Raw genomic sequence first — 72,089 nt, forward strand, 5'->3', positions numbered from 1 at the left:
CACGCAAACCGAAGCGAACCGTTTACGGTCACCCTCCAAGGAGTGGGCATCAATCTTAATCACACTTCCAATAGAATTCCCTATAGATTGGAGAATATCCTTGCAATAGAACTCTAGGGGAAGTTCATGGAGGTTAATCCAGATAGGGTAATGAGATATGGTGGTCTGGGATGGTTTGAACCCCGCCTGCCAAGCCTGGACCCATACAAGAGAACCCAGGATAAACCATGGGCCCTCCGACAGAATTCTAGTTTTTTCTCCGGGAGATCCACATCTCAGGCTGTAAAACCCTTTACCCATAGAGACAAGGGTGAGGTTGTCCTTCTATTTCCAAACCTTTTTAAGCTCCTTCTTGAGGAAGTCCTGGGAAAATAAACGGCCAACCACCTTACATATAATTGCATCATTCCATGGCTTAACAAGGTCTAAGTACTTCTCCTCATAGATGGGCACAAAAACATCATCCCCCTTACACAAAGGGGGTTGCGATTGTGCGAAAGGAACTTTCGATACTTGCAGAGGGAAAGCTTCAACAATTTTCAACCCCCCAAGGCCCTTGGAAACCTGAGTAACTTCTTTAAATGAACGTTGCGCCGGCCACAGAGGGGGGGGGGGGGGTCCGAAAATGGGCGTACACCAACGGCGACGATGTCGGAGGCATTTGCTGGAACCACGGGGGCTTGCTTCGGGAGACTCTGGCTAGCACTCTCTCTTTGGGCCGTGACTCGTGAGGATGGAGGGGTTGGGTGAGGGCAGAGGGTGAAAGGGGGGGGGGTTGGAGGAGAGAGAACCTCTTCTTTCTCTCTCATCATTTTCCTCTTAAGTAGTTTGCATAATAGAATGTAGGATCATTCAAGCCCTTTCCCCCTCCTCCTTATGAATAATGTTCATTTAGTGTTGCTTCTAGAGAAAAATGAGGAAAAACAAGGGAGGAGCGGAAGCTCCTAGGAGCTGCAGGCCAAACAAGTTTAGCCAGGAAGTTTGGAGCGAGGAGTGCGCGACCAAGGAGGGGGGGTCCTAGCATATACCCACTAGCCACAAGGATCGGGCGTAGCTGGTGATCCTTTTGATGCTGCAGAAAAATTCGGAAGAGAGTGAATTTTAAGTGACCCAAGAGCTTCCAATGATCAAGCGCACATGGGCCTGATCTTGTTAGTAGCTCGAATACCCAATTATCAATAGCAAAACACCTATTATCCAACATTTTTATACCTTATTGTTGCATTTAACATGAGAAACTTGCAAGCGACTCGAAATCTACTCGGTCAAAGCTTGGACAAAACTCGGTCAAAACTCGACTCGAGTGAGCTCGACTCAACTCAAACTCGACTCAAAATGCTCACGAGCCGAGTCGAGCTAGCTCAAACTCGAACTTGACTCGCATCATTGCCACCTCTAATCAAATCTTCCTCTAAAAGATCTGGAAATAAATAACAATCCTAAATACTAATCAAAATCTTGTTAAGAAATTCCAAGAGAAAAAACAGCAAAACCTTTAAACATGTATAACTTTATCATACGATGTCAGATTAAATGATTCTTGAGCCTAACCTCAAGAAAATTTCAATACAAACATCTTTTGTGAAATAAGAATTTTGCAGAAAACCCCGAATATGGCTAAAAATATGTTTCATTGAAACCAGTTCAAAATGACATGAAAATGGACAAATAACTAAGTTTAGAGTTTTAGATTCTTAACATATACTTGCAAAACTTCTTTCTTTAAGAACATAAACTTGATCATGAACTCAAAATCAACACAACAACTCTTTTCATTTATAATACACAAATATTTTCTCGCATAAAATCCAATACATCTTTACAACAAATATTTTCCGCACAAGAAAAACATTTCTTTCCCAATTTTTATTCAATCATTAACTCATGCAAACAAACAATCATTCTATTTCATCTTTCTGTACGTAATTATATCCATCCTTTAATCACAAAATAATACACTTATAAGTTCAAAATAACAATTTAATCACTCTTACTAAAGTTTATTTAAGCTCACTAAAAACATATTTACAAACCTTAAAAATCGTAATTGCTTATTAAAAATTATTCCTTTTAACCATTCAGTCAACCAAACTCAATATCCAGCAATATTAAAATGTAGTATAGTAGTATCATAGTTTTCATAACATGTTTTAGTTCAACCTTTAATAGGTTCAAATACGAGTAACCAATATTTCAAAGATAACGTGTGTTGTTGGTATTGTAGTGGTAAAAATAACTCGATAAAGATTCGTCATAAACATACATGAGTATGAATAATAATGAATCAATCTCATATTCCTAAGGCTATACATTTTTATGATAATCCAGCAGGTGGGCGTTAATTAACCATTACCCATTGGCTGGATGAAAAAAAATCAGAGCAACTCCAAGAATTTAGCCCGCTTTTGATACCATGTTGGATAATATAAACTTCATGCTCTATTGTATTCCATTGTTCAAATTTATAGAGTTACAATGATAGTTCTAATCATATTAGGAAATTAAGAAGATCTGTGTGAAGATATCTAACAAATAAAATATGTTTATTATTTTTCTATCCTAAACCTAGGAAGAGAATGTACATATCTTTTATCAGTTACAACTCCATATGCTAACATCAAGTATGAATCATCTCTTTTGAAAGTTGAAGAACTTGATACTGTAGGCGAAAACCATGAAGAAAAGGAGGACCCAAGCAAGATGTGCCACCACAACAACAGGCAAGAAATCATATTCATAGCCTAAAAGCTCTTTGAGAAAAATATTCACTGGCACACTACTGATTCCAGGTATCTCAATAAGAGAGCTCTTATCACCTACTTGCGAAGTGACCAGTCCATACATTGTCCAAGCAACAGGGGAAGTCCAATAGGACCACCTCCACCAAATTGGAATTTGCTGCAAATGAGCAATGAGGAATGAGACAAAAATAAGCCTTTGATGTAATCATACATCCAAGTGTATAATTTAAATTAAATTAAACAATTGTATAAAAACAAGAATCAATTGTCTATGCATGCAAACTATTTAGGTATACACTTAAGAAATATCAAACAGGAAAGAGTGAATAAGAAAACAAGGAGGCATCTAATAATTTATATATTTGTCGAAAATTGGACTGAAAATATGGTTATCAATACAAGATGATACATAATGTTGGAGCTTTAGAGTATAATCTTGATTTGTCTAACACATAAAACATGCCAATGTTTAAAACAATTTCAACAAGTGCCATTATGTATATATACTATTTAGCATATACTATTTTGTCATCTTGTGAAGATCTCTTGGATCATGTGCATTTACTCTATAATCATGTGACCACCATGAGAATATTCCTCTAGGTCACTGCTGCTAGGGTTACTCTACTAAGTAATATATATGCTTAAGTTATAAGCAATGAAATGGTTGAAGAAAAATGAATGAAAACTAGCCGTTACATGAAACTTTGAGCAAGCTACTGTTCCATTCAATTACTACTGTAAGTTCTATTGACTATCAATCTAAGAATAATATCAAATAATAATAGAATATCAAATAATAAAGCAGGAAAGAACACACCAGAACTTTTACGTGGAAACCAAGAACTGGGAGAAAAACCACGAATCTGCAATAGGAATCGATGAATATTCAAGAAAGATTACAAAAGCACTCAAGAACTCTCTCTACAGCTTTTTCTCTCTCAAATATGTGTTTAGAGATGAAGAATAATCATAATCATAATTAGGGCACCTATTTATACCCTCATTAAACAAAAGAAAACCCGGAAAATCGAAACCCCGCAGGTCGACATCCCCGGGCAGGGTCCTAGCCCGCGGGGGGACAGAAACACTGAAGAAACTCGTCAGTTTCGTCTGTTCTTCGTAAAACCGTCATAACTTTCTCGTTTCTCACTGGAATTGGACATATGACCTATCATTGGAAAGCTCTCGGAACAAGCTATCACCTCCACTTTGAATCACCTCAAAATCATTTATAGATTGAAAGATATGTCCATTCAAAGTTAGCCTTATGTCCCAAATGACGTTTTCCTTCTACGCAACCTCATCTCCACACCCATACATCTCCATGAGCTTCATATACTATCATATACCCAACAATCTCCCACTTGGAGATAGGTGTAAGTGAAGAAAACTTCATAGCTTCATCATCCTCTCATTCATCATCCTACACACAACTTCCACTGCAAAAGCAATCTCGAGTCGTGTCCAAACCATGACATACCTAAGCATCCCATGACAACACATCTCCTCTACACCAAGGAAATAACATTGAAGTTTGCACCAACTCCAATACAAAAGAATATCAAAGTCTACACCGACTTTGATTCTTAATACTAAACTCCAAATCATTGCACCATCACTCCATGAACCTACACTCCTACCCCGGAGGTCGGATCACCTTAGAGACAAGCACAACCAAATGAAGATCCCTTCCTCTAACAACTAAGAAGATAATCACTTCCTCTCCAACCAAAGAAGCACATTGAAGTCTCATCAAACTTCAATAAAACCAATTACCACCTAAGCCAAAGAAGCTTCTCATTGTTCTAAAAGCAAACTCACATTGCTCCCACTCGAACAATACACCCTTTGTTCCACTTAGGATTTCCGGCACATCATGCTTGTGTGCCGTCCTTCACCTTGTGCGCTTACCGGTCAATTTGCCACCGGGATACCGCTTCACCACGGTTCTCATCCCTTGCCCACTATCGATAGTTTTCCGACCAAACGACACCTTACATGAAGTTCTCATCCCAATCCCGGCCCTTCACTGTGCTCCCCATGGTGTAAAGTGTTCCATCCTTGTCCCACGAGCTATGATCATTGCTCCCTTGACAATTTCCAAGAACCACCATCAAACACAACCTTGTAACCCGATGTAGCAAGTTGGGCTACGATATCAAGCTTTTCTTCAACCTTGGGATAAACTTGACATTCTTCAACTCCAACGAGCCACCATGAGTGAGTTTCACACTCACATCACCTTTCCCCTTGACTTCCACTGCCTTGCCATCCGCAAGGTAGACCTTTTCAAGTTTTCCGGTTTGAAATTCCGAAACAACTCCTTGCATGGTGAGGAATGATGAGAAGAACCCGAATCCAAGACCCATGATCCCGAGCACCCAACCAACTCTTCCTGATCATCCATGCTTACCATCAAAGCATCGGAATCGTACTCAGAAATCAAGTTAGTTGATGCTTCTTCTTCATCATCACTTTCTTGAACCTTTTCTTCCCTTTCCCATTCTCTTTCCTAGGACAATCTCTCTTCAAATGTCCTTCATTACTACACCCCAACAAGTAACACTAGCCCTGCCTTTTGACTTACTCCGGTCCCCCTTTGACTCTGATTTTCCCTGAAAGTTCCTCCCTTTTCCCCTCCCTCTACCTTCTCACTGTATGCTCCAGATGATTCTCCACTCTCCTTCCTTCGAATGCTCTCACTCAAAATCAGATCACGGACAACATCATAAACCAATTTCTCTTTACCAGAGGAATTACTAACAGCAGTTACAACGTTTCCCAGCAGTAGGTAAGAGGACAACAAAATTAGGGCTTTCACTATCCTCAAAGACAATATTAACCGAAGATAACTGACTTATTAATGAATTAAATTCATTAATATGTTCAGCAGCAGAACTACCATTATTCATCTCTAAATCAAACAAAGCGCATCAGATATACCTTATTCATTGCGAGGGCTTCTTATACATATCTGACAGGCTTTGATCAATCCGCCGTTGTTTTGATATCCTTGACATTGAACGCCACAGTCCGAGCCAATGTCAAACGCACCACCGCTAGTGCTGTCTGTCCAGTACTTTCCACTTAGCCTCCTCATCTCAGCAGGCTTTTCAGACAAAGGTTATAAGATTTTTCTGATATAAGATGCTTCATTTGCATCTTCCAATATCCAAAATCTGTCCCATCAAACTTCTCAATTCTAATCTTTGAATCCTCCATTGTTAATTATTCTAGATCTAGACAATAATCAAACCTAGCTCTTGATACCACTTGGAAGTTCTATTGACTATCAATCTAAGAATAATATCAAACAATAATAGAATATCAAATAATAAAGCAGGAAAGAACACACCAGAACTTTTACGTGGAAATCCAAGAACTGGGAGAAAAACCACGAATCTGCACTAGGAATCGATGAATATTCAAGAAAGATTACAAAAGCACTCAAGAACTCCCTCTACAGCTTTTTCTCTCTCAAATATGTGTTTAGAGATGAAGAATAATCATAATCATAATTAGGGCACCCACTTATACCCTCATTAAACAAAAGAAAACACTGAAGAAACTCGTCAGTTTCGTCAGTTCTTCGTAAAATCGTCATAAGTTTCTCATTTCTCACCGGAATTGGACATATGACCTATCATTGGAAAGCTCTCGGAACAAGCTATCACCTCCACTTTGAATCACCTCAAAATCATTTATAGATTGAAAGATATGTCCATTCAAAGTTAGTCTTATGTCCCAAATGACGTTTTCCTTCTACGCAACCTCATCTCCACACCCATACACCTCCATAAGCTTCATATACTACCATATACCCAACAGCTACAACATCTTGACAGCTTTGTCAACATACTATAAGAGCTTAAGGTTCGTAACTCTTGATTTTTTTCAAAGTTTTAATATTTACTGTTGTAGCTTTTGTAGAATTCTGGTGTCTAGTGTGTATGTGTGTTGTCTAAAAAATGAGTGAACAAACATGGTAGCTATAGAAGTGTAGGGAACTCTATAGTCTCTACAAAGTAATTAAAAATTGAGTCTTTCTTAGATTTATTGCGTTTATCTGAAAGATTACAAGAAAAAATGACAAATACAAAAATAGAACCAGGGAGTTATTTGTATTTACACCTATCAGAGGGAACTCACACTATAAGTGTAGAGAAGTTGGAAGGATCCTCAAATTACATATCTTGGAAAAGATCATTTGAAATCAGCCTAATATCTAAGAGGAAGCTAGGGTTTGTCACAGGGGGAGAAAAGAAAGACAACACTGATAGTGTGAAGAGTGAAGCATGGGACACTTGTAATAATATGGTGATCTCATGGATTATAGCCTCTGTGTCGGAATCTATAAAAAAGTGTGTTATGTTTATTACCAATGCCACTGAAATCTGGAAGCAACATGAGAGGAGGTTTTCATTTTTCAAATGGAGCAAGAAAATACAAGCTGCACAAAGTTGTATATGAATCAAAGCAACAAGAAAGAGGTGTTGCAGACTTCTACACTGAAATGAAGAGTATGTGGGAAGAATTGGATGTTTTCAGGGATTTCCCAGCTATAACTAAGTTAGACACTGAAATCACAACTTATATTGGAGCAGTTCAGAGAGAAGAGGAAGAACAACATTTGTTCCAGTTCCTAAATGGTATAATGGATGATATGTTTGGGACTTAAAGAAGTCATATACTCATGATGAGCCCATTACCTAGTGTGGAGACTGTATGTGGAATGGTGCAGCAAGAAGAGTCACAGAGGGATGCTTTGAAACAAGAAAATAATGTGTTTGCAATGTATAGCAAGAAAAGTGAGCTTACATGCTCTAACTGTAGGAAAGTGGTGGGGCACCAAGCTGAAAAATGTTGGGCATGTAAAGCTTGTGGAAAGTCAGGGCACACATCAGATAAATGCTGGATAGTTGTTAGATTTCCCAACATAAATGCAAAGAATCAGAGAGATTTTGGATTTGCCAACATGAATGCAAAGAATCAGAGACATTTTAAAGGAAAGAGCAGAGAGATGATGTATAAAGGTAGTCAAGGAAAGGATCAAAAGCAACCTTATCCAAGGTGGATCAAAGGAAAACAAGATTAAAGAGTGCAAATGTCAGCCAATGCTTGCAGTCAGAATGAAGGAAGTAGTAGTGGAGGTGGCATTATTACTACTATTCAATTAGAACAACTACTGAAACTCTTAACTCTGCCATCAAAGAGCAGAGATGATAACTCTGTAGATGAAATGGAAACAAATTATGCTGAGATGATCAACTGTAACCTTGCACAATCTGTGTGCAAAGGATGGATCATAGACTCTGGTGCTACACACCAAATGATAGGTAGCCTTGAACAAGTGAAATGTTGTGAAGGCTCTCCATGAGCCCCAGATCAGTTTGCCAAATGGTCAAACATCTGTAGTCTCTCATTGTGGAGAAGTGAAGTTGGCAGGCAAATTGAAGCTGGATAAAGTGATGTATATACCAATATTCAAACATAGTCTCTTATCTGTGCAAAAATTCACTCAACAACTAGGGTGTAAAGTCTTGTTTCATCCTGAGTTTTGCATTATTCAAGTGGAACAACCTCACAAATGATAGCAATTGGAAGAGCTGTAAAAGGCATATACTACTTGATCAATGAACCTATGAAAGATGTCATTGAACAAGTGTATGAAAATGTGATGAGCATGACTGATACTGATAAGAAGAGGGCCTGATTTTACTCTTCTATCTCCAGCAGTTGGAGGTTTAACATAGTGTTGATAGCTTGAACAATTTTGAGAGGGGAAAGGTCCAACCTAGTTGGTTTGTTTCCTCTTAATTTTGTTGTTTGGTTGTAATGATTTTTTGGTGTTAATATATCTTTCAATTACTTAGCAAAAAAAAAAAAGAAGGAAAAAACCAAGTTTACCAAAGCGGAAGTAAGAAAAACTTTATCAGATGATGGAATATAACGAAAACAAAGTAAAAGGATATTTAACTCATAAAACATTATTACTTCTAATCAACGAAAAGCAGTTAGACCCAAATGTATATAGCCATTTGTCTGTTAGGTTTACTGGATTCATCTTTAAATTTAGAATGACATACCGGTCTTGGGAGGAAAAATCCAGCAAAAAGATTCCAGAAGGTAGCAAACAATGTCATGAAAACCGATGCAATTTCGTGGCGCGGTGTTAGTGAAACAAGCATCATTCCTAACGCTGTGTGATATGTGAAGCACATGAATATGAAGTAGTAGAAGTATAAGAATTTCCCAATGGTCCACTCATATCCGATCATGGAATATAGAAGAAGAACATAAAGCAAATTTACAATTGCAAGATAGATAGTCTCAATAACCAGCTGCAGAAAATTCAAAGAGAATAAATAAGTTAAAATTTTAACATGTTCTTTCTAGTCAAACATAATAAAGTCATATTCCCTCTGTTTCTTTTTAATTTACTCGCTCCATTTTGAGAAAGGAACCAAGATAGATCGAAATCCAAAAGTGAGAGAAAGAAACTGAAAAGTGAGAAAGAGAAAATAAAAAGATGGAGAAAAAAATTATAAGGTGGGTTATCAGGTCTAGCACAACACTCATAAATAAGTTCCAATAAGGATCCCCTCAAAAAAAAAATTCCAATAAGGATCAATCAGGTTTAATAAGTTCAATTCAGATAAGTTCAGGTGAAGAGAACACTCTAAGTGGACTACATGAATGGAAAAAGAGAAAAAAAATAGATGGGATGTGTTACAAAAAATAGAAAAAACAAGAGCGTTAGATTAAAAAGAAACGGATCGAAAAGGAAAGTGTGTAGATTAAAAAAAACGGACGGAGTGCAATGTGTAATTAGATAATTACCTGAGCCAATGCAAATGGTAGAGTTGAATACATTATTGCAGCCCTTTCACGATAAAAGACAGTTCTCTCTGTAGCAACAACTATTTGGACATTCAAAGCATTGCTTGCACCCAGAAACATGATAGGAGCATATATTACCCCTAATAGATTCATCATGTCTTGAAGTGTTGTTCTGGGAACAAAAATATAATTATGAAACAAAAAGAGTATTTAATATAAAAATTTACTACAATTTGAACGATATTATTCTCAAATTAGAGAATAAAAATCAACTATCGACACAATCATATAGTTGTTCAAGATACAATCTATCGTTGTAACATCACATATTACAGTTTAACTAAATTTCAATTTTTTTTTTAACCTCAAGGTTGAAAAGGTCCAACCTTGTTGGTTCGTTTCTATTTTGGTTGGTTGTTTGATTGTAATGGTTTTGCATCAATATATTAATTACTTCGCAGAAACAAAAAATTCAATTTTTTTAGTAGCTAAGATGAAGGATCCTAAGAAAATAACTACAATTGATAAGCGATAATTCGACAAATATACTCCACGCATGAAGTTACACAATTCAATTATACCAAGTTATAGGTGTTGCAATGACCGCATGATATCAATACCTCATGACCATTATGAATTAAGCATAACCATTCTCAAGTAGGGTTATGCTTAATTCATAATGGTCATGAGGTTCCAATGAAATGAAGCATGGAAGGGAGTCACTATGAAGAAGTTCTAAGAGTTACGAAGGAAGCTTTGAGCTCATATTGGTCTTGGGTTGAGAACGGGAATTGAACTCTATTCAAGGAAAACATAGAAGATTCACATCATTCATCCTATATATTGTTTTATAGAATTAATTACAAATAAGACTTTCATAGGGTCATAATTTCACACATCATCATAAGTATTGTTTTTAGATAAGAGAGAACATATAAGAACTACTTACAATTTACCTCCCTTGTTCCAAAATATAAGACCAACTAAAGCACCCATTAATATCGCCATAAAAAAGCGAACGCCTGTATATGTTGGATTTTGCCAATAAGATCTGTATTGTTTCCATAAACAAGCTTTAAATTGAACAAGGAATGGCTGGGAGTATTTGGTTTTAAAGTAGAGATCCTTTGAATCCGGTGCCGGAGTACTAAGCTCTCTTATGATATCTTGGTTCCTTCTGAAAAAATGTATCAAGAAAACAATTTTTAGTAAAGAAGTAATATCTATAGATCTATGTTAACGAATATTAAACTAAAATGTCTATCTTTGATGTATTTAATACTTAGGATAGAACGATTCATACTGGTAAAGTTCAGATTTTTCATAAATTTTTGCATAATCCAATTCCATTTGAGATTCTGCTTGAGGGCTAGTAACTTCAAGCATCCATGTGGCAGGATTATAACCTTCTCTAATTTTCGGAACTCCATGGATAGCCTGTGTCAAGTATAACATGTGAGTATAATCCTTTATCAATAACGGATACTCATATATAGGGGTTTGATAGAGTAAGATTTCACTTGAATTTACTTCCTCCTTTTCTTTAGTTGTAACATTTCGAATAGGGCTTATGACACTTGTCAATGCAACAAAAACGACTAATATACGAAAAATTGTCTCATACATTAGTCAAAACTTTCTTGTTAAAGTTATCATATAAATAGGGCAAAAGTCAAAAGTTGCACTAATATAAACTGAGGTAGTTAACTATATATGTTTTGATGAATTGAAAGACGACGTATAATCCAAGTATCCAATTCTTATATTGAAATTCAATCACGTACTTCAAAGTATTCAATGAGCTTATAAGATCGATCACCAAGAGGGCCTGCGTAGATAATTTGTCCTCCTCTCTTCATCAACATGAGCTGTAATGTAAGTTTAGAAATTAAAGTAAGGAATTATAATAATCTTTGAAAATAGAGAACCAAATCGATTAAGATTTACCTCGTCAAAAGCCTCAAAGATATCCATACTAGGTTGATGAATCGTACAAACAACAGTTCTTCCGGTATTAACAATATTTTTCATAGTGCGCATGACAATAGCTGCAGCTCTAGCATCAAGCCCGGATGTTGGTTCATCCATGAAAATAATGGAAGGATTAGCAACTAACTCTACTGCTATGGTCAATCTCTTCCTTTGCTCAATTGAGAGACCGTTTGTCCCCGGTAGACCAACGATGGCATCGCTTATTGGTTCGAGTTCAATTAATCTCATTACTTCTTCAATAAATATCTGTTCATTTTTACATAATTAAATCGTGAGGGTTTGAAAAAATGAAAACAAATGATTAATCTTATGAATAATAATGGTCTCTTCTATTCTTAAGAAAATTACATCCGATCCGCATTGACCTGTGTCGCATACTCACTAAATAAAAGCCGGAATAGTTTTTATACTCACGTCTACTAGGCTGCCCTCATATCTGAAGCTAAATCTTCCACTTAGGGTCCGTTTTATTGGAACTATTTTGTCTCATCTTATCTTATTTAATCTGAACGTATCTCGTTTTATCTTACATGATATTATCTTATTATATCTTTTTTTTCTGAGATGAATGAAGAAAAATTGAACCATTATTTTCTATTTGCCCTGTTTGGCAAATAGAGTTTAAAGTTTAGCTGTTAGAGTTTAGAATTTGTTGTTAGAGTTCTAACTTTTTGTACAACAGATTTGATTGCTGATTTGCCAACTTTCTTTTGTCGATGTGTTTGTTAATAATTAACTGATTGCTAAAAGTTTATTGACACATTTGTTTGTGTGAAATGATATCTGTAGAAATTTTAATACATATGTATAGTATTATTATGAAAAGCAAAATAGTCATTGAATATATTATTACCTAATCCTCTACAGAAAAAGTTCCTATTAGAGCTTTTTCATTTTGAGATTTTTTATTCCAAAACTCTATCTAAAATTCTATTTTATCAAACATCCATTTAAGAGTTTTTGACTAGTCAAAACTCTAAAAGTGGTCCAAAACTCTCTTTTAGCTCTAAAACTCTAATTGGCAAACATTCAAATTATCTTATCATATTTATCTTATCTATCTTATCTTATTTTTTTTTTTCAGAAATAAGTTAAAATAAGTTGAACAAAACAAAGCCTTAGAACATGTTGATGAGATTAGAACATGTTACCTTTATGTCAAGCTAGGTCTTATATCATGTCAAAGAACCAACTTTAACCAAAAGTTTAAATTGATGGTTAAATTAAGTTGAATAGAACCGACTCTAAATTTTATCATATTTGTTAATCGCGTTCATAAAGGCATGCAACTAACCGTTTGTCTTTTCCGATCGATGTTCATAAGGATCGCGTTAATTAACTTTTTGGTTTGTTTTTATAAAGAATGCTTTATAAGATTTTTTCTTCGCAAAATTGACCTTTTAAAGGCTTTTTTTTGACAAATTTTCCTTGATTAAATAGAATAAAATCCGGAATAGTTTTATTATACTCTATCACGTCCACTAGGGTTAAAGCGTGGATGCAGCATAGGCGGCCTTCATACCTAACTCTAAATATTCCACTTAAAAAGGGGTGGATGAGATTAAAACCCGTGACCTATGTTGTTGTTCCTTAATTAGTTTTGGATGATGACTACATTGCAAACTTCCTGACATATTGGATTGTTTTTGATAAATAGTGTTTTAGTTCTGGAGTAGGAACTTTGTTATCTAAGCGAGTTCTAGAGTTGGAATCATAGATGACGTGGCACTCATAATCAAGACTAAGCAATATAAACACAACAACAAGACTTAAACTTTCAAATGATGATTTATGATTCAAGTTCATATTCACAGCTCCTAAGGAACTATTTGTTGTTCCTTTCCAGATGCATTTGGTTTAATTTCACAGTTCCTCAGGAACTACCTGCTGCATTCGTGTTTTATAGTTCCTTCAAGGAACTGTCTATTGTTCATGAGATGCGACGTATGGATCTTCAGAGTTGAAGATTTAAAGGGATGACATGAAGTCTAAGTTCAAGAGTATGTACTTAGGATTTATGTAAGTAATTTACGTTGCTTTATACTAAGGAACTACATGGAATTTAATTAATGCAACATTGGTTTTAAAAAGTATTTAACAGAGAGTTTTTAGGAAATATTGTTAATAATTTAAAATAGTTTTTATTTTTGATAAAGATCCTTTCTTTGTTACTGGATAAATAAAAAATGGATTTCCTAAATAAATTCCTTATTTCTCTCAACTGTTTGAAACCACGTACTGTTAGTGGATAGTCCATTACTTTGCTTGTTCCTCAAGAAGTGTGAACATGGGAAAATGATTCCACGTGGGTTACTGCTTCATACTTAGTGGAGGAACAAGTGAAACTGGCATGAGAAGACTTCACTATAAAAAGAGAAGTCTGCCTCATTGCAATCTACCAACCGAAAACATATTTGTCTACGTTTATATCTTAAGAGTTTTCAAAAAGTCAGTTGCATTCAATAAAAGTTCCAAAGTTCCTTAAGTATTTGAGTTTACACACAATTTGAGTTGTATTTTGGGGGGAACAAGGGTTGAGTGACTCTTGTAACGACTTAGAGTTAAGTCAGTGAAAGTAAAAATCTGAACAAGTTTTTAGTAAAAGGAGAAAGCCAATGTAACAGTAACTCCTCTTGCAAGTTCTGTTCAAGCAACAATGGTGACTGAAAGCGAGAATACTATGGGTGATGTTGGAGGCAATAAAAGCTCAGCAGACCAATGGAAAATCTTTACTTAGAGTCGAATATCCAGCAAAGGTATGGGTCTAAAATTCCTAGCTCCTGCCATAGTAGATGGGTGTCCTATTGCTAAACTTGAGCAACAAGAGATCGAAAAAATGAATGAAGTGTGGAATAAATCTCTGATTGTATACATAGTAGGTCAAAACCCTACTTTAACTGCTGTAAAATCCTACCTGAAAGCTCAATGGCAACTAGCTGATGATGTGACTATATTTAAACATGATGAGGGCTATTTTGTTGTGAAATTGCAATCTAGGGAGAGTAGAGATACAATACTATACTCAGGGCCGCATATGTTCTATGGGAAACCAATGATAGTTAAACCATGGTCATCTACTTTTAATTTTCAATCTGAAGTTTTAAAAGTGATACCTATTTGGGTAAAGCTAGACAACCTTCCTCTGAATTGTTAGGGTGAAAATTCTTTAAGTAGAATTGGAAGTTTGCTAGGGGTTCCATTGTATGCTAATGAGTGTACAACTGGATTCCTCCCTAGAGTTCTCATAGAAATGGATGTGACTAAACCTATACCAAAGGAAGTTAAAATAGCTGATCCTAATGGTAATGTGTTTAGCCAAAAGGTAAGTTATGACTGGATTCCTCCCTATTGTAAGAAATGCCAGAAAGTTGGTCATAATTGTGAAAAGCAGGGTGTGGTGAAGAAACAAATGGTGCAAAAATGGGTGCCAAAGCAAAGAGAGGGACAAGAGATACTCACTTCACAACCTGGTGATCCCACCTTGACAGTAGATCCTATGACTCCTAGTGAACCTGTCATTGTGGTAGATCTAAGGTCAGAAGCTCTTGTTACCCTAGTAGCTTCTCCTATGCAGAATAAAGACCCTGAAGAAGAAGAAGAAGTTTGGAAGGTTGTTACCAGGGAAACGAAAGATAAAGGTAAGCAAGCTCAGACAGTAAAGGCTGTGAACTATGTTCAGCAAAGTGGGAAAGACTCAGGCAAACCTAGGGGGCGCTAAGGGGCCAAACCCTTATCTGTCTTAATGAATGTCACAACTTGGAATGTCAGAGGGATGAATGATCCCTACAAAATAAAAGAAATTAAGCATTTTCTGAAGTTGGAGAAGGTTTCTGTGTGTGGGTTGCTTGAAACAAGAGTTACAGTCCATAATGTTGCTAAAATACAAAAAAAAAATGGTGATGAGTGGACTTGGTGCTGTAACTATTCTTTCTCACCTAGAGGAAGAATTTGGTTTGGCTGGAAACCTGGTGAAGTTAAAGTGCAGATATTTAAACAAGCTGAGCAATTAATAGCTTGTAAGATCTCTAACCTTGAAGGCAATATGGAGTTCCTACTTATAGTGGTGTATGGTTTACACACTATAAATGATAGGAGAGAGCTATGGGAGGGATTATTGGAAGTGCTGAATAACAACAATGATCCTGTGATGATAATAGGAGACTATAATGCTGTTCTACACTCAAATGATAGAATTAATGGAAATCCAGTTAGTGAAGTTGAAACTAAGGATTTTGAAAACTTCATGAATGATGCTAGTCTGCTGGAAGCTCCAACTACAGGAGTATTCTATTCTTGGAATAACAAAGGGGAAGGGCAGGATCGAATTGCAAGTAGAATTGATAAAGCCCTTGTAAATGCTGAATGGATAGACAAATTCACTGATGTGGTGGTTCACTATAGAGCTAATGGTGTTTCTGACCATAGTCCTCTAGTGTTTAATATGGATGGGCAAACAGTTACAGGAGGAAGACCTTTTAGATTCTTGAACAGCCTTTGTGATCATGCCAATTTTGAGGAAGTTGTTAAGGAAGCTTGGTGTAGTGTGAATGATGAGTTTAAAATGAAGAGTATCTGGCTAAAGTTGAAAAAAGTGAAGCAAGCTCTGAAGCAGCTTCATAAACCTCAAGCCCATGCCTACATCAAAATTGAAGAGCTGAGAAGGAAGCTCTCTGAAGTGCAAAGTCAAGCTGATATTCACTCTAATACTTCAGCTCAGCAAGATGAGAATAATTATGAAGAGTAAATTAGATACTGGTCCAATATTGAAGAAAGTATCCTCAGGCAAAAATCTCGGATTAACTGGTTGAGGCAGGGGGATGCTAACACAAAATTTTTCTTTGCGGCCATCAAAACAAGGAAAGCAAAGAATAAGATAGCTCAGATTCAGAATGATCAAGGGGAAACTCTCACAAAGCCAGCTGATATTCAGGAAGAAATTGTTGGTTTTTTCAAGGATCTATTGGGCACCAGTAGGGATGAGGTTAATGGAATTGATATTCCAATGATGAGAAAGGGTAATAAGTTGAGTAGACAGGCTTGTGATAGCCTTATTGCAAGAGTCTCCAATGATGAAATAGATAAAGCCTTGCATAGTATTGATGATGGGAAAGCACCAGGAATTGATGGGTTTAATTCTGTCTTCTTCAAGAGATGCTGGTCTTTCATAAAAGAGGATATGTATCTTGCTGTTAAGGAATTCTTTCAAAGAGCTTCTAATATGGCCAGTAAACACACAGTGAACTTTGATTCCAAAGAAGGCCAATGTCACTCAGGCTAAAGACTATAGGCCAATTGCCTGTTGCACAGTAGTGTATAAAATCATTTCCAAGATTTTGACACAAAGGCTGGGTAAAGTTATTAATGAAGTGGTGAATCCAGCACAATGAGGCTTCATCCCTGGTAGACACATTGTTGACAACATCCTACTTGCCACTGAGCTGATCAAGGGTTACAGTAGGAAGCATTTGTCTCCCAGATGTGTAATAAAGGTTGATATCAAGAAAGCCTATGACTCAGTGGAATGGTGCTTTCTGGAACAAATGTTAACTGAGTTGGGTTTCCCTCCTCCTTTCATCAATTGGACTATGGCTTGTGTGAGAGGGGTTAGCTATTCTATTTTGTTAAATGGAATACATGCTATACCTTTTCCTGCTAAGAAGGGAGTGAGACAAGGGGATCCACTTTCCCCTTTCTTATTTGCCCTTAGCATGGAATATCTGAGTAGAAGTTTGGAGGAGCTACATCATATTCCAGACTTCAACTTTCATCCTAAATGTGAAAAAATAAAGCTCACTCATATGATGTTTGCAGATGATCTGCTTTTATTTGCTAGAGCTGACCATAGTTCCATCATAAAGGTTATGAATGCTTTTCAGAAGTTCTCTACAGCCTCAGGGCTTGAAGCTAGTGTTGAAAAAAGTAATATCTACATAGCAGGGGTAGCTGATGAGGAAAAGAGTGCCTTAGCTGAGCTTATCCATATGCCTTTGGGGCTGTTGCCATTCAAGTATCTAGGGGTCCCACTGACCTCAAAAAAGCTAAGCTATAATCAATGCAAGCCACTAGTGGAGAAGATAACTGATAGGGCTCAAGGATGGATTGCAAACTTACTCTCTTATGCAGGTAGACTACAGCTTGTTAGGTCTATTCTGAGCAGCATGCAAAACTATTGGGGTCATATCTTTCCTCTCCCCAAAAAATTAATCAAGGCAGTTGAAGGTGTCTGCAGGAGATTTCTTTGGACAGGGGCTGTTGGTCCTTCAAAAAAAGCTCCAGTAGCTTGGGAGACTATGTTTAACACTAAAAATGAAGGGGGTTGGAATCTGGTGGACATGAAACTTTGGAACATAGCAGCTCTTATGAAATTGCTTTGGGCTATCTCTTTTAAAAGAGAGAAATTATGGGTGCGGTGGATTCATGCATACTATATTAAAAGGCAAACTCCTGATACTGTTGCTATAAGCAACAATATTTCATGGATTCTGAAAAAAGTAATGGCAACTAGAGATAAAGTGATGGAACTTGGAGGTTGGCAGTCAATGGTGGTTAATGATGCTTTCAGCATTCATAAAGCTTATCTGAGTTTGAAATCAGATCATGGGAGAGTTCCTTGGAGAAGGGTGATTAAAAATAACAAAGCTTCATCTCGTAGTATTTTCATCCTTTGGCTTGCAGCTCATCAAAGGCTTGCTACAGCAGATCGAATTCTGAAGTAGAATATTCAGTGTAACCCTGTGTGCAGGCTGTGTAACTCTGAAAATGAAACCATAGAGCACCTATTCTTTGGTTGTTCTTATACCAGTACAGTGTGGAGTCAAACTCTAACAGCTATTAACATTCATAGAAGAGGGTTAAGCTTCTCTTATGAGATCCAAGAAGTTTGCAGGAAGGCTCATAGTAACTCTAGAAGAGCTAGAATTTATGTCATGATGTTTACAGAAGCAGTTTATTTGCTGTGGATGCAGAGGAACCAAAAGGTTTTCAACAACATGCTTCAACCCCCTGAGAGAGTTAGCAAAGATATCATCTTTCGAGTTGCTGCAAGATGTAATGATGAAGATAGGAAGTTGTTAGTCTCCTAGTGCTAAGAGTTGTTTTATGGTTGTGCTCCCCTTTGTTCAGCTTGTTGCTGTTTTCGCGGGGGTTGTAATTTTGACTCTTAACCATTTTTTTGGTTTTCAATAAAAACTTTGAATTGCCAAAAAAAAAAGAGTTAAGTCAGTGAGTAGAGGCTTCGGAGTAGAAGCAAGAGAGAGGAGAGTTCCAGTAATCAGAGGGGATTACCTTGGGAACTTGAGTTCGAGAGGAACTTGAGTTGTAGAGTGTTATTGTAATAGAGTCATTGCAATAATAAAGTTTTTGAGGTTTTCACTTCTTGATTAGTGTCAAGAAGTTTCCTCAATTTTATATTTCTCTGCCTCTTATATCACTGTTCCTTTGTAGTTTTATAATTCCGCAAGAAACTTTGCCAAAAGTTACAAAGTACAATTCACCCCCCCCCCTTTGTACGTGTTCCATTGAAGTATCATATATGTCACGCTAGCTCTAGTACCATGTTAAAGAACCAACTCAATCAAAAGTTTAAGATGATGTTTAAAGTATGAGGAGTAGTTTTATACTGATCAAGTTGAATAGAACATACTATAAACGTTATCATATTCGTAAACTGCGTTCATAAAGGCATGCAACTAACCGTTCGTGTTTTTTGATCGATGTTTGAGGGCAAACGAAGCCAGGCAGAGTATAGAAGGGATTCATAGATAGTGAGATGCGGTGAATGGATGTCAATCTGTTCACAGTAACCACTTATCCTTGCAAAAGTAGTCTGATTCTTCGGGTGACCAGATACACTAATGCTACCTTCAATATATCCTCGAGTCTTTTTTCCTGCGAGCACGTCGATTAATGTGGTTTTTCCCGCGCCAGTTACACCTACCAATGCTGTTAGTATTCCAGGCCTAAAAGCGCCGCTCACATCTCGTAGTAATCGCAAGCGATCTCCTTCATAACCCAAACTTTTCATCTCCTGTGTTGCAGAGAAAGTGAGGTATTTAATTAAATTACACCTACACATGCACATATATGAGAATAAGACATAATTCATCATATGTTGTTTTCATTTAGTTCCTATTTCCTTCGTCCCTTATTTTTTGCCTCATCTGTTGACTGTTGTATTGCAGTGTGAGACAAATCCTAACCAATGTTAATTTTGCGTCACAAAGATGACTTTTTTGCTTGCATTTTGTAGATTTCTTGCTTAGGATGATATAAAACGCCTTTGGATTATTGTTTCCGCCACAAAATTTACCACTTTTCCGATATTTTTAGGGTTTTGTTCATATTATTTAGAGTTTTATGCGTTAATTAAAGGAAAAGTGTATGGGTTTATAAAAGTCTAGAATTAATTATTTGCAAGATTATGGTGTAAACTCATGAATTAGGGTTATATATAACGTCTTTACAATCGGGAAACAAAAGTATGACTTTTGTTGGATTTTGTCTTAAAATTTGTATCATATGTCAAGGATACCTTGTAAATTTTAAAGTTGGCAATGATACCTAGTAAATTTGACTAAATTTTAAGGGAATGGGGAACCTTGTGAAAAATCCTACATATTACCAGGAATCTAAGAACATATCACATGATAATGTTTTTTTTTTCTTATGCCAATTTACAGTCAAAGTTTATCCTTACTTAATTAGCAAAAAAAATAAAATTAAAATCAATGTTAAAGATGTTGAACCCCCCAAAAAGTAAATAGGATAAACAATAAGGGACGAATGAAATACTCCATAAACCAATATGCTAGGTGTAATTTAGCATGTATTATTCCCCTTTAAAATTTAACTATATGCTTCATGTACAGAGTGCGCGATACTCCTATATTATGACATGAAATTAATTATAACCTTCAAGCAAAATAGATAGGACGAAGAACATATATAGCTTAATTATGATAAACTGGCCGGATACATTTATTTACATTTGAGCATGTATTGTAGGAACATGCAAGCACACAAAGCCACATACAGATGTTACTATACACGGCAAGATTCTAGCAATTCCAGACAAGATAGGTGAATGGTACCAAGCAACAATATAATCTTCGAAACAAATTGTTACCTAAATCAAAACAACAACCTAGAAGAACACATTGAAATTAAAGATGAGGAAATTACCGATGGGGTGTCCACATAGTAATTTATATGGTTGAATGCTATTGAAAGAGGACGGAAAGCCAAGATCATTCCTCGATTAGCTTTCATCATAACTGAATTGTTAGACATTGGTTCATTTGGTATGACAAAATTTGTGCTATCCAATTCCTCCCCAAAAGATGTCATGTGCAATGGAACTTCGCCGTGGTTTTGTGCTATAGCTTTTGATTGAATAAGAGCTGAAACCGGTAACAAATATATAGGAAAAGCATTAAGAGTTGTCTTCTATGTGATTTCGCAATGTCAAAAAAAAATCAGAAAGACTACATCTCTAAACGTTAAATAAGAATAGTGCCCTAACACCAGGTGAAGTTATACTGCCATAAAAACTCGTTATATCATGCATTTAGTATCTAGCCATTCTCAAAGTAAACATAAAAATACAAAAATTGGGTAATCTTACGATTTAAGTATCTCAATGCCACAACATATATGAGGTTGGAGAGAAAAGAAAATCCCGTTAGAGCTCCGATACTTATCCAAAACCATTGTGGTTCCGTGAAAAGGTCTCTTGATGTAAGGATGACTTTACCAATAGTTGGTTCTTTGAATCTAAGGTCTTCATTTGGCTGTAATTATAAAACGAAATATTATTAGCAATTTAAAACATGATCAACATTAGAGATGTAATTATGAAAATCAAGTATAGAGATGTACAATGTTCCATCTTTTGTCAAGAAATTCATTAATAATCAAAGCATGTTGTCCATACATCATGGGGGAGAGATAGTAGGCCCATATCATCCAAGGGCTAACATCACCTAGAGGAAGAAAATCGTACATCACTTTAGAACTAATTTCTAAAGACTTTAATGTATAAATTTGGAATTATGATAAAAACGTACCTTTTGCAATGATAAAACCACTGAGGACAAAAAAGAACAATAATAGAATCATACAAATTGTAGTAGCAATCACAATGGTTCTTCCCAAGGCACTAATAGAGCGAAAGAATGACAAAGCCATTTGATGAATAGAGAAGTAAGCAAGCCACTGAGAAAAGAACCTGATACAATGACGTAAACAAAGTTCCATGAAGAAATAACCAACCGAAGTAAAAGACGCTTAAGTAAACTACCTAGAAAGTAAACAAGATAATACATCCGTAACTTCAACAACTAATTGAGATTGAAAAATCACACCCACAAAATACAGGAATTACTGAGTCATGTAGGTTTGTTCTCTTCACCGAAATGTTATGGAACTAAAAGTTTTTAACTATTTAAAAATACCTTTTGCTAATTAAACTAATATCTACTGATTCCATGTTGTATACCTTATAAGTAGTTACAGACTTACAGTTTGTACTGTTTAAAACAAGAATTTACTAAATAAAACTGGTTTATATTTAATAGAACTAATTAAAATTGATTTTCACTACTCCCTCCATCCAGAAAGATCTAAACATTTATTGGGACACGTAGTTTAAAATGATAAATTGTAATGCGATCATTAAATATTATTTTATTTAAAAAATAGATGTGATAGGAGTTGGTGGAGTATTTTTTATTAGATGAGCGAGAAAGTAAATTAATAAAAGTAGAGTTTGAGCCAAAGGAATATAAACACAATAATGTAATAACAGTGAGACCATGCTAAAAATGAAAGTCTTTAAACTAATTTGGGACAACCATAAAAGGAAATTGTTCAGACTATTCTGGAACGAAGGGAGTACAAGATGGGATTATTTTTACAAGTTAAAGAGGACAAGGTTGTTTGTAGTCATATTTCCATTATATTGAGGATCATGTATTCAAGCACTAGGCCATACCTGCTAGCACCCGGAGCATATCCAATGGTGTAATATGTAAGAATAGTCCATAATGCTGATTCAAAGCATGACACAGGAATACGAAGCACCCAAATTGGTAGAGCATAAGCCCATGTAGGGTAAAATAAGGAATCCCTTTGCCTATAGAAAGTGGGGAGCCCCATAACTGTTATTGTAGTTTCTGCCATTCCATTCAACACAAAGTTTGACATGCTCATAAATATAGCTGATAAGTACTTCATACCATCTTCCACAGTCTCATGGTGCATTGTTGTCCTGAAGAACGCGGTCATGGTAACTATTGACAATATTACTACATGTACACTTTTAAAGATGTAAAAGAAAGAATTCCGCTTCATTAGCAACCATTCCCTTGAGAAACATGCCTTGAGTAGTTCCTTATTAGAGATACTATAATTATCTTTTGCCAAAGCTAAAGGGTGAGTTTTAGCTTTAAGATAAGGAACTCTGAGCTCAGATGCAAGCTTTTCTCCAACTTCAAATGTTTCGAAAGCTTGAACGAGTTCAGGGACCGAAACATATGTGTAAATTTGGTCCTTGGACCAGTATTGTCTTTGGTCCTTTCTAGAGGTTACTTCTTGAAGAAAATTTGCAACTTCTTTCCTTTTTGGACATTTGAAGCCAACAAATTCAAAGAAGTCAAGGACATAGTCACGTGGACCTTGGTACACAATTTCACCTTCTGAGAGGAGGATAATATCGTCGAAGAGTTCATATACTTGAGGAGTAGGTTGCAACAAAGAGATAACTGTTGTCATGTCCATTGTGTGAACCAATTCACTTATGTACTTGCATATATGGAACGTCGTTGCACTATCCAACCCAGTGGATATTTCATCCATCATAAGAACTTTTGCAGGTCCGACCAAAACTTCACCTGTATTTAATGTAAATGAAAAAGAAAAAAAGTGGCAAGTATTAATCACCAGAGCTTTATTTGTATTAGAGTAATATTGTAGGTAAAAGAATAGAAGAGACTTTTTGTTAGTCTTAGGTCTGTATTGTAAACAATATATATTAAATGTCAAGGTAAACCTAATAAGGTTAACATAATTATTCTCCACACTTGTACATGATGGTGGTAGGCGGCGGGCGGCGGGCGGCGGGCGGAAGGCCAGTGGAAGAAAAAATAGTTGATTTAACCTAGGCTTTCATACCATGTACAAGTGTGGAAAATAATTGTGTTATTAACCAGATTAGGCTAACCCTGACATTTAATATATATAGTGTTTACAATACAGACCTAAGACTAGCAAACGTCCCTTCTATCCTTTTACATACAATATTACTCTAATAATTTGCAATTGGAGAGTAATTGGTTGGCTGAAAAATTACCAATAGTAAGACGCTTTATTTCACCGCCAGAAATGCCTCGTCTCATATCATCACCCACAATGGTATTAGCACATATGTCTAAGCCAAGTATCTATCAAAGCTAAATAAATAAAATGTCAACTAATTCTGTAGTATTGTACTCCAAGTTTGGTGAGTTTGTAAATGATTTACAATGTAAGTAGAGAAAATCACTAACCTTGAGTACATATTCAATCACAAGGCTTGTTTCATGAGTACTATTTAGAGCTACTCCCTTCATATAAGCATCGATTTCGGGATCTGGCTTAATTCCTGCTTGTTTTTCACGTTCTAAGAGTTGTTCTAGTAGCTCATACTTAGTCCCTACCCCTAAGCATCGACTTGCAAAATCTAGTGTCTCTCGTACTGTCATCTCTCCATGGTGAAGATTATTTTGACTAACATATGCACACGTCTTCTTAATAACAAATTCATTCAGCTCATGGCCACAATATGTGATATTTCCAGTTACCTATTTACAAATCAAAAACATTATGATGAAAGATTAGCAAATTAACAAAAAAGATGCAAAACATTCGATAATCATTGTAAAATGATTAGGAAAGTCAAATTTTTTAGATTGACAACAATCATTATGTTGAACCCAATATTTTTTTTGTACACATTTGAGTTGTTTCTCATTGGAGACAAAGGAGAGAAAGTGTACCGTACCACATTATAAGCTAGAGAAGCTATTGTCATTTGGTTTTAGTATGAATTTTCCTTAGGCTTGTAAGTGAATGAACTCTTCTCCCCACTAAATTACCTAGTTTCATTTTCATTTCTATCAAATTTATCACATCCTTTCATGCTAATGAAACCAACATTTCTCCGCCCACCCAAGTTACATGAGATGTCTTGTTAGAATGTCCATCATAACGAACTTATTCATGAAAATAGTTCTTCTTGACTTTTAATTTGCTTACTAGGTGACGCAGTCGGAAACTATGGAGATTAGCAAGCACTAATCTCGAATTAAGAACAAGCAGATTCACAAGCGATGAATCTGTAAAAACTCCGGAATCCACCAGAAAGAGTATAAACTCTAAGATATTATTAAAAGTCCAAAAACTGCCTCCAAACATTGACATAATAATGTTTAAATACGTTAAGCAAAACCCTAAAACGAAATTAAGGAAATAATTAAATTCAGAAATAATTAAAAAGCTGATTTCGGGTCCGTTTAAGGCCCGAAATCAGCTTTTTAATTATTTCCGAATTTAATTATTTCCTTAATTTCGTTTTAGGGTTTTGCTTAACGTATTTAAACATTATTAGGTCAATGTTTGGAGGCAGTTTTTGGACTTTTAATAATATCCTAGAGTTTATACTCTTTTTGGTGGATTCCGGACGGAGTTTTTACAGATTCATCGCTTGTGAATCTGCTTGTTCTTAATTCGAGATTAGTGCTTGCTAATCTCCATAGTTTTCGACTGCGTCACTAGGAGTACTACTTAGTAGCTCATCAAGGTGTAGGCTCCAATCAAAAAAAATTAGTGTAGATTTCAATAATGATGAAATTACTATAAAAAAATTGTCCTAATTTTTGTTTTTCTTGAGATAAAAAAAGATAGGCAAAACAATGTCATCGCTTTTCTTTTTTGAGATGAAAGAGATAGGCTAAACAAATGTTCCGCATCAATTTTGTATAATATGTGGATATATGGTCTTTTCTCATGAGTTGAACATATAAACTGCTTCTGGCAATAATTATAGTACTTCCTTTATTTTCTTTTGTTATTTCTATTTAAAATCTTTTTTTTAGAAAAAATTGATTAAAGTAGGGAACATTTTCAAAAACAGTGGGAATAGTATAAATTGCAATTGTTTTACTGATCATTTAAAATAATAATCATATAAGTGCGAGAATGTACCTTTACATCACTTTCATCAAGCTTTCCTGCAAGAGCTAATAACAGTGTTGTTTTTCCTGAACTAGGAGGCCCCAAAAGCAATGTCATCCTACCAATTAGCACATCACAACATAATATCAAGTAAACCAGAAAATATTGTCTAGATCTTCCTCAAATTCATGTCAAAATCAAATGATACGTTAATTTTAAGGGAAATATTCTCAGGTATCCCTGAGCTTTGACGTAATTCTCAAATTACCCCTTAGATTTGGGAAATTCCCCAGATACCCTCGAACTTTGACTTTTTGTGCTCAAAATGTCCTTACTATTGACGGAACCTATCTCTTTTTCCTCTCCATCTTCATCTTCTTCATCTCTTCTCCCACAATCCTCCATTAATGACACCTTAAACCTTCAATTTTCTCCCTCTCCTTCCACCTACATGCTTATATCTCTCCTTCCCATCTTCATCTTCTTCATCTCTCTTCGTGCTCATGTCTCCCATCAATCCTTCTTCAACCCCCCTCTTAAACCCCTCTTCTCTATCTTCTTCATCTCTCTCTCCTAAACTTCACATACCGTTTAACTTCATTCCTCGTTGTTTTCATAATATCATTCAAGCACAAACCCAGAAAACCCAACTCCCCAACATCGAGAAGAAGAAAATATAACCTACGCCAATTTTCTATGACTAGTAAAGATTCTAGTGAGAGATTCTCTCTCCTCTCTCTAGAACCAATGGAACAGTAACTCCATTGTTACTCTGATAAAATTTTCATAGAATTCTACGCGCCATGGCTAGGAAATCTAATAAGAAAAGTCAGAGCAGTAATGAAAGCAAGGGGAAGGTTAAAGCAAGAGGTCCATCATCGGATTCTCAAGCTTTACGAACAAAATCGATGGATGAAATAATGGTAATTGAGGCTCTCAATTTTGGATTAGGGATTGGTGAAACCTTAACTCCAAAATCTTCAATTCAGCATTTGCAAATTCAATCGGAGATTAGACATACTATTAATGAATGGCTTCAATCCATTCATGACAGGTCTTGGAACTCGGCTCAACCAGAACATGGAGGAGGAGAAAGACGATCGGGTACTACCTATCTTGCAACCATGTACTGATGTAGATGATGTTAATCAGAATGAATTGATTGCAAATATTGAACAACCTGTGATACTTGGAATTAGCAATGTAAATGATGATGAGTCCATGAATAGACCTGAACAAGTTCATATTGAGATGGAGGATATTATAGAAGAGCTCAATTACTGGAGCTCATATTTGAGCTGTTACATTGTGGGAGCTAATCCACCAATACAGGTTATGGAAGGATTTATACGTATGTAGGATCTGGAGGCAGTATGGAGTGGATAAGGTTGCGTTAGTTAAGAGGGGAGTGTTCTTGGTAAGGCTTAAGGCCATGGATTCTAGAGATAAAATTCTGGAGGGACACTACTTCTTTGATAACAAGCCAGTTATAGTGAAAGCATGGACTGAGGATATGGATATGGAGAAGGAAGATCTGAAAACACTAGCAGTATGGGTGTAATTGAAGCTGCACTTAAAATATTAGGGTGAGAAATCATTACATAAGATTGTGGCTCAATTAGGAGAACCAATCAAGAGGGATGATGCAACTAGGAACAAAGACAAGATCAAGTATGCTAAAGTCCTAGGGGAAGTCAAAATTGACCAACAATTTTCTGATGTTGTTCAATTCTAAAATGAGCATGGTGAGTTGATAGAGGTACTTGTAAACATTTGAATGGAGACCAATCAAATGTCAACACTGGAAGGGCATGGGCCATAGTCTCCAGCACTGTAGAATCATGAAACGAAAACAAGTTTGGGTTCCTAAGATTACTTCTAGGCCAATAGAGATGAAGAAGGTGAGAGAAGTACAACAAGAATTGATGGTTGTAGCAGAGCAGAAGGGGAAGTCAGTGTTAGCAGTAAACAAAAAGAAGTAACACCGGAGGTTGATCAAGAAGGTTTCCAGAGAGCTTTTAGACCTATAAGGGCCAGGACATCATTGAATGCACAGACAAGCACTAGGAACTTGTTCCAAGTGTTAAATGATGATGAATTACAGATAGAGAAAGCAAATGAAGCTTTGATGGAAGATGAGCAAGGAGAAGGGGATCGGAACCTCCTCCTGTAATTGATGGATAAGATCTTATGCTGAAATGTAAGAGGCATCAACAATAGCCAGAAGAAAAAAGATGTATGTAATTATATACAGAAGTTATCTGCTGGTATTGTTTGTCTCTTAGAAACCAAGGTTAAGCCAGTAAACCTTGGAGGCCTTTATCAAAGAGTATTTCAAAGTTGGTGTTTCACGACTAACTCTTGTTATCATTCTGGAGGTAGAATAATTCTAGCTTGGAAGCCTGGCAGTTTTCATATTAATGTGTTATATGGAACAAGCCAGCTGATACATTCCTTTATTAAACCAGTACATGGAAGTAATGGATTTCATTGTTCTTTCATATATGGTCTTAATGAAAGGGAAAGAGGAAAGAATTATGGGAGCACTTGAAGCAGATCTCTGCAAGTTCTCCATGGTTGATATGTGGAGATTTTAACTATGTGATGAACACATATGAGAGAATAGGGTCATTAAGTTAGGGTAAGTGAAATGAGGGATATGAAGAGTTGTATGGTGCAGTGTGGTTTACAAGATATAAAGAGTTTTGGGAACTTTTATACTTGGAATAATAAGAAACAAGGGGATGCTAGGGTATTCTCAAAATTGGATAGAATGCTAGCAAACTCTACATGGCAAGATTTGTTTCCTTCAGCTGAAGCTACTTTTCATAATGAGGGTGAATTTGACCACTCACCAGTAGTCTTATTAGTGTATCCTGATGTCATAGATGGTAAGAGGCCATTCAAATATTTTCCAATGTGGAAGCAATCTCCACAATTTGAGAATAGAGTCAGGGCAACATGGAACCTAGAAGTTCAGGGTACCAAAATGTTTAAGGTGGTGCAGAATTAAAAGCAGTGAAGCAATCTTTGAAAAAGTTGAATAAAAGGGCTTTAATGATATACAGGCTGCAGAAATGAAGGCTAAAAGGGAGATGATAGAAGCTCAAAGAAGGATGCATGATAATCCTGGAAATTTACAGCTTGCTCAAGAAGAACTTATAGCTGTGAGAGAATATCGAGTAAAAATCAAGCATACATTGCTTTTTTGTCTCAGAAAGCAAAGAGTGCCTGGATTAAGGAAGGAGATGAAAATAATTCCTTGTTTCATCAAAGCATCAAAGAAAGGAAGCTGAGGAATCAGGTGTATGGTATAGTTGATGATGTGGGTAACTGGCAAGACACGCATGAAGGTGTCACTAATGGCTTCCTTAACTACTATGAGTCACTCTTGAGTAAAGATCATAGTAGTAGGATCCCTATAGATAGCCATCTAGTGCAAGAGGGACCCGTGATCACACAAGCACACAGGGAGATGTTAAATAATGCACCTTATACTGTGGAAGAAGTGAAGGTTGCATTCAAATCAATACCAGGTTGCAAGGCTCTAGGAGCAGATGGCTTTGGTGCATGTTTTTACAAAGATGCTTGGACAATAGTAGGTGATGAAGTAATACAAGTTGTTTTAGATACATTGCAAGGAGGCAGTATCTTAAAACAGTTAAATCACACAATAATCACTTTAGTTCCTAAAACTAAATGCCGTCATAATGTGACTAAGTTCAGGCCTATAGCCTGTTGTAATACAATTTATAAATGTATTACAAAGGTTATTTGTGGGAGATTGAGGCAAATTCTACCCGAGCTTATTATGCAAAACCAAAGTGGTTTTGTGTTTGGGAGATACATAGTGCATAATATCATGGTTCTGCAAGATCTTGTCAAGCATTATGGAAGGAAGCAAGCACGGTCAAGTTGTATATTGAAGATTGGTTTACAGAAAGCCTATGACACAATTAGCTGGGATTTCTTGAAGGAAATGCTCACTGCCTTAGGCTTCCCTGCAACATTCATAAAGATGATAAAGTCTTGTGTAACAACACCAACATTCTCAATCATGCTTAATGGAACCATGAGAGGGTTTTTAAAATCATCCAGGGGCCTGAGAGAGGGTGACCCAAGGTCACCTTTACTTTTTGTGCTATGTATGGAGTATTTGTCAAGAATCTTGACAAAATTGAGTGATTTGGAGCAGTTCAAATTTCATCCTAGGTGTAAGGAAATGAGGTTAACTCATCTTTGCTTTGCAGATGACCTCATACTTTGTTGCAAGGGTGAATTTGTATCCATCTACCTAATGTTAAGAGCTTTTAAATTATTTTCGAAGTCATCTAGTTTACAGGCCAATACACATAAATTTGCTATGTATACATGGGGTATGGATCCTACTGAAAAGCAAAGAGCAACAAAGATATCAGTTTATTTTGCACAAGAGAACCTTCCATTCAAGTACCTAGGGGTGTCTATCAGTGCCAGGAGAATATCTGCTGCATAATATGAAGTCCTTATAGAGAAGATGACAGGGAGAATCAAGATATGGAGCTCAAGGAATCTCTCATATACAGCCAGAGTACAACTCATCAATTCAGTACTTCTTAGCTTGCGCATGTATTGGGCCCATGTATTCTTATTACCAAAGAAAATATTGCAAGAAATATGTAGCATCTGCAGATTTTTTTTTATGGAGTGGACAGTACTATTGTCAAAAACAGGCTCTGTGGCTTGGGATTCATTGTGTAAACCGAAATCAGCAGGTGGTTTGGGCTTCAGAAATGTTATGCTATGGAATATAGCATTTGTAGGCAAATATGTATATGCAGTTGCTATAAAAGCAAGATAGTGTTTGGCTGAAATGGATCCACTCAGTGTACTTGAAAGATGGAAATTGGTGGGCCTGTGCACCTAAAATAAGTGCTAGTTGGTATTGGAAGAAGGTTTGCAATATTAAAGAAAGACTCAAACTAATATACACTGAACATGAGATGAGACAAATGACAACATACTCTGTCAAGGCAGATTATGAGAAGCTTTATGGTGAATTAAATGATGTTACATAGATGGTGCAGTTTGGAATAGACTTGGAGTTCCTAAACATCATTTCATAACATGGCTAGCTGTGCAAGGGAGATTACAGACAACATTAAGATTGGCTAGGTGTGGTATTAGCGCAACTGATCAATGTCAGATATGTGTTAATGCACCTAAACTTCATCAACATCTATTTTTTAACTGTCCTTACAATGAAGCTTGTCTGAAGCAGATTATGGCCTCGTTGAATCTATGCTGTCCAACAGAGGAATTGCAGCGCATCATAAGAAGAGTAAAGTTGAGCAGGAGGACTAAATTTCAGAGAAATTTTATACTAGCTAGCTTAAGTGCCTTAACCTATGTAATCTGGAGTTGTAGGAACTCAGCATACTGGAATCAATATATACCAAGGATAGAAATGAGTCTTAAACAGGTTAAAGATCTCACTAGAGCACATGTAATGGATGTATTACCTAACAAAATTTACGACTGATTACAACTGAATTGTAAAGTTGTGAATTGTTCCTAGAGACTTTGATGGTCTGTTTTCCCTTTTAGGCTAGTCCAACCTAGTTGGTTTGCCTTCCTTTAAGGGGTTTAGGTTGTAATTGTGGTTTCATTAATCTAGTCACTTACTTAGCAAAAAAAAAAATTTATGTGACTACATCCATGAAAATGGTGTGTAAAACCCATTTCTAAAACCCAGAAATCCTCATGACAGCTTCAACAATAAGAACAACAACAATAATCATCATTAATTTGAGGAAAATTCACAAGGAGAGAGAATTAACTTCACATAAAAAATAGGAGAAATTCACAAGATGAAGATGAGAAGGAGAGATGGAGGCATGTAGGTGGAAGGAGAGGGAGAAAATTGAATGTTTAAGGTGTCATTAATGGAGGATTGTCAGAGAAGAGATGAAGAAGATGAAAATGGAGAAGCAAAAGAGAAAGAACCCCTGGCGACGTCAGAGTTCTGTCAATAGTAAGGCAATTTTGAGCACAAAGTCAAAGTTTGGGGGTATATGGGAAATTTCCCAAATGTGAAGGGTAGTTTGAGAATTACGTCAAACCTCAGGGGTACCTGAGGAAAATTTCCCTAATTTTAACCTCAAAACTATTCACTTCTAAATAACTGACAAAGTCTTAGATAAAAGCCCACATGGACCATTATTTACTTTAGGTCAATTGAAAAAGGATCTCATGTATGAAGGTCAGTGTTGAAACTATGATAAATAATGTACAATACATGTGAGTGTGGAATGTTGATAAAGAAGATATATGTATTCACTTTATAATGCAAATGGACTATTCTCTTTATTACCATATGATTTTCGGGTGAAATAGATTTTGTCTCCTTATGATGGACACGACCTAAGCACATATTTAACAAAACTATTACACCATAATCAACAGTATAACAACCTATCTACGTAAAATCAAAAATCAAGACGGTCCAGATATTCTTCTACCTCCCTTTCTCTCTTCTCCCTTCCCCTTCCATTTCTCTCTCATCCTTATCTGCCATTAAGGGTGTGCACCAGAATCTGAAGACTCTGTGGACTAGGTCCGGAGCGGAAAATTTCGGCCCAGTCTGGACTTTTTCTTTATATTATTTATTTTAACCTCTTTTGGCACTCTACCTTTATCAATAAAGGCTACAACGTTCTCTCTCCTCCAATAAGGGTTGTGTACTGGTCCGAATTCTTCTGGTTCGGTCCAGGTCTGGACCAAAAACATTAGGTTTGGTCCAGGTCCAGACCTGTTTGGACCTATTTATCTTTAAAAAAACGAAAAAACCATGATTAATCCATGAACGCAATTCACAACTTGAAGAATAGGGCAAAAATCGAAAAAGAGAACAGATTAAGGGGAGAAAAATTGAAAATCCCGATAACTTATTAGTGAGAAGGGAGTGGATCAGCACTTGTGATCGATGTCATGCTGGCGTCGTGGTCATGGGTGGTGTGCCGGCGTCGACGTGAGATTAAGGCGGAAGAAAATGGCGAGAATTGAAAATGTCAGTAAGTTATCGGTGCGAAGGGAGTGGATAGGCACTGTTGGTCGACGTCATGTCGGTGTTGTGGCCATGAGAATGCCGGCGCTGGCGTTAGATTAAGGGGGAAGAAGGGAGGTGACAGAAAGGAACGACTAGTTAGGAGTTCTTATGAATGAGAGGAAGGGTTAGAAACTAACATATTTAGATATTTACTGGGGGAAGGGAAAAAAAATACTAAGATTCAAGGTTTCTAGTCCGGATCAGAATTTTCCGAATTTGGACCGGACCAGACCGAAAATCCGAAATCCTCATTTTCCACGGACCGAACCACAAATTCGGAATCCTCATTTTCTACTGAACGAAGACCGGACCGGAATCATTTGGTCCAGTCTGGTCCGATCCAAATTATGTTCCAGTGTGATCCAAATTCCGGTCCGACGCTACTCTTTGTACAGCCCTACCTCCAATAACAAATATCCCACCAACTTCTATCGCATCTAATTTTATTAATCAAATAACATTTGATAACCACACTACACATTATCACCTTAAACTACGTGACCGGACAAGTGTTCATATCTTTCTAAGACAGATATAATATTAATTTGTGTAATAATGATAAGGTGTATAAAGAGTTTGACAAATTACTCCTTTCGTTTCCTAAAGATCTTCCCTCTTTCCGTTTAAGTGTGTTTCCAAAAGATCTTCCCTCTTTTACTTTATTCCTTATTTGGAATTTTTTTTCCCTTTTTACCCTCTCATGTCCCTACCATATGGTCCACCATTACATTATTACCTTCAATTTTACTCCATTTTTCTCTCCTACTTTAACCCATTTTTATTTGTTTATTTATCGTAACCCCTTTCTCTCCTACTTTACGCACACCACACAAATGAATCCTCCTTGGTATCTGTAGGAACAGTAACAAGGAAGATCTTTAGGAAATGGAGGAAGTATAAAATAGGGAAAATGATACAAGTTTGCTATAAAAATGACATATAAGTTAGTATTAATGATATCATTTTTCTTACATATGATGTCATTTTTCTTACAAATGATATCAATTTGCGAAATAATGATAATAAGGTATATAAAGAATTAACAAATAATAATGAAATAAGAAAAAAAGACACAAGTTTGCTTTAAAAGTAACATAAAAGTGAGTAATATTTATATCGTTTCTCTTATAAATGATATAGATTTGTGTAATAATGATAACGTATATAAAAACTTGGCAAATAATGATGAAATGAGGGAATATTATACATGTTTGCTGAAAAATGACATTATATTGAGTAATAATGATATCGTTTCTCTTATAAATGTTATAAGGTACTCCCTTCGTTTTCCTCTGTTGTTGTTCATGTATTACATTGGGAAATTTCATTTGTTGTTCCTGTCGTGAATCTATATATAGTGTAATTTTCTTACTTAATCCTCATTGATTTTAGGATGCAATAAATCTGTTCACAATATTCAATAGTCATCTTTTACTCTTTTATCCCTCAAAATTTTGTATTATTGACTATCTAACATAAACAGACTTGCAGGCCAGGGCTAGAATCTTTTTTCTTAATCAATTTTATTTTATTCAAAACAGTGCAATGTTACCTATTTTTTAAGTTGCATTGGTTTCTTCCCCGATTTCAAATAGGAACAAAAAAAAAAGGAGGGAGTATATAATTAAAGACTTGAAAAATAATGTAATATAGGGGAAATTGATACAATTGTGTTGAAATATGACATAAAAGTCAATAATAGTGATATGTAATATGCTAATAATGACATGGAGGAATTTTATAAATGACATGAAATAAGTTTAAAGATAAAGGAGCTCCAAATTGATATGAAATATACCAATAATCAAATAGAGTTTTTTAATGACATAAAACAAGCTTTAAAATGACATGAAAGTACTCCAAAATGATATGAAATACACCAAAAATGACATGAAAGAGTTTTACAATGATATGAAACAATTATATTAGTTTGCACGTGTTAGATGTTATTAAAAAATAAGTTTTGGTGTAACATATTACAACCAAGATACACTCATATATTAATAAAGCATGCATCATTGACTTTTTACTCTATTTTGATACTAACTCTTATCAAATTTAATTACTAATATGTAAAGACAAATGTCATTATTAATTGTTATTGGGTAAATCTCAATGTATATTTTCAAAATATTATTTTCCTAAAAAAAACTTAATAATATATAGTTATAAATATTAGTGTTTAAAATTGTGAATTGACAAGTGTCTCTACTCAATATAACACATCTATAAAAAAAATAAAGGAAAGTCTATACCTTGTCAATTCTCTCTCTCTACCATTCTCTCTCTATCACAAATAAAGGTATACAGTAAATTTTGTATGCAAAAATAATTTCATGATTTTTAAGTTTAGGTAGTTGTTTGGTTGGCTGAAATGGAAAAATTAAAGGTAATGAAAATTCTTAAGAAATTGAAATTCTCGCAAAACGTGGGACTCTTAATTCATGGGAATTACAAATTGATCAAACACATTAATCCATTTCGTAGAAATTACGAAAGGAAAATAACTTTTTAGAAAATGTAACTTCCCTTAATAATTAAATTCTCATATAAGTCATATGTACCAAACGATCACTTATTTACTTGGTTATCTTTTTACCTGGAGGGTCTTAGTATGCCACTAACATTGTGAAGTATCTTTACTTTCCTCTTCTTTGATGAGGCAAGTCCTGCCACCCTAAGAATCGTCTGTCATAATCAAATGACAACATATGAATTAAGGTCTAATTCAATGAAAAACCCCAAAAATATTTCTTATTTCTCAATGTAGTAATATTTATATTTTTTTTTAATTATACCATTTTGATTTTGGCAATATTTATCAATCAACTTTATTAAGCTATCTCGCATCATTATATAACAAAAACATAGCCAACTGAGGTCTTTTAGATTTCTCTCAATGCAATAATTTTCATATATCAATTTTTTATAATTTTACTCACAACCAATTATAGATATCAACGTTCAAAGAAACATCTCCACAAACTTTAAAATGAAACGATGCACTTAAAAAGGATAGTCAAATGCAGCCTATGTAAAAGTAAGGAAATAGGGAAGCAATTTGAAATATTTTGTAATTGGGAGTTTTTTTAGCGACACGGTTTGATTTACACCATTCGACTTTAATGATCTGAAGGCTTATATTAGTTCTTAATTCTCAGATGAATTGAGCAGGGTAAATCTTTTATTTATGCTAACAAACAACCATGTATTTATAAATCGACCAGTAGTACAATAAACAATGTTGTGAGGCCACAAAGAGTATCCATTAATTCCTTAGCATGCTATGCATGCCTTATCAGCCAATGTGTTGGTATTTCCGACATGCTAGTAGCCTTGTAGGGGTTAGCCCTTGAGCTGACTTAATAATTTCCTAATAAAAAAAAAGTATCTGTTAATCTATTTATGTTCATCTATTTTTCTATTTCTTTGAAATGACTAGCAACTTGTACATTCCACGATATAAATAGGTATAAATGTTTATTTAGATAATAACATTTTTTTTATCTAGAAAATGGTTTTCCTACAAGTAAGCAAAATTCTTAGTTTTGGTACTACATGTGTGTATGAAAAAACTGAACCATCTAAAAGTTGGTACTATGGTACAAACCTTACTACCTTAGTTATGAGAAAATTATTGAATCATGTAAGATCAAGTTAACGTGTAAAGCATGTATTATGGGACATGATCCTCTCCAACTAACTATTCAAAGAGAGAAAAATAAGAATTACTTCTTGTCCAATATGGGAATTTTGGATATTTCTTGATCGAGTGTATCTATATGGAGATATTTTTGAAAAGTTTTTGTTGGAAGTAGAGATGGCCACTGGTACGTACTAGGCAGGCCAATTTGTGGGTCCTAGCGGGTCGGGATGAGATTTCATAGCCCAGAACTCGGACCATAAGATTTACGATTTAGACGGGCTGATTCACAGGCTGAAAAATCTTGACCTACACTAGTCTGCTACCGATTTTCACGATTCGGAAATCGATTCTGACAGTTCTTGAGCCTAGCGGGCTGGACCGAAATGGCGGTCTAACATCATAAAGTTTTTTTTTTTTTCAAAACTATTGAATCATTCAAATTATTCTTTATTGTCACGCACACTAAATTTTAAAATTAATTACAATATATGTAATTATTAATATTAATGAATAAATTCATTAATTTTGAATTTTTTTTAATTATAATATATGCAATTTGATTAAAAATATATAATTTGGTTGAATAATTACTTGGGTTGGGTTGGTCCGGTTCATAGGCCATGCTGGACTGATTTTGTGGACCGACCATCGCGATTTTAATAGCGGGATTTCGTGGGCTGGGCTCAAAAAATTCGGCCCACGATCCACCCACCAATTTCACGGTTCGAGGCGGGCTACACAGGCTTTTGGTGGGCTCGACCCACGCGACACACGAGGTAGGTTGGGCTAGATTGGCTCAAACTGTTGGTCATCTAGTTGGAAGAGATACCATTTGGGAGAAAAAGGAAAACGACTCTTCATTATCGCAATCAATTAATTGACATGAGGACCATTATATAGTAAAATATACAATAGAAAGCTCTGTAAACAGTTTTGTTGTTATTGAGTATTTTTTGGATGTAATTTTTTATAATAGCTTAAAGAGAGAATAGTGAAAGATTAGAAAGTCATTAGCATTGGACATGCTCTAATTAAAAAAATAAGTTTTAGAAAATAGTACCTCTATAGAGTTGATGGTAGCATTAAATAAGGTCGGTAGAGCTCTACTTCCGACATGCACGTCACCTTCCACTGATAAATGCTCGTATCGAATTTCAATTTTTGGTAATTCAACGCCCATCCTATATGTACACATGATTACATGATTATATGATCCCATCCAGTAAGTTTATATTGGTAATAAACAGGAGACAGAAGTCACAGAATGTACAATTCGACTGGTGTCGAGCTCGTTTACAGTAAAATTAGTGTGCACCCGGCTTACTTATATAAATCGGGACACACACTATTATAATACATAGAAATCCACTATATCACAAACAAATAAATATATCCTAATCAAAAACAAACAAATAAATATATAAGAGAGAAATGCACTATATCACAAACAAATACTCCCTCCGTTTCATTTTAATCTACACACTTTGACATTTTACACTATTCACAAAGTGCTCTTTGACCCTCGTTTGTGATTTATACGTGAATAAAAACATAGTCATGTGGGATCTTGTTAGATTCGTCTTAGTGTGTATTTTATTAATATGTACTTTTTATAATTTTTACAAATACAAAACTAAAGATATATGTCCTCAAAGTTTTGCATTGGCATGCGTGAAAAGTGTAAGTGTGTAGATTAAAATGAAACAGAGAGAGTACACTATAACACAAAAAAACAATATCACAAATATACACTATAGATAGCTCTTGCAAAAAAAAAAAAAATATTGTAGCATAGAGAAACCACAAAGTCTTATAAAAGACGGTCTCACGTTAGTCTTAACGTGAGACCTGCCAAAATAATCATGTATTGGCGTCTGGCCCAAGCACTACTGGTCTAAGTATTTTTCCTGATATAACTAATATACCTCATCGTTTAACTAATATATACTTCAGCGCTTAACTAATATACCTCAGCGCTTAACTAATATACCTCAGCGTTTAACTAATATACTTCAGCGCTTAACTAATATACCTCAGCGTTTGACTAATATACTTCAGCACTTAACTAATTCATCGATCCAGAAGCAATTTAAGGCTAGCATAACTAATAGGTGCAAGCGCTTAACTAATTCTACTGCTGGTTTGATGCACGTGCGTGATGTCAGCATGACATCAGCGGTCTCACGTTAACACTAACGTGAGACCGTCTCACCAAAGATGGACTCTAGAGAAACACACTATAACGCACTACATCACAACTGACAATATTATCCTAATCTTCCATAACAGGTTCAATTGCATAATTAACTATGTTACTCAGAAACATACTATATCACAAATATATACACTATATCAGGGGAAAAAATAGACTATATCACAAACAAATGCACTATAGCACAAAGAAATACTATCACAAATAAACATATTATAGCACAGAGAAACACAATATATCACACGCAAACATACTATATCAAAACTAACAATATTATACTAATCTTCTATAATAGGTTCAACTGCACTATCAACTATATCACAAAAACTGAAAAACAGAGTAAGACTTGAAGAGAGAGAAAACGAAGTACTTATGAAAGAGAAACTGAAAAGGTAAGGAAATTTGGAAAAAGAAAAAGACAAATTAGTAAAAGTTGTAACCATTACAACCTAAATAAGATCTATTGGGTACACACTAAATTAGTGTGCACCGTGTTCATACGAGTTGTTAATGTAACATTGCTTTGTATCGTTTCCTCTATTAGTGACATAATCAAGTATACTACTCCTAAAGTATAGAGGCCAGGGTAACTTGCACATCTCTTTTCTGTATTAATGCGTGCAATAAGAGAGTATTATTAGAAAAAAGAAAACGTAATAACAAGAGAGTGTTTTCTTTTGGGGAGCCTATTATCTGTGTGTAAAAATATTTGGTTAATATTATTTGTTTAATACAAATGAATGCAAAAGTCCACATTACAAGCTACAAAACTAGGTTTTGGCAACTTCTTTAGCTACTCATAAATATCATTTACCAAAAAAGCTCTTTTGGATGTTAATAAAAACAAGTCAAAATTTAATGAAAAATTCACTTAAAAGTATTACTCCTTCCGTCTCATAATATAGTGATTGTTTCTTTTTTACGCGGTCTCCAAGACGTAACTTTGACTTTTAATATCTTCAATTTCGTATTAATAAAAAAATAAAAGAATTTGATACTATGAAACTACACATTGAGACGAACCTAACAAGATACCACATGAATATGTTTTTTTATATATACAAATTAAATGAGAATATTCGGTTAAAGATTTTAAATTTTAATTCACTAAACATGAAATAGACACTATATTATAGTACCGGGGAAGTATTAACAAACATTCTAATATATTAAGCATATACTCCCTCCGTCCCATAATATAGTGCCTATTTCATTTTTGGTGGTCAAACTTTAAAATCTTTGACCGAATATTCTCATTTGTATATATAAAAAAACATATTCATGTAGGATCTTGTTAGATTCGTCTCAATGTGTAGTTTCATAATATCAACTTTTTATATTTTTTATTAATAAGGAATTGAAGATATTAAAGGTCAAAGTTACGTATTGGAGACCGTGAAAAAAGAAACAAGCACTATATTATGGGACGGAGGGAGTAGAAGAATATTATGGAGTACTCCTACTTAATAAGCAATCAACTCACCGATCAAATCGGTGTCTAAGTCTCTTTAGGATATTGTCATCATCATTATTTCCGACAATCAAATTATGAAACACATCCTTCCCTTCTAATTGGCTCCCCGACTTTTGAACATCAACAGAAGTAATGTTCTCCTTATCATTTACTACTTCTGGCGTATCTTTTACAACCTGCTGTCCTGTTTTGAATGCTCCATGTTTTTCCTTCCAGCTTGGAGATGATTCACTCATTCTTTTTTGTTTCTTTTCAACAGAATTTTATTAGTATAAACGTATAATGTGCTTACTATTTGGTATATATATTGGAGTTTTTGTTAGAGAACTTTAGGAAAGGTCCCGGGGGTAGTTAGAATAATTAAAGTTGGTAATATCTTATTTTCCTTTTTTGGTAATGAAAAATTCAAAATATTACATATTAAATTATTGGTAGGTATTTGTTGTTGGTTAACCCCATTTTGCATTTACTTTTCTGTCTAGTACTTTTCCAAATAAGTTATCAATCTTAAAATTAATGATCCATTTATATATGAAATGTTTTCTGACTACCCAACGAATAAAAAGTTAAAGATATTTTGAGGACCTACAATTTTCATAAAATTCAAGTTTATGGATCTCATCTTTTAATGTTTACAATTTTAAATGAATATAAGTTGCAATTCCGTTAATTTTGAAATCATTGATATTAGATAACAGATTACCACATTGAAAGACTATGAAAAAAATTATTTGATTGTATATTCAACCATTTTTGCAATTAACCAAAAAGAAAAAGAAAGTAAAAAAGAAAGTCTTGTCCGCTAGAGTTGAAAATTCAAAAATTATCTAATTGTATATTGAACAATTTATGTGGTTACATATTTTGTTAGGTGTGATCAATGAGAGAACCGGATATCGCACTCCAAGGCGCGAAAACTACGCTTTCCTATCAGTTTAATTTCGCCCCTCTAGGATCACCAGGTTACCACGAAATAACTAATGAGATACAATGGAGATAACAAAACAAGAACTTGTGTTTAGAGTTTGTGAAGAACACTCAAGAGAAATTAGCAAAGTTTCTCTCAAGCAAAGCAAGAAGTTTAGAGTATAGAAAATCTAATTTTTCTTCTAACCCTCTCCTCATAGGAATCACAAAGGTTATATAGAACATATATCCTTCATAGATTAGAGTGGTTACTTTCATAACCCCCCCTTAATCACTGATTAAGGATCTTTAATCCACTGATTTAAGGATCCTAAAAGTCATTAAAAGGATAACGTACATATCACAATGGTTGAAAAACCATCAAAGCATCTTTTCACGTTCCAAGACCGAAGACACATCGCGACTCGCAAAATAGCTCGCGAGTCGCTAGGCCCAGGTCGCAACCCGCGACACCTGTCGCGACCCGCGACGACCCCCAGGTCGCGACCCGCGACCAGCTTCTGTTTTCCTTGGTTTTCCACGTGACTTTGCAACTTTGTGTACTCTAATCTTTTGCATACTAGACCTCCTCCTCTTCTAGTATATGACCATATGAGAATAAAACCCAATACCCTATAAATGTTCCAACATATTTCACCTTTTTCTCTCTCCTACCTTTTTCCTCCCTTTCCCCCTCCTCCTCTTCCTTCTCCCCCGCATCCACCCTCTCCTCTACACACATCTAACATCCACTCTCTTACTTAAAATATTTATTTTAAAAATAAATATTGAATTACTTAAATAAATAATAAAAAATATGGAGTATTACACTATATTCGAACAATAATAGCCCCTTAAGACATGGTGGGGTAGTAATCCATGTACTATCATGCATTTAAAACTATAAGGCATTGATCTCATGATTGTGCTTCCACGAAATCCGATGATTGAGCTCTATCGGAGAATTGCGCCGGCTGGATCGATTTTTGGTGTCTACTAAAAAATATGAAAAAAACTTTCTCTCACTAAAAATTGAGAGCGTCTCTCACTAAGAATTGTGAGCCAGCTGGATTGCATTCCTTCGGTGCAAAGTTTCTTCGGTCTTCAGCCGCCTTTCTCATTTTCTTCGGTCTTCAGCCGCCTTTTTCATTTTCTTGCTTCGTTGCTTAACATCTGGCAGCATGCATGAATTCGGTGTGGCTTCGTGGCAGTGAGCGGTAATTCTCATCCAGGTTTGCCTTCGTTTTTGCTTCATATTATCAGTGTTCGTGTTTACTTACTCACCCAAATCCAAAAATATTCACTGTTTCATATTTACTGTTGTTTTTTTCTTGCAAACCTATATATAACCTTAAAATGAGTTCTGGAACCCAAACAACGCAAACTGAAAATCTTCCCATTCGTTCCATACACAAACGCATGGGTGTTTTCGTTCCACAACCATCGTCCCAACCACCGCGATTACCGAATATTGAGTGGAATCACTCAGTTGTTGGGCGGTTTTTGACTATGCGCCACCTACTACGAGCTTCATCACTAATATAGTGAATAATCACTGGGTCACTCGAGGTTCTATTAGGGTGCTTCGAACAGGTGATTACTTTATTTTCGAGTGCCAAGACCAACGCGACCGTGATGCACTACTTGATTGTCACACCACTGTTATTGATGGTAAATTACTTACCTTTCGTTCTAGTTCGGCTAATCAGGTGCCTTCTACCATCAACTTTAATTTAGCCACTATTTGGGTGAGAGTTCATAACCTGCCATGGCGATTTCTCGAGCATGATTGGACTTCCCGTATACTCTCACATGTGGGTGTGGTGGACTTTGTGGAGGATACGGGCCTGGGTTAACTAGGGAAGCTTTTCTTCGTGCGAAAATATTAGTTGATCTTTCTCGTCCACTTATTCCAGGTTGTTTCTTGCCTTTAGATGATGGTGAAGTGGTGTGGGTGTATTTTAGGTATGAAGGGGTTTTTAAATTTTGTAAGCAATGTGGGTGTGTAGGGCATCATACTGCTAGGTGTCCTATGTCCGCCTATGATGCTCATCATCTTATCCATCGAAGGTTTTCGGAGTTTGAGCATGACGGGATGACTTTAATGTTTGGCCCTATTGAGACTCCGCTTTACACAAATATTCTCAAAGGATTACCTGATCGATTTATTTATCGCAATGCTCGTGCAAATTTGGCAAGGTTTGTTCCGGAAAATGACCCTTTTATATTTGACGAGAGGCATGTTGAGATTCATATGGTAGATTCTAGTTCGGAGGATGAGCCACGTAACTTTGTTTCACCAAGTTTACACGAACCTTCGCCTGAACCACCTAACATTCCTTCGCAACCAAATAATCCTTCAGGCCGTGAATCCGATGCACATACAAATCCACCCATGACCTTTTCCAGGGGTTCTGTAGAAAGTGTTAACAGGGAAACTGAACCACAAGAAGTGGTGGCGTTGTCGGGGAGGCGTGTTGGTGTGGATGATATTACTTGTGGGACGGTTCGAAGGCCGGAAAATCAAACAAAGGTGCAGCGAGTGCCTTCGACGATGGTGGGGGGTGCTCCGTCAAGTGTTCATGCAGCGGCCGAGGGTTCCGTTCGGGGGCCACGACTTTTTCGTAGACACCTGGGTATTACCACAAGACTCCCAACCATCTTTCGCGCAGCTGTTGTTAGCAAGGAACCTAGTCCAGGTACGGGTAAGGGTGATGGCGTGGATGGGGGAGACCCTCAGCATTTTGTTACTAGTCCTACTGGTGCTTGGAGTGATTTACATGGGAATGGAACTCTTGAGGCTTTGGTAGAACAAGGATGGACATGGAATCAACCACCTGCACCAAATGAGGCTGGGCCTAGTGCATGGTGCACTATTCGCAGCTACTCTATTGATGGGGTGGATGAACTGATAGGGGACTCAAGTTCAGCAAGCAAAAGTAGTAAAAGACAACGTCTTGCACAATGGGAAACTAAAGGTGGATTTAATCTTGCTGATTTAATCTTGCTTCTCCACTTGCACCAACTGGGTTTCAGACTAAGGCATTGACTGATGTGTCCATGGCACGATCAATGGGAGTTGAACCTGGTGATGAAGTTACTTCAAAAGTTTCGAAAAAGCGCAATGCAGCAACTTCTCCACCACTTCCAGCGGGGAAATGGATTTTCAAGCGCATTAAAGGTAATGATGATGAGTCCACCCTTCATCACACTGAAGCTGATAAGATAGATCGTCGTTTTTCACTGATGGTAAAATTGTCAGATGACTCTCCTAGGGTAGTGACTGACCCAGACCAGTCACCACCTTATCCATGAATATCCTCTCGCTCAATTGTCGGGGTTTGACGTCCAGGGACGCTCCGATAATTCCGTATATACTCTGGTTGACATCTACAGTACGTCCAATGTTTTTGTTTTTGCAGGAAACGAAATCTACAGTACATCATGTATAGGGTTTGCTTAATAGTACTAGGCCACGTAGTGTTGTAGGAGTTGATGCTGTAGGTGCTAGTGGAGGAGTGGTTGTTTTTTGTTGGGCTCCTTATGATGTGACTGTACTTAGTTCTATGTGTAACTACGTTTTTTGTAAAATCTCTGGTAATAATGGAATGATATGGTACGTTTTGTTCTTGTACGGGGAACCGAGTCATCAACTACGCCCAATGTTGTGGGCTCACCTGTTCCAATTATTATCTCCCTATCCCGATTTTCTCATTATTGGTGATATAAACCAATTAGATCATTACGAGGACAAATTAGGTGGTGATGTTACTATTAGGGGATGGGAGGATTTTACTAATTGGAAACATGATTTAGGATTACAAGATATTCCTTTTGTGGGACCTCGATTTACTTGGACAAATAACCGAGAAGGGTCAGGCTTGATTCTAGAGCGTCTTGATCGTACATATGGGTCGCCAGCATGGATAGACAAATATCCGCTTAGTTACGTGAAACATTTTCCAATCCTACATTCTGATCACTCAGCAATATTTTACCAGACAGCGCCACCATTTATTCCTCGACGGCGACCCCCAGTTTGAAAATTGGTGCCTTACACATTCAGATATTCCGAATATTATCACATCTGTTTGGCAAAACCCATTCAGGATCTTCTATGTACTGTTTTACCAAACATCTTTCATTATTACGTCAAGATCTAAAGAGATGGTGTTTGGATCACAAGGTAGTATGGGTATTGATTGGAAGGATATTTCTGAACAATTAACTACTTATGCTGCGCCTATTGATAATCTTCAGCAAGGAAATGCTTTTATGAGTCAAAGACAACAGTTACTCGCCAGGCTAATTTGGCTCATACTTACTGGTCGCAACGCTCTAAGGATAAGTTTCTTCAGGATGGTGAACTCCCTACTAAGTTCTTTTTTAATAAATTGAAACAGAAACAACGTTCGGCTTACATTTATCTCCTCAAAACTGCGGAGGGTGATTGGACTGACGATGTTCATGCTATTTCTATTGAAATCCTGCGACATTTTAAAAAGGCTTACATGCCTTCCACTTTTACGGAGCCTGATCCAGCGTATGATGAAAATATTGGATTATTGCTTCGGGAACTAAATCTTCCACAACTTTCTGCTATCCAGCAATAACAACTCCTTCTTCCTTTTTCAGAATTAGAAATTCATGATGCCATGTTTGGAATTGGAAATGCTAAGTCTCCAGGGTTAGACGGTTCTACAGCAGAATTTTTTAAACGCATTGGGACCTGCTAGGGGTACCGGTATTCCAGGCGGTTAGTCGCTTTCTTACCTCGGGATTCATTTTGAGGGAATGGAACCAATCGCTTATTGTCTTACTACCTAAAGGTCCTAATCCTGAAGAGGTTACTCAATTTCGGCCGATTAGTTTATGCAATATAATTTACAAATGTGCGTCAAAATGTTTGGTAAACCGGTTACGGCCATTGTTACAGGACCTGATCAGTGAATATCAAAGTGCCTTTATTCCGGGACGGCATATGGATGACAACATTTTGATTAGTCATGAGCTCACTCACCTCATCAATAAACATCGTCGTGGGAATGTCCATCTTGGCGGGATTAAACTAGACATGAATAAGGCCTATGATCGTGTTAACTGGGTGTTTCTTTTAAGAGTTCTCAGAGCATATGGGTTTCCTGAACATTGGTTACGATTGATCCAACAATGCATCTCTACTGTCACATATCGAATTCTAGTCAATGGACAGGTTTCAGAGGCCTTCACTCCTCACTGTGGTCTAAGGCAGGGGATCCTATTTCCCCATATTGTTTTTGTTCTGTATGGATATCTTGTCCCGTATGCTAACACAAGCCAACGTATTCGGCACTTTGATGGTATTAAAGCACACAGGTATGCACCTCCTATTTCCCATCTTTTTTTTGCTGATGATGCTCTTCTTTTCTTTAAGGCTACTACTGATTCTTGTACGAAAGTTTCAAGACTTCTCGCACGTTTCTGCATGATATCGGGTCAAATGATAAGTCTCACCAAGTCATATGTGAAATTTAGCCCTAATATTCCTCAAGGGATGCTCACTGAGTATAAAAGTATTCTCAAGTTGGAGGCTACAAGTTCTATGGGAACATATCTTGGTACACCAGTGGATATTCAGGGGAAAAAGACTCAGCATTTCACTTATTTACTGGATAAAATCTCACAACGTATTACTGCATGGAGTCATACCCCTTTATCAAAACTGGCAAGCTGATTCTTATTAACTCGGTTCTCATTGCTTCAATTGCTCACATACTTTTGTGTTTTGCTTCCAACAACCATTGCTAATAAGGTGGATGCCATGGTATCGAGATTTTTTTGGGCTAAACCTTCAGGGAAAGGATTTCTTGGCGACGGAAAGATATTTTGAATATGCCTAAAGGTGCTGGGGGACTCGGACTACGTAGTGTTACGGTTCATAACCGTGCATTGCTGATGAAAAAAGTTTGGCGTATTCATCGGAATTCGAAGTTACTAGTCAGCCAAGTCTTTGCATCAACTTCCCTACATCCTAATTCGCATATTTCTATGTTACATTCCTTAAAAGGACAGAGCTCTTGGGGAGCGCGAAGTTTAAATCAGGCTGAAAGGATCCTTACTGATAATTATGCTTGGAAAATTGGGTCTAATTCAACTCTACGGGCAGGTCAGAATCGATGGGTCAATGGTCAAATACCGATATTCCGTGATCGGATAAAACTACGAACAGCAGCTTCTGTCACTGTTGGGTTCCTCATCTTACCGCATCAGCAAGGTTGGAATATTCCCAGATTTAATTCTCTATTCACTACAGAGACGATAGGGGCTATCCGAGGGTGAGAATTGCCAAGTCTGGCAACTCAGTGTGACCTTCCGTATTGGCCTCACACAGCTTCGGGTAAATACACCACTAAGTCTGGCTACTATTTACTTTCTCGATAAATTGACATCTGTAGCTGACACCTCCTCTAAATTCGAAATTTTTTCGGATTTTATGGGGATTGCGCATCATGCCTAAGTGGAAGATTTTTCTATGGAAACTTTGGCATAACAGTTTAGCAACAGTTGCTAATCTTTCAGCTCGGGGCTGTCAGTCCCGAGTGAATGTCCTTGTTGTGCGCTGGAATCCGAGACCTGCCAACATCTATTCAGAATGTGCCCCCTAGCTACTACTGCCTGGCGGACCAGTCAGTTGGGTATTATTTCGAACTCAGTTAGTTACGTTCCCTTTAGAGAATGACTTCTTGCATGGATTTTATATCTTTATCATACGGATGGGTATTTGGGGGATCGTATTCCGGTTTTCATCGCCACACTGTGGACAATCTGGCAGTGTCGGAATAATTTGGTTTTTAATAGCATCACGCGTGATGGAGATAGTTTAAATGTCCTTACACAACAAGTCAGACAGCAACATCTAACATTTCTGGCTAGGCCGATGTTTTCTCATCAAATGATCGACGAAGGACCTGGACCACCAGGATTCTTTATGGTACAATTTGGTTCTTCCTTTCGCGGGGTCCCACAACTACAAATTCAAGTTGATGGGTCGTGGGTTTCTACTTCGACCTTGGCTGGTATTGCTTGGGTGGCTGAGAATGTTAACAATCAGATTCAGACAGGAGAAGCATCTTGTATTCATGCAGACTCTGCTCTCCTCACAGAAGCTAAGGCATGTCTTCAGGCCTTGCTTTGGGCACAAGGTCAAGGTTATCAACAAATCTCCCTGTACACTGATTCCGAAATTATCGTTCGAAGCTTATTAAAACCACTGGCATCTCCCATTTCGATCACTTGGACACTCGATGATATTCGCTTGATCGCCCAGCAATTTGTATGGTGTAGAATTACCAAGGTTTCTCGGTTACAGGTTCAAAAGGCTCACGATCTAGCAACACATGTCAGGAAGGGACATATACCGTTACTTCGTATTTAATTGCTTTTGTTTTTTATTAATGTACGTTTTACCGATGTCAAAAAAAAAAAAAAAAAAAATACTCCTTCAGTCCTCGCCCAGTGTTTCTCTAAAGATATGGAATTAGGAGACTCAAAATTAGGGTTAGATTGTGATTTCTAATTGGGGTTTTGTTGGTGTATGAGTTGATTCAATGGAAATTGGATATGATTTTTATCTGTGCAATCTAAGTTTGAAATGGTGAAAAGTTTGGTTTATATTATTGATACAAGTTTGTAGTAAAATGATATAAAAGTGACTAATAATGATATAATTTTGTTATCAAATTATATCAGTTTGTGTAATAATGATAATATATATAAAGAGTTGACAAATGATAATGAAATAGACGAAATAATACGAGTTTGTTGACAAATGACATAAAAGTGTACTATCATTTATGTTTTTTATAAATGATATCAGTTTGTGTAATGTTGATAAAGTAAAATGAATTAACTAATAATGACAATAAAATAAGGGAAAATGGTACAAGTTTGCTTAAAAATAATATAGGTACACTAATAATGACATGGAAGAGTTTTATAATAACAGATATTTATATTTGTTTACACATGTGAGATTTTGTTACATAATAAATTATGGTGTACCATCTTACAGCAAAGCCGAACTCGAGATATCATGCCAAAATACATTTAAAAAAAATTGGAAACAGAGTCACTATATTCAGTTGTTGACTCTTCTAACCTTGACAGAACTCACAAATGAAAACTAGATTTTTCTACACGCGATGTGTACGACGATATTTTTGGGCATAACTGTTACTCAGTATCGAAAGAAACCATGTAAGAGGAGATAAATACTGCTAATTAAGATTGATATGGATTGAAGTTCATGCCTAATCATGTATATATGAGTCAAGATAAATATAATTTTTTTCGTGATTTTATATAATATTGTTGTTTCAGCTATACATAATCGAGTATGATTAACGTAGTTGTTTGTTAATTGTCAAAAAACATTCTAGCCAAAAGCCACAAAGGCACCTGTATGCAAGTAACAAACCCACATAATTTTACCCACCAACTCATATGACTATCAATCCCACTTACCATATAACTATCCATCCCATATACCATATGACTGATGTATTTCACTTTTTTCATCTAGTCCTCCACATTTTTATCTTCCCACTTACAACCTTATATCTTCCCTTCCCTCAAAAAATTAGAACGACACATCTCCTTATCCACACTATCTTTCATATCTCACTCAAAAGGATTGAGAATTCATATTCATAACAGCAAACACCACATTAATAAGCCAATCTGGTGTCAAAATTAATCCCATCAACGCTCCATTAATTTTTAGGGTAATTTTGGTCTTTGTTTTTGTGGGTCTTTTTAGGTTTTCATTTTGATCGGGTGGTAATGTTCAAAACGTTCATGGGAATGGGGTTGCAATTAGAGTTTATTTGATCGACGAGTTAAACGGATGACCTCAAATTTGAAGGTAATTTTTTACGTTATGTGTTCCTGATTTCGTCCCAAAAATTGTCTTGTCAACTAAATTTCTCAAAGATCCGGTTACATTTTATTTGAACTTTTATTTGTGAAGATGACTTTTTTAAGAAATTTGTCGTCAAAGTTCTTAATCATCCAATTTTCCTTTTTCTTTCCCTTTGTTTTTTTTTTCAAGACTTCATGTACTCCTTTTTCTAGGTTTTTAATTATTCATACTTCTTCTACTCCTTTTTTTGGGGTTTTAGTTGTTCATACTTATTCTACTCTTTTTTCTGAATTTTAAATTATTCATAAGAAATTTCAGTAAAATCAATTGTTTTCATCTGTTTTCCATTTCACTGTTTGTTTCGGAAAATTAGTGCAATTTCATTTTTAGTTTGATTTTTGTGTCATTGTTATTGTGTTCGGATCGGAATTCATTTATATATATTATAATTTCTTTTATTGTTACAAACATGTACTGATTTTTTAAATAATTATTTCGAAATTTATACCATATAGTACAGACGTAAATTATTCATGTAATGCGAACATAAGAGTTGTTAGCTTTTTTTTTAACTAATTTGAAATAACTTGCAAGATTAAAAAGAATTATATACCTTTTAAAAAAGTTCGCAAATTGCCAATGTACAAATGTGAATCTTCCCTTTGAAATCTTAAATTTTTCTTAGTTTGTAATTTGTATTTACGTTGTAGTGTATTTGTAATTTTCTTTGAGTATGTAATTATAAATGGTTCTTGGGAACGAAGTATGTAATTCTAATGGTTTACAATTTGTAATTAAATTTTCTTATTTTTGTAAAGTTTACTCATTTGAGTGATTTGTATAACGTGAATTATGCAATTCTATCGATTTCAGTTGACTTGTGATTGATTTTTATAATTGTATTTACGGTAAGTTTTTTTGAAGCCTCGTTTTGGTTCAAAGTGGTTTTGTAATTTAGAAAGGAAAGAGGGGTAAAACAATCTCTTTAAATGGGAACACTATAGCTCCCCCTTCCCTTATACTCCCTCCGTCCTCTATTAGTTTACCCGTATTCCTTTTAAGGGTGTCCCTTATTAGTTTACCCTTTTTTTTTTTTGCTGTTTTTGAAATGGGACCACAAACTTTTCATCACACATACATCCAACTTTAATATAATAAATAATAGTGTCTCTTTCTTTCTATGACCCACAATATTATTTCTCCTAAAACTCTGTGCAAAAGAAAAGGATAAATTAATAGAGGACGTAGGGAGTATAATAGAGATATGTCTCATATCTTAAACCATGCATAATCTTTAATCCTTTTTGCTTAATATGAAGTGGGGATACGTGGGCAAGATATCCATAGTATCTAATTTCTTCATGTTGGAAGTTAAAATGGGTAAGTGATCATAATTTGCTCATTTTAAGATTTTTTTACTTATTTTAATTCTTAAAATGAATAAAAAATAGTGTTTGGTGTTGCTTGCCATAGAAATCTTTATTTGGGGGGTTGTCGGATACTTGGGAATATATATATTATTCCTTTTAGTCCTTGTTGTAAATATTTGATTAATTTTGTTAGTGTTATCTTAGAGTTGTTAACAAGCTTTAAGAATCGGAGACGAGCTCGAGATGGAGAGAAATAAAAAGTGAACAATCATATATGTGATGAAGAGGAAAATAGAGATTTCAATGTCAACTGAAGTTATGTAATACTTATTTTGAAACCCCCTAATTATCCATAGTATCACCTCTCATTTGGTCTCCTCCTCCTTCGGGGGTGGTACAATGGAATATGGACGCGTCTTTTTTGAGCCGCGCCTTCGTCAAGCTGCAGTGGGGGGGAGTTCTTCGGAACTCTAATGGAACTTCCATTTGCGTTTTTTCGAGCCCGATTCCTCCTCTCGAAATAAACTCAACTGAAGTCTACGCAATATACAGTGCCATAAAAATCTCCCTCACTTGTGACCGTATCAACTACAGCCACATAAAGCCTAATGGTGGAGTCCGATTCTTCTAACGCGGTGCGATGGTGCAATGATGACAATGGAGGGCCATGGAATCTGGGTTTCATCCTCCACTTAATGCAAGGAAATCATGGTTAAACATTACTATCACCCATAAATGCAGAGGTTCGAACACAGTTGCAGATTCATTAGCTAAACAAGGCTTGAGAAGGTGTATTGAGTTTTTGGCTTGGTGTTAATGTGATTATTTCTATGGACTACAACAGTCCCCGCATTGGTTAGGTTGAATCCCCTCAAACTTTGGTTTGAACTCAATTCAATAAAACTACAAATTATCAACCCAAAAAAAAATAAAGTAACACTACAAAAACCCAAAGGAAGTATGATTGTAATAGATGCCGATATCAATGTGAAAACGTCGAAATTCATACGTCCATCGCCAACTCGGCAAGTCGCCATACACGTCCACGGTCGGCGGTCCATACTATTAAAGACCCTTTCAACACGCTTAAATGTACAGTACTACAATATGTCTGATACTCTCCATTATTATATGGTGTCCATTTCTCAAAATGTAGGTGCACTTTTATTTGGACAGTCCCTTTTTTCGGCTATATGTCTACATCCACTGGCGGGGTACATAGATGATAGATACAAGATACAAATTTAGAGGTGTCAATTCAGTTCAACAATTCTATTATGGTTATATCCAAATAGTTCAGTTTATATCAGTTTAATTTGCAACATTTAAAATTATTAACAGTTCAGTTTAGTTAATAAACTTTTCAGTTTAATTGCTGTTTAAACCAGTTTTATTCGATGGAACTTCATGTCGGGTCTTGACCAAGTGTTTCTCCGAATTCGGTTAAAATTAATGTGGCAAATAAGTGTAGTCGACACTGGACTCGAAAAAACCGGTTGTACTTTATAAAAACGTGTTGAAAGTGACATCAGTAAATGTGTATTTTACTGATATATTCGATAATTTGGAATAAGACAATTTTATATAACCCGATATTCAAACTTTTAGTGGTATGCAAATCACATCATGTTTAGTTAAAAAGGACATCTCATATTAGTATAAATTCTTATAAAATTACTCGAAAGAAGAGTTAGACATTTTTAAGAAGCCAGTTAGATCAATTTCTTACTCTAACTATAATGGCTTACCATAACTATACTAGTTATTAAGGATATATGCATCTGAAAACTGAAAACAAATCATCGACGTAAAGTAAGTTAATATTGTATTAGATCAATGTATCTGTGTTTGTCAGTAAAGTAATTGAAAATAATCTTGCTCAATTTAAAGTATGGTTAAGTTGTATCAATTTTAATTTTAAAACATAATATTGGAGTGAAACAAATTGATATTGAATTACTAAATCAATGTATCAATGTAAATCGATAAGATAAATCAAGATAAGAATATTCTATTTAGGTTAATTTTTAACAAGTTATAATCATTTTCCTAAGACTCATACATCTAAGCAAAACTAGAAGATGTTGATATTAGACTAGATGAATATATCAATATAAGTTGGTATGATAATTGAAGATAACATTGCTCCATTTTGATATCAAAATATAATATGAAGTGAAACAAGTTAGTATGAGATTATTAGATTATTGTATCAATGTAAAATGATAACCTAAATCAAGATAAGAACACTCCAATTTAGTTAATCATTTATAAGTTACATTAAGTTTGAAATTCAAATATCTAATTTAATTGAAACAAGGTGGCACTGGATTATATAACATATCAATGTAGGCTGACAAGGTAATTGAAAATAGCAATGATCTATCATAGTGAACCTTGTTTAAGCTTTATCTATTTCAAATACAAAACATATTACTAAAGCAAAACAAGTTGATTAATGAAGTTGTTATTAAGTTGTTGTTGTTGGTGGTGGTGGTGGTGGTGGTACGTCTGCCTCTTAATATCTCCTTCGTGTTCCTCTCTCTTCTCCATCTCTTTCTAACGATTTCATCTCTTTTTTTTTCTAAGTAAGAAAAGTAGGTTAACGTAAAACACATTTTACAACCTAACTAAACCTAAAGGGAGACAAACCAACTAGGTTGGACCCCCTCACCTTTAGGCAGGTACATGAGCCGAAAAGGCACTAATTACAATTCGTCCCTTACGAAACTTAAAAAACCAAGCCTGATCTTTCACAGTTATCTTCTTAGGCAACACAACATATATTCTAGCCTTAACTAGACTCTTGACCTATTTAACAACTCTATTGATGCAAGAGACATGTTGTTCCCAATATACTAAATTCCTGCTATGCCAAACTGACTATACTACTACTGCTATATTAGCTAATATAGTCTGTTTCTGAAAAACTTTGCTCTATTTCATCCCTTAATTCTTCTTATCAGTTGTCCAAGACCATCTGAAATTATACTAATCTGCAACCATTTTTTAATCGGCTTCAAACATTGTTTGCTGAAATGGCATTGAAAGAAAGGTGCTTGTGATCCTCTCTGCTGCTGTCACAGATTAGGCATAAATCTGATTAACTTATTCCATATTGAGCCAACCTAGTTGTAGTCTGAATCTTAGCTTGCATAGATAACCAAAGTATAAATCTATCTTTTGGAACATTTAACCTATTCCAAACAGCTGTATCACATGTGACCTTGACTAATTCACCCATAAGCTTGTTATACACAGTTTTAATATAATAGCAACTCATGCTATTAAATTCATAATGTGTATATACTTGCTTAATATGTTCTTTAGCTTCACAAATTCTCCTCCAATACCAGCTTGAACTAGTCTTAGGAACATAAAACCACCAATCCGCCCCTCTCAAATACACTACATCCACCCATTTTTATCCAGATATTATCTTGCTTAGTATCTATTACCCACACATACTTTGCCAAGCTAGCCATATTCCATAACAAGCTATTCCTAAAACTAAGTCCCCTAGTTGCTTTATGAGTACACATTTGATCCCAAGCAACATCACCAGACTTATTTGTAAAATCGCAGCCACTCCATAAGAAAGCTCTGCAAATCTTACCTATATTAATAAATACTGACCTAGGAAGAATAAGAAAGCCCTATCACCATTGCCTTCTATATTATGCATGGAATATTTCACAAGGATAATGAGTTATGTAGGAAAGCAGCCTCAATTTCAATTCCATCCAAGATGCAAGTCATTAGGGTTGAATCATATGTGCTTTGCAGATGATCTCATCCTCTTTTGCAAAGGTGACTTTCCTTCTGTTCTTATGATGCTACAAGGCTGAAAACTTTTTTCAGCTTCAACAGGACTTGTTGTTAGCAATGCAAAATCAACAGTTTATGGTTGTGGCAAAGAGTGGCTGACTGTTCAGGGTTCAGAAGGGGGGAGCTCCCTTTTAGGTACTTAGGAGTGCCTATTAGTACCAAGAAACTTTCTGCAACATATTATGAACAATTGGTTAAAAAAATGATTACGAGAATTCGAGTATGGAGCTCAAGGCACATTTCTTTTGCTGGAAGGAGGCAACTTGTCAATGTTGTGCTCTTGAACATTAGTATCTATTGGTGACATATTTTTACTCCCTAAAAAAATCTTGAAGTAGGTAAACTCCATTTGCAGATCATTTTTATGGACTTGTACTTGTAATTCCCTCAACCTGGGTATATTAGTTGGGAGGAGCTTTGCTCTCCTAAGTCCCAAGTTGGGTTGGGTTTCAGATCTTTGATTCAATAGAATCAAGCTTTAGTTGGCAAGTTGGCAAGCAAGCATGGAGCACTGCAATGAAGGCTGACAACATATGGGTAAAGTGGATGCATGTAATGTATGTAAAAGAGCAAAGTTGGTTTGAATATACAACTCCTCAATCATCTAGTTAGGCTGTAAAATTCATTTGCAGTGTTAAATACATCTCAAGAGCATGTGGCAGTGCTTGGTTGACTGATCCTTATTTCAGTATTCCAACATTTTACAAATAGATCTCATCATTTTTGAAGAGACCGTAAGAAGAGCATAGGAACATAATGTACAAGGTACCAAGATGTATAAAGTGGTCTCAAAAACTTAAATCAGATAATTTGGCTTTAAAGGAGCTCAATAAGCTTGGTTTTTAAGATATTCAAACATTTGAATTACAAGCTTATCATACTATGATTGCAGCTCAGTGATGAGTGCGATAAAATCTCACTCTTAGGGTATTTTTAAGGCTATTTTACCTAATTTATTTTTCATTTTAGTTTTCTTTTTCCTTAATTTCACCTCTTTTTCTATCTAACTCTCTTTTAGCACATATGTACATGTATTTGCATCCCCCTCCCCTACTCTTCTATTTGAACCTTGATGCGTAGGAACTCAAGTTCCTACAAGCTTGGAGGGGAGAAAAAAAAGGAAACAACAAGAAGAAAATGTCCAAGGACCACTCGAGCTGCCAGTAGGCTGCACAGGCCAGGAAGCCCGTCTGCGCTACCAGCAGCCCGGCCGGGCAATCAAGTACCCAGCCGGGCGCTGAATCGAGCAAGCATTCTACCTCCTCCTGTAAAAATGGCACATCGGGGATTAAAGCTCGAGCCGACTTACCCTGCACCACTAGAGTCATTTTTGTTTCCCACTTGGGCTCCTCTTACTAACCCGCCCGGGCCCTTGCAAGCCCGCCCGGGAAATTGGCCGTTGGGCCCTTTTTCGGTTTTTTTTTTTACGAATTATGTAATTAGAGGGCCGGGGTATAAATACTCCTCTACCGTATTTCGGAAAGGAATCCAGATTTTAGAACCCTGATCTTACTTACTAATGTAAGAGACAGAAAACTTTGCTCAAGAGCTGTATTTTGGAGATTGAAAATCAATGAAAAAGTGACAATTTCTTTGAAGTTTCTTTCTCCTTAATAATCCTCTCAATCCTTTCTTTCTCTCTCATTGTTTTTATGCATTTCTATTTTGTTAGTTTCATGCTTTAGTTTCATGTTTTCATATCTTCATGTTTAATAGTTAATCTAGATTAAAGTTTGGGTAAATTAGCACCAATAGCACCACCTATTAGTTTGGTGCATAGAACAACACGAAGTAAACGAGGTGCGCTACACAACACAAACTTCATAAGGTGTGCACGAAACAACATAAATGAAGATTTTGGCTTGAGATTCCATTTAAGCTAAATAACCTTTGATATTTTAATATATTTAGGGAATCTCTCACACTTAATTAGTTTGCCCTTTTTTTGTGTCCCTCCCTTTTAACTCCAACATGTGATTCCTTTTCAAAGTATTAAACCCCTCCTTTCCAAAAAAAAAAAAAAAAACTATTGAACCCCAAAAAAATACCATTTCATTTTTAATAGTCAGATACTAAGGTCACCAAGCTCCATTGTTGCACAATTCAAGGTCTCCCCAACGGGTTTTGTAAGTTTCCGCATCCTCTGATTATGCTCAAAATCATATGTGTGTAGTGTATGTTTTCGAATGAGTAATAAGCATTTGTAATTGGGGTTTTTTTAATGCGTTAATTTAGGAAATTGAACATTTTTTTTGTCATAATTTTGGTATATATTTTTTGTTTGTTGATTTTTTTGTAATTGTTTGCTGTAATTATTGTTTATTAGGCTATGAAAGATATATTCATAATTAAATTGGTACATGGAGGCACATTGGATGAAAAAGGGGGTAATGTTCATTGTTGGGATAAAGTAGCCAAAATATATGGCTGCAACGTATTTAACTTGAGCATCCTCCGTAGCTTTTTGCCTTCTTCTTTAAATTTGCTGAAGATTTGACACTCATCTTCAACTTCCAAGGTTTCAAAGAGAAAATCAATTTGGGGGTTTTCTTAGATTGGAAATGGGTATAATTTAGAGGAAATCAGGTGGGGTCATATTATGTTGGGAGTAAAAAGGGAGCAAAACCCCCCAAATTATGTTGTTTCGTGCACCCACCTTATGAAGTTTGTGTTGTACATCACACCTCGTTTAGTTTGTGTTGGTTTGTACACGAAACCAATAGTTGGTGTTGTTTGCGCCAATTATTCACTAGTAGAAAAAGGACGATTTGCGTCGCACGCACGGAAGCCCAAACGACGCAAAAACGTAATTTGCGTCGCACGCAAAGGAGAGTGTGACACATAACATTGGTCCATAAGCACCAGATACGAGCTATATGCGTCGCACATGCCTTAGGTGCGTTGCAAAAGTTCAATGTGCGTCGGACCCCTTGACCACACGACACAAATCGCTGCATACGGATGACAGAATTTGAGGCCTATCTGCGTCGCACGTCTTTAAGATATGTTGCAAAAGACTGATTCGCATCGGACCTCTAGGCCCATCCGACGCAAATTACTTGGGCTATTATCCATCCGTGCCCACCTAACCCTAAATTTTTTAAACCCTCACACGCCTCTCCTTCCCACTCAACTCAGTGCCTCTCTCTCTCTCTCTCTCAACTCAGCACCTCTCCCTCTCCTCTCTTTCTCTCTCAACTCAGCAACTCTCCCTTTCCTCTCTCTCTCTCTCAACTCGATTTTTCCGGTAAACACGACCAAGGTAAATAATGGAGCACAACTATCAATTTTTCCGGTAAACACTCGAAATCGCCATTGAAGAAATTGATTCCAACTACTCTATTTGTCTTTTTTTTTCAGCGACTACACATGTACGATTTTTTTAGGGTTTTTTAGTAGAAATCGCCATTCATGTGCTGATTCGTTTAGGGTTTCATTTTTTTTCAATTTTTAGATTTGATTTTCGATTTTAATTTTTCGATCTAAAAATGCGTTTTTTCATTTTTAGATCTAAAAACTAAAAACTTTCTACTTATGACCTTTCGTTTTTTTCATTTTTCATTTTTCATTTTTTTCATTTTTTTGTTTAAAAAACACAAGCAGCATGAGGAGGAAGATTGAAACAAAGCGGGAGCAGCAGCGCCCACAACAACAGTAGCGGCAGCAGCCACGAACAGATCTAGAATGCGGTTTTGGTGGTTCACGAAACAAAGCAACGAGAACTGGTAGAAAACAGACTATATGTATTTCACTCCTTAATTCGATTCAGTTAGAACAATCTGTATTTTCTTGTAATTTCGATTCAGATTTGCGTTCCTCGCTCATTTCATTCTTGTACTTCTTTCGTTGTTTCGATTCACATTAATGCATTCTTGGTTTTGTTCTTGTATTTCTTGTTTGTATGTAAAATTACTATGTATTTCATTTTTAATTTGGATATGAGATTTTTTTTTGTAATAAAATTACCAATTTACGTCGCACATTTAATATTGTGCGACGCAGGTTCTATTTTTTTGTATGATTTTCGTCGGACATCGCATACAGTGTGACGCAGATGCCTGATTTGCGTCGCACCCTGTGCAATGTGCGACGCAAATTCCCCTTATAGTTTGTAGTTTGTGGACTGTGAAGAGCAATTTGCGTCGCACCGTATACAACGTGCGACGCAAATAGATAAAATATATGCGTCGTTTCCGCATACGACGCAGATTAATAATAGGTCATCTGCGTCGAGACCTGTGCTGTCGGATCCAAGTCCGACGCAAATAAGGGTCCCAGGTCCGACGCAAATCGACTTTTCTCTACTAGTGATTCCTTTAAGTTTTCATCTTTTCCTAGTTTCTTCTTGTTTGTTCACTAGATTTTGTTTTGTTTTTACTTTAAAATATTGATTTTTGGTTTTTTGCTATTTTTAGATTGGTGATATATTGCTTGTTTTTCCATGTTTAGGATGTCTAGTAGTATAATGGGTAGTGAGTAGTTCATTAACTAGGATTGGGAGTATCCCAATCATTGTTTGCATCCTATTTTCATGAGTAGAGTTGATTAGGTTGGTTATATTTGGGATTTGTGCAATTTCAATCATTGATGTTGATTGGTGACTTAGTTGATGTGAGCTCCATCACCTTTTGATCCTTTTGTTGTCCATTTAATGGTTTACTTTTATGTGGTTGACCTTCATGAATGAATGATTAGTTGATTTACATCACTTGTTTGATTGTTATTAACTTGGGTTTGATTTCAATTCCTAATAACTTGACCTAGTCAGGTGATAACACCTTTAAATATAGGTTTTGTTGCCATAATTAGGACTCTAAACTCCCTAACAACGATTTTAGAAGTATTTAGGTTTGTTTATTCCCTTTGCATATCCCTAATACATGTCAACCCCCTTATCTCTACTTGGTTGTTGGATGTGAACTACGATTGTGGTTTTTCCCATTTCTAGTGCTTTTCCTAATTTGATTTCAATAGCTTATACCCTTAGTTTAACCAAAATTTGCCGATTTATTCAACTTAGCTTACTCTTAGCGATTCTATCTTAGTGAGACCTTCTATCCTTGTGGTTCGACCCTTGCTTACCACTTGACTAGTTTAGGTGGATAGTTAGGTTTTTGTCTGACATTAGGGGAGTTAGTAACGACCTAGTTCCCCTTGTTCACTCGAAAAAGAATGCATGATCAGCCGGGAAATGATCAAATTACAGCAGTTGAATTGGAGGTAGTAAGGGAGTATCAGGTCAAGCACAAGGCATATGTGGAGTTTCTGGCACAAAAAGCCAAAATGGCTTGGATAAAAGATGGAAATGAAAATACCCATCTCTTTCATGGAGCACAAAGGCAAGAAGGTTGCATAACAAGGAATATAGCATCCATGATGAATATGGTACATGACATGTCACATGATACATACATAGGAAGTTATTGCCAATGGTTTTTTTTAGCATATTATGAGAATTTACTAGGTGGAGATAATGTAGAGAGAAAAGCAGTCATACAGCAAATTATTCAAGAAGGGTCTATGATCACAAATGAGCACGTGATATCCTTTGTGCACCCTACACTGTTGATGAGGTAAAACGTGCTTTATTTTCATTTCCTATAAATAAAGCACCTTGTACAAATGGATTTGGTTCACATTTTTATAGAGATGCATGTAGTATTATCAATGATGATGTAATTACTATTGTCCTAGATGTGCTACAAAGTGGGAATTTTTTTTTTTTTTTGGTAAAAATGTAAGAACTTTATATTATCAAAAAAGCTAAAGAGCATCAGCCATAACACATACCAGCCTCAACACCTCACCAACCAACAAACGCTACAAACAACAACACAAACAGACTACCTGAGGCTATCAACAAAGACAGAGGAACACACCAAAATCAGTCATTAGGACCAACTAATTCTGCAAACTACCGTTTCTCACTATCCCTCCATCTATGACAAAGTTTACCTTTGATTCTAATACACACATCTATCTGAATTTTCTAGACTACAAAATTAGGTCTCCACACAACAACTTCCCAAAGTGCATGCTTTCTAGCTTTCCAGATTTGGTACATAGTGGCAGCAAGGCACGCGTATTTATTGTTTGATCTTGCTACGGAAACTTCTACCCCATTTCCTCCAATGCACATAAATATTCTCTTGAGTACTCATCCTTATATGGAACTATTTCATAATGCCTTGAAAAACCGCCTTGCTGAAAGGGCATTGAAAGAATAGGTGAGAACAAGAATCATCATTACCCTGTTGACATAGAAGGCACTCATGATCCTGACATATCCCAGCTTGTTGTAACTTCTCACGTGTTTTGACCTTTCCTAACATGGTCAACCATGCTATGAAAGAGTGCTTGGGAATGTTGATAGAATTCCAAACCCAATGTTGCCATCCTACATTGTCTTGTTCTCCTCTAAGCCATATGTAACCTTGTTTCACATAATACTCTCTGCTGCCATCCATCCATGAGTTGTTATGATATGCAGCTCTAAACTTATCCTTCATTCTGCAAATGACTTTCCAGTACCAACTTGCAGAGTTAGGAGCTACATAGCTCCATCAATTCTCGTTTTTATTATAAATACTATGCACCCATCTAATCCATAGAGTATCTTTTTTTTTTTTGCAATCTCTGCCATGTGAATTTTGTAATTGCTGTCATGTTCCACAAAACATAGTCCCTGATACCCAAACCACCACTCTTCTTTAGTTTGCAGACCCAATCCTAACCTACTAAAGGAGGTTTATGTAAATGAGACTTGCCATCCCACATGAATTCTCTATAAATTTGCACTACCTTTTGCATCACACCTTTGGGAAGAATAAAAACTTGCGCCCAATTTAGGCTGAGCAATATAGAGTTCAGTAGGACATTTCTTGCAGCATAAGACAAATGCCTAGAAATCCAGCATAAAATTCTATTAAGAATCTTATCCACTAGAATATCATAATCTGCAATTGACACTCTCTTGGATGTGATAGGAACACCCAAGGAATGAAACGGGAAATTACCTTTCTTAAACCCAGTCACCTATAACATCCTAATTTGCATCTCCTCAAGCACATTACCAAAATAAATAGCAGATTTTTCATTGTTTGCACTCAACCCTGAAGCTTGGAGAAAGCCTTTAGAGCCCTAGTCATAAGTACATCAGAATTTACTTCCCCTTTACAAAATTGCATTAGGTCATCGGCAAAAATGAGGTGAGTAATCTTAAGAGAAGAGCACCTATAATGATAACCAAACCCAGGTTTAGTACTAATCTTATTAAGAATTATAGTAAAGTATTCCATAACTAACACAAATAGCAGAGGAGAGAGGGGGGTCCCCCCTTCTAAGCCCCTTCTTACCCTTGAAAAAATCACATAATCCACCATTAATGCTTATAAAAAAAACCAGGACTAGTGACACATGTCATAATCCAACCTTTGAACTTCTTAGGAAACTTCAGCTTACTTAATAGATCACCTAAATAACCCAGCTAACAAAGTCATAGGCTTTCCTTGGGTCAACCTTCATCGTGCATCTGGGAGGTTCATTTTTTCTTTTATAATGATTCAAAATATCTTGACAAATCAAGATATTATGCATGATGCTCCTATCCTCAAAAAATGCACTTTGAACTTGATCAACTATGCAAGGTAAAACCAGCTTTAGTCTGTTGCAAATCATTTTAGAAATGATCTTGTAAAGAACGTCACAATAGGCTATAGGACGAAACTGGATTACGTCTTCAGGTGGCTCAACTTTAGGAATCAAGCAAAGAGTGGTAGCTCTTAAGTAATCTACCAGTTTGAAAGAAGTCCAATACTGCTGCCACAATATCATGACCCACACAAGTCCAACCTCTCTTTAAAAACCCGATGGAATAGCCATCAGTCCCAGCAGCTTTCCCCTCATCAATATCAAAAAAAGCAGCTCTAACATCTTCTCCAGAGAAAGGAGGACATAACTCCTGCTGCTGACTACTACTTACCACCCCACCTTCAGAAATAATAACACTAATTACTCTGTTGTCTGCACTACTCTCAGTTCCAAATAAGTCTTCATAGTACCTTAAAAACGCAGCTTCAACATCACTAGGAGTCTCCTGCCAAACCCCATCAATGTCCTTAATATGGTGTTTCCTCAAACAAGCATGGAAGTACGCAGAATTTTCATCTCCACCCTTTATCCAAGCAGTCTTAACTTTCTATCTTAAAAGACTAATTCTTGTTGCTATCAACCTGGTATACTCTTGCCTAGCCAGCACCTCCTGCTTCTCCAATTCATCATCCAAAGGCTTCTGGTAAATTGCTTTTTGGATGTTTGTAAGCCTAGTAAGAGCAACCTGGGCATCCTTCTCAGAAATTGCAAATCTATCTCTATATAAAGCTTTCAAACAAGGTTTAAGCCTCTTAAACTTTTTAACAACTTGGTACATTTCAACTCCCTGTACACTACCTTGCCAGCTCTCCGCAACTAAGCTCAAAAAACCCTCATCATCAGACCACATGTTACAAAACTTGAATTGTTTGGCTTTTTGCACCACATTAGCATCCAGTTTTATAATAATAGAGCAGTGATCTGAAACACTCTCTGGTAAAAAAAACAGCATTAGCAGCCCTAAAAGAGTTGAACCAAATGTAATTACTGTAATTCCTAAAACAAAATGTCCTACTAATGTAACTGAATTTAGGATTATCTCATGTTAACACTTTATATAAGTGTGTAACAAAAGTGTTATGTGCAAGACTTAGACAGGTTCTTCCTGATTTAATTACGAAAAACTAAGGAGGGTTTGCACATGGGAGATATATTGCTCATAACATCATGGTGATACAAGATATGGTGAAGCGGTATGGGAGGAAGCATGTGAAGCCTATCTGCTTACTTAAGATTGATTTACAGAAGGCATGTGATACTGTAAATTGAGAATCGCTACAAAAAAAAGATGCAATATATGGGGTTCCCTCAAGCTTTTACAGAGTTAGTCATGCAATGTGTTACAACACCAAAATTCTCTCTCATGATTAATGGATCTATGAAAGGCTTCTTTAAATCTTCAAGAGGATTGAGGCAAGGTGACCCCATGTCACCATTGCTCTTTGTGATATGCATGGAATACATATCAAGGATCTTGATTAAAATGGGTGAAGTAGAGCAATTTAATTAAGTACCATCCCATATGCAAAGAGATAAAACTAACGAAAAATGTTTGAGTTACCTTAAGGTTGCCAGCCCTTTTAGACACATTACAATACAATATTGATATGTATGTAATAAATGAGGGGAGAAGTGAGATAAAAAATAATATTTTAATGTATTTGTAACCAATGAAAATTTAATAATAAGAGGGTTGGCAACCCTTAGGGTCACTTAATCACTCTCCGAAACTAACACATATGTGTTTTGCTGATGACTTGATATTATGTTGTAAGGGGGAATATACTTCTGTTTTTCTGATGCTGAGAGCTTTTAAGCTCTTTTCTAAGACATTAGGGTTGAAAGTCAATGTACATAAGTCACCCATGTACACCTTTGGCATGCCAGAATCAGATTTCACAAGAATTGATGAACCTTCTGGGTTCTCACAACAAGCATTGCCATTGAGGTACTTAGGTGTTCCTATTTGTGCTAAAAAGATATCAGCGGCTCAGTGTGAGGCATTTATTGACAATATGATATGGAGACTTAGAGTATGGAGCAGTAGGAATATGTCTTGCACCGGAAGAACACTCTTGATTAATTCAGTTTTCCTTAGTTTACACACAACTAGTCACAAGTATTTGTGTTACCAAGGAAAGTTCTCATTGAAACTAATAAAACCTGTAGAGCATTTTTATGGGGAGGTCATGCTTATTGTAGTAAGACAAGTGCATTGGCTTGGGAGAGACTGTGTCCACATAAAAGTGCATGAGGTTTAGGCTCCAGGATCATATTTATATGGAACATTACAAGACTGTGTAAGTATGTATGGGTTGTGTCTACCAAACAAGATAGTGTTTGGTTGAAATAGATTAACTCTGTATACCTTAAGGAAGTTGGTTAGTGGAGCTATAAGCCAAGTGCAGAAGCTAGCTGGTATTGGAGGAAGATTTGTGGTGTGAAGGAGCAACTGAAGAAGGTGTTCACACATGAAGAATTATTGGTGCAGATGGATAAATATTCAGTCAGACCAATTTATGAGAAGTTAGTTGGTGGAATTGAGAAAGTGAACTAGAATTCTATAGTATGGAATAGGCTTAATGTGCCTAAACACAAATTTATAATGTGGTTCATTGTTCAGCAAAAGCTCCAAACTACAGCTAGATTAGCAAGTTTTTTGCAATGAGTGTTTCAGCAAGTTGCTTGATATGTGATGCAAATCCAAAAGATCATTCACATCTTTTTTTTCACATGTACTGTATTCAGTGTAAGCTATCTAGTTCACATCAAAACATGGCTGAATATCCAGACTACTACTATTGATCTACAACAGTTATTGAAATGGGTGAAAAATAGTAGAAGATCTAAGTTTCGGAAAGATCTAATCCTAGAAAGTGTTACAGTTCTAGTTTACTTTATATGGCAGGCTAGAAATAAGGTGTATTGGGAGGCTTGTGTACGTAGCATTCAAAACACAGGTAAAGAAGCAAAAGGTATAGTTAAAACTAGACTTTTAGCTGTTATGCCATAAAAGATTTCTAGGTAAGATCAGCTTTGGTTTACTAGTTTACACTGATGTTTAGAAGGTTAATGATGTCCTTGAATTGTATTGTTAGAATGTTGGCTTGTTAACTGACTTTGAGTTGAAGGGGTCCGCCTAGTGGTTCGCTTCCCTCTTAGTTGGTTTTAGGTTGTATTGTTGATCTATTAATACAATTACTTGCTTAGCAAATAAAAAAGACTAATAAATAAAGTAACATTTCATTATTTTGAGATGGTTTAAAATAGTAATTGTTTTGTTCCTTTTAGAATGGAGGAACTAAAATAGTAGATTTTTGTTGTTTCATTAAGGTATGAACAGTATACATAGATATTTAGAACAAAATTCATTCTCCACAACAGATTATGACTAATTAACATATCAGGTTAGGTCATGTTCTGGTTCACGTTAATAATAAACAGGGTGAACATGTCTCAATCCAAACCGAATCCGTTTATTAAACGGTTAAAAAACTCAACCTTGACCCGACCGATTTATTAAACAGGTTGTCCATATAACCCGTTTAACCCATTTACATATTTATTACTATTAAATTTTTATTAAAATTTATTAGTTTTCAACAATAAATTCACATAAAAGTATGCATGATTAGATTTTCTTTTCATTATTTGTATTCTACCATTAGTATTTCTAAATTTTTCACCAACTTTAACACAACTTTTTAGGAAATTTATATTATAATGAGTTAAACAGGTCAAAGCAGGTTGATTTTGGGTTGAAAATGTCAACCTTATTAACCTAACTCATTTAATCAAATAGATAGTCGTGTCAATCCATTTACTTAAATGAGTCAAAAATCTCAACCCAAACCAACTTATTTCATAATAGGTTCGGATTCGTTAAACGAATCGGGTCAGTTTTTCACAACCTTACAACAAATATACTCTTATGCGATAGACTATACATCTCAAATAATATCCAAGGAACACCAAGATTTTACTCTTCCCTCTAGCGCTACTATTTAGTCTTTTCCAATCTCTCGCCAATCATATATTCATCGTGGGTCAAATGCATCACCTATAAACCAATTCGCATGTTTATGAGGGGAAAAAGTAGATGCGCAATAAGTATAGATACATTTGCACACATTGCAGCCAAGAAGCACAGATGGAACACTTTAATGTTCTTTCACCGTGCCGTACACGGCTAGGATCCTTGGTGGATGTCTTTCAATATCAACCAATTCTGACATCTAATTTAGTAAGCATACAGCATACTACTGATACATTGTTCCTTCACAAAAGCAGCAATGGTATCCACATCTAACATTGTAGTCATCAATGAACAATAGCTTTCATAAATCTTCGTTTGTGGTTTGCTAATTTTCATCAATATATGTAATTTACAGTTTATTTGACATTGACCTAAGAAACAACGATTATTCTAACTACTAACTACTACTACTACTAACTACTCCAGTATACAACTTGCATTTAAATAGGCCAAAAAAACATTCTTCAGAGAACAAAATTATCCAGAAAAATGAGATCTTCTATCAATCACGTCAAACTTTCAATAGGAAAGGACTATCAATGATCAGGCAGCATTAGCCATATATTCAAGAAAGTATTCTTCCATATATATTCACAGTTTAGTTCCTGAGCTTTAATATATATGGAGCACATATACTTTAATATATACTTAAATATTTGTGCTCCATATATATATATATATATATATATATATATATATATATATTTGGCCCCCTTTCGAGAACCCGTGGTAAGATGAATTTCTTATGGGATGCTTTCGCAGAGAGCCACTCACCTAGAGGTTCAACAAACCCCAGACCCCCTCCCCCAAAAAATATTGAAATTTATTCCACCAAAATTTGGACATTGGTCTCCCATATAGGAAATAGGAAGTCATACCATTGGACCAAAGAGTCCTTGGTATTCGTATTCCATATATACAATATATATTCTCCCATATATATTTTATATGAAAGTTTCTTGTAGCCATACATACAAGAAAGTATTCTCCCATATATATTCACATTATGCTCCACATATATTCACAGCTTAGTTGTGCTAGTAGCGGTTAGTAGTTAGTGTAAAACTGTTGATGGTTAGCTATCAAAGTAGCGTTATAAGATATTAATATCCGATAAAATAAGATGTCAAAGTAGTTGTTGATAGAAATAAGTAGTCAAAAACTCAAACAAAACTTTAATGCTTCCTCCGTTTCTTTTTAAATGTGACACTTTCATATTTTATATGAATTTCTCTTGACCATCGTTTTTTTTATTTATACGTGAATAAAAATATAGTCATGGGAAATCTTGTTAGATTCGTCGTAATATGTATTTTTTTAATAATATACTTTTCATAATTTTTGAAAATACAAAACTAGAAATATATATCCTCAAAATTTTGCATTGACATGCATAAAAATTGAAAGTGTCATTTAAAAAGAAACGGGGGAAGTATAAAATTTATACTAACCACTACTCCAGAAACTACAAATTATAGCTTTTATCAAACACTACTTCTACCACTAAAAATTAAATATATGTATACTACTACCTAACAAAATACTTCTATTTTTCTTAATTGATGTTTTAACTAAGTCAAAAAATTAAAAGTTACTTCCAAAACTTGCATTGAATAGGCCCAAACTCTGTCTTCGTTATAGTGTAATAGTTATAGATGCATTTGTAAGCACACACATTTGTCTCTCCCTATCGCCGTACAAACGAAAGGAGTTAAGTGCACTCTTAGGCCCTAAACTTTCAACTTTGTTGCAGTTTAGGTACTAATGTTTCAAATGTTGCAATTAAGGGACTCCATCCAACATTCTGTTAACTTTTGTAACTTCTGTTAAGAGTAGCTATTAATTAAAAAAAAAAAACAATAACTACATCATCTGCATTAATTGTAGCAGCATAACCAAATTAAACCTAAGTTCAAAAGCAATTTGTTCCAACAGTAAAAAAAAATACAAGGATAGATAACGGAGCAAAGACAACAACTTCAATCCAAAAAAATCTTCAAGCATAGCAATTAACATTTGAAAGCCAAAAATGTTATCTTCTGCTCTTTGATATATAGTAGGTTAGTTGTGCTACTTCCTCCTTGCTATTTGAAACAGGTATTATCTGCAATAATTATCCAAAATTTGTTTGTTAAAATTTTTAAGCTTTTTACTTGGAATTGAGGAGAACAGAAGAAAGAAGAAGTAAGTGAAGTCTTAATTGTATCTAAGTGGTCTGAACAACTAAGTATTAATGAAATCTATAAATAATAATGGACTTTAATGAAATTATTTACTGATAAAGGCTTACCTTGTTACTTCTAATTCTTTCTCCGAAGTCTTTTCGCAGCTGCAAGATCTAATAATCCTTGGCTTGTTATTGTTTGTGAATGTTGTGATCCCACTTCAGTTTGTGACCAATGATAGTCTTTAGTAATGTTGTATACACTTTGCTCTCCTTCATAATCTGAGTAGAATGCTGCACCCCTTGCTTGGTTTTGATTGTTCCTTGGTTGTATATGTTGCGTAGATCGAGGCATGGGAACAAACTGCAACAAAAGATCGAAATCAATTAAAGTTAAAAATCTGAAGCAACATATTAAATAGAATACAAATAATTAAAACACATGACTTACATTTGCTTGTCATTGATATCCATTAGGAAAGATGTAAACTCCAACTCCTCTATTATGCATTGGCACACTTGCACTATTAGTGTGTGAAGTACCTTCTCCATTATCAGACCTCCTAGATGTTTCAGTTTGGACATTCTTGCAACCTCTTTTATTATGTCCTTGGATCCCACATAAGCTGCAAGTCATCACAGTCCCTACTTTCTTCATCTTTCCTGATTTTGTAACTTCACCAACTTGCAACCTCCTTTTTGTTTGAGGTCTATGTTGTACCTTTTTTAGATCCTGGTAATGTAGCTTGATTATGTCTTTGCGGCCTAACTTGTTGATAATATTTCTAATGTAAGACATTGATATAGTCTCTGGTATGTCCTCAAACACATTGACCAAACCCCCATTATACACAAGATCACAATCTTCTGTCCATTTTCCACCATGGTGCACAATTAAACATGGGTTCAATACAATGTCTGCCAAATTAAAATGGATAAACTTTATCAATAATAAAGTACATAGCATAAAGTAAAAGCATAACTGATTTGCATAATGTAAATGTAGCATAAAGTAAATGATCAAAGAAGACAAATGTATAAGGTAATGATTTTTTTTATAATATTAGTCACTTGACATACATTATATAACTTGTCTTCAATACGACATTACATCAATTCGCAATTGAAGCTAAAAAAAAGCCAAGTTTGAAGAAAAAAATATTGATAAACCCATATCATTTCCTTAATAATGAACGTAAAACCTCAACCAAAATTTTCTATATCCGATAAAACAGAACATAATAAATAAAATATTAAAATTATACTTAATTAATCCTCACTGATGATATCTTCATTCAAAATAACTGAACTTTAACAAATATAAAATGTGTGTTTGAGTGTGGGTTAAAATTATATAATAATACACACAAATCCTAAACTCTAATTAGTAGATAAGTTAATTTAATCACAACTTTCAACAAACCACAATCAAACAAAAATATAATTCAATAATCAAAATCAACCCAAAAAATCCTAAATCAAAATTAAGCAAAAAAAAAAAAAATGAAAACATCAGCAAACAACAAAAGGAAAAAAGTATAATTCGTTTGAAGCAACTTACTATCAGGAGGAGTAAGATTGGGAGGCACCCTAGGTGGTGGAAACCAAGCCGTCATCTTCACTGTTGGTTGTGAAAAAGGTTGAAGAAAAAAGAGTATTATTTTTGGCAATTTGTGGAGCAAAGTGGAAGAAGGCTGTCGTACAGTAGAAGAATTCTATTTAAAACTACTAATATGCTCTTTTTTAATTTGAGAACAAATTAAAAAAAAAAAAAAGAGGCTTGAAAGTTCAGGCCCAAAACATGCTGCAATTGTTATGCTTAACGGAGCTTTTCTAAAGATAACGGACGTTACTACTTAGTCCCTTAATTGCAACATTTAAAACATTAGTACCTAAATTGCAACAAAGTTGAAAGTTTAGGGCCTAAGAGTGCACTTAACTCCAAACGAAAGTATAATACTCCCTCCGTCCGAGTTAAGTGCACTCTTAGGCCCTAAACTTTCAACTTTGTTGCAATTTAGGTACTAATGTTTTAAATGTTGCAATTAAGGGACTAAGTAGTAACGTCCGTTATCTTTAGAAAAGCTCCGTTAAGCATAACAATTGCAGCATGTTTTGGGCCTGAACTTTCAAGCCTCTTTTTTTTTTTTTTAATTTGTTCTCAAATTAAAAAAGAGCATATTAGTAGTTTTAAATAGAATTCTTCTACTGTACGACAGCCTTCTTCCACTTTGCTCCACAAATTGCCAAAAATAATACTCTTTTTTCTTCAACCTTTTTCACAACCAACAGTGAAGATGACGGCTTGGTTTCCACCACCTAGGGTGCCTCCCAATCTTACTCCTCCTGATAGTAAGTTGCTTCAAACGAATTATACTTTTTTCCTTTTGTTGTTTGCTGATGTTTTCATTTTTTTTTTTTTTGCTTAATTTTTGATTTAGGATTTTTTGGGTTGATTTTGATTATTGAATTATATTTTTGTTTGATTGTGGTTTGTTGAAAGTTGTGATTAAATTAACTTATCTACTAATTAGAGTTTAGGATTTGTGTGTATTATTATATAATTTTAACCCACACTCAAACACACATTTTATATTTGTTAAAGTTCAGTTATTTTGAATGAAGATATCATCAGTGAGGATTAATTAAGTATAATTTTAATATTTTATTTATTATGTTCTGTTTTATCGGATATAGAAAATTTTGGTTGAGGTTTTACGTTCATTATTAAGGAAATGATATGGGTTTATCAATATTTTTTTCTTCAAACTTGGCTTTTTTTTAGCTTCAATTGCGAATTGATGTAATGTCGTATTGAAGACAAGTTATATAATGTATGTCAAGTGACTAATATTATAAAAAAAAATCATTACCTTATACATTTGTCTTCTTTGATCATTTACTTTATGCTACATTTACATTATGCAAATCAGTTATGCTTTTACTTTATGCTATGTACTTTATTATTGATAAAGTTTATCCATTTTAATTTGGCAGACATTGTATTGAACCCATGTTTAATTGTGCACCATG

The 72,089-nt window shown here is 35.6% G+C and overlaps 1 protein-coding gene across 3 annotated transcripts; it reads right to left on the minus strand.

Annotated features, from left to right (window-relative positions):
- Window positions 1-2,421: 2,421 nt before the first annotated feature.
- On the minus strand, window positions 2,422-40,475 carry LOC104898462 (ABC transporter G family member 39). Of its 3 annotated transcripts, XM_010685548.4 has the most exons (19): window positions 40,213-40,475; window positions 37,578-37,698; window positions 35,471-35,559; window positions 25,815-25,902; window positions 24,119-24,412; window positions 23,923-24,013; window positions 22,567-23,464; window positions 21,641-21,801; window positions 21,453-21,556; window positions 21,199-21,364; window positions 20,757-20,974; window positions 19,270-19,602; window positions 11,532-11,822; window positions 11,369-11,452; window positions 10,888-11,021; window positions 10,534-10,761; window positions 9,585-9,756; window positions 8,831-9,085; window positions 2,422-2,898 (listed from the first exon to the last, which is right to left on the minus strand). In XM_010685548.4, the coding sequence occupies exons 1-19, from the start codon at window positions 40,437-40,439 to the stop codon at window positions 2,629-2,631; spliced, it is 4,224 nt and encodes a 1,407-aa protein (XP_010683850.2). In that variant the 5' UTR covers window positions 40,440-40,475; the 3' UTR covers window positions 2,422-2,628. The 3 variants fall into 3 exon arrangements, with proteins under 3 accessions (XP_010683850.2, XP_048504405.1, XP_048504406.1); XM_048648448.2 differs by lacking the exon at window positions 37,578-37,698 and having other exon boundaries at window positions 40,213-40,344; XM_048648449.2 differs by lacking the exons at window positions 25,815-25,902; window positions 37,578-37,698 and having other exon boundaries at window positions 40,213-40,344.
- Between the last annotated feature and the right edge of the window lie 31,614 nt (window positions 40,476-72,089).

The sequence above is a fragment of the Beta vulgaris genome, chromosome 7 (genome assembly GCF_026745355.1).
Source record: "Beta vulgaris subsp. vulgaris cultivar EL10 chromosome 7, EL10.2, whole genome shotgun sequence".
NCBI lineage: Eukaryota > Viridiplantae > Streptophyta > Magnoliopsida > Caryophyllales > Amaranthaceae > Beta > Beta vulgaris.

Excerpts from the sequence above, each read along its gene's own strand:
- LOC104898462 (XM_010685548.4), bottom strand. The coding sequence starts at position 40,439 with ATGAGTGAATCATCTCCAAGCTGGAAGGAAAAACATGGAGCATTCAAA. Across the intron at positions 24,014-24,118 it reads TGATTGAATATGTACTCAAG|ATACTTGGCTTAGACATATG; the intron begins GTTAGTGATTTT and ends TAGCTTTGATAG. Across the intron at positions 23,465-23,922 it reads AATAAAGCGTCTTACTATTG|GTGAAGTTTTGGTCGGACCT; the intron begins GTAATTTTTCAG and ends CATTAAATACAG.